Raw genomic sequence first — 72,089 nt, 5'->3', positions numbered from 1 at the left:
CTATATCTTGTAGGTTACATGGGAGAAATAACACTGAAATATTTGAAGATAAATGGATATATGTGCTCAACATGGTAGTTACCCATGACAAAGTTTTCAATTGAGTAGCTATATTGTCTTCCGAGTTTGCATCATCATGTTGGGTAGGCCAAAGAATCTCTAAGGTCAAACCAAGCAACAAATTTCTACATGTCTACATTTCTATCATATGGGATCTTTGCCCAATATGAATTCCTAGGAATGTATTGGAATAGGACCCCATAGGATAAGTTTGCATTTTACTTCCACTCGAGGGTGTTGTGATATTTGAGTTTTAGAGGGGCATAAGGAATATTAGCAAAGAATGTATTCATACTCATATTTCAAATCATATATGAGATTGATCCTCCTTACATTACCAACTAAGTGTGATCTAATAATGGAGGAGGCGATTAGTTTCCTCTTCGCTAAATACCAGGACAATTCTTCGACTCTTTATAAGCAAAAATGGATGTTAACACAAAACATGTTTTCCAAATGGTCTCTTCATGTTATCAGTCTGTTTTCACATGTAAACTTAAGCATAAGAAACACAAAATCACATTTCTCATACATGAATACATGAAGAGAACAAAAAGGGATTTGTTGACGGATTTCACCTCTCCTGGGTTACATCTTCAAGCCATCCAACATAGCTAGACTGCTACATATATTCAATTCAAAAGGACTACATAAAAGTTTGTTGATAAACATGTGGTTATGTCCCCTTCGAGGAAAATATCCTATTGGATTCTCTCAAGCCTTCCTCTCTGCCCTCAAAGCTCCTATTTCCTTGCGTTTTTCCTCTAGGATGATTCTCCTTCAACCATGTGGAAAACCTCTTCTGCCTAGTGGATGATCACTCTCACACACTGTTAGAACTACGCAATCCTCAAGGAATGATTCCTTACTGCATGCATGAGTTTTATTGATAGGAAAACACATGCAACTGATAGTACACTGTCTGTGACATTTAACTTAACTAGGTCTTTCTCAGAATAGATATGCATGAGTTTCTCATGAGGGAATCTTCAGTTAACTGGAGTACACTAGTTGAGTGCGTGCATGCATCAACTAACTATTAACTAACCATTAGTTCCTCAAACAGTTTGGAACTAATTTAACTCGACTTAACTCAGTAAACTGAGTTAACTAGTTACAACTAAAATATAACTCAAACTTATCTCCTTAATTTAAGCGATAACTCTTGCATGAATTCAGAAAGACTTCTATCTTGAATTTCTCCAACTAATTAATTCAAAATAACTTAATTAATTTTTTACAAGTAGTTGTTAAGACTAAATTAGATTTTAATTCAAAATTTAATTCAAGGACAAATTAAATTGGAATATTCTTGTTGCCATATTTCAACAATCCCTGTCAACAATAAAGGGATTATCTAACACCCCAATCTTGTCTCTGTGGAACTCGAATCTACACTTTGACAATGCATTTGTCAAAATGTCAGCATCTTGCTCCTCTGTTGAAATAGACCGCAGCAACATGATCCTCCCATCATCAATAGCTTGATTTACCTTGTAAAGCCAATAGGAACTCACAATTAACTTGTTCTCAAGTCTCGTAACCTCATCCCAAACACTGTTACGAACTATGGAGTCATAGTCCTCCACCATAGCATCAAGCCAAATCGGCTGCTGCATTGCTTCCTCAAAGGAAGATGGCTCAGTCTCAACACATTCCCTAACAAGGGCCATGTATCTAGTGTACCTCTCAGGTGACCTCCTCTGTCTGCGCTGAGAAAAAGGTGCTCCCACATTCTCTCTCACATCCTCCAACAATCTGCCAGCTTCTCTTGTCCGCTTCCTTCCATCTCTGCAAGACGTTGCTTGAGTGGATGCCTCCACTCCTGGAACCTCTGCATGTGGCTGCTCTGCATCAGTCTGAGGCTCCTCGTTCTTCGGAACCAACAGTTCCTCCATAGCCTATAGTTGGAGCTCCCTCTCAAGGTAAACTCGCATGGCCTTCTCCTCATCAAACTTGAGATCTCTGCGACCCACTGTCCTCCGACTGGTAGGCAAGTACACCGGATAGTTGTGAGGTGTATCAGTGTACCCCACAAGTATCACCAACTCTGTTGTCAGCTCAAGATTCTTCCGCGCATCCTTTGTCACATGGAAATATACCTATGAGCCAAAGATGTTGAAGTGATTGACATCTGGTCTCTTACCGAGGAAAGCTTCCTTTGGTGTCTTCATCCCAAGTATGCAATGTGGGCTTCTATTCTGCAAATATATTCATGTGTTGCATGCCTTATCCAACAAGTGAAGTGGTAGGCCTTGGTTATGCAACATTTCTTGTGATGCCCCTACAATAGTTTCGTTATTCCTCTTGGCCACCCCATTCTATTGTGGGTTATGAGGTGTCATCAACTCTCGTTTAATTCCTTCTGCTGCATAGAAGTCCTTAAAATATTGAGAGACATATTATCCAATATTGTCGCTTCTCAAGGCCTTGATATTCTTCCCTGACTCATTCTCGACAAAAGCTTTGAAATCACAAAACTTTGTGAAAGTTTGGTCCTTCTTCTGCATGAAATATATCTAGCATTTACGAGAATAGTCATCAATGAAAATCACATAATACCTTGCTTCGCTATGGGTGTTGTAGAGAAGGGTCCACACACATTAGTATGAACTCGCTCTAAGATAGCCTTCGCTCTATTGTCTCGATCATGAAAGGAAAACATGGTGTACTTTCTGAAGGTACAACCTTTGCACGTGTCAACTTGCTCGAGTTTTCCTTTGGGAATTCTTGTAGATATCTGTTGGATTATCTCCAAATCCCCATGATGCAAATGGCCCAATCGTCTATGCCACAACTCACCAATGTCTTGGCTTTGCAACAATTCTACTTTCGTTCTCAATGTTGCACAATCATCTACCTTTAGTTTATAAATATTCTTCACTCGAATCCCTATCCTCTTGTTATGACCCGTTGCTATGTGTCTTAGGAACCCCTGTCCTTTACTGAAGAAAACAACATAGCCTTTGTCCTCCAACGTCGTGACCAATACCAAGTTATTCTTCAGTCCAGGCACATACTTCACATCTGTCAAGGTGATAGAAGCTCCATGCTCCCTCTGAAGAGCAACCGTACCCACTCCCGAAACACTATACTTTGCATCATCATCCATCTCTATGTGCATCTTGAGGTCTTTCTCCTCCAAGGTATTAAATAAAATTTTATCACTGGTCATGTGGAATGGGGTTCCACTATCAAGATACCAAACACAACCCATCATTAATGACACCATGCATGTGATGAGGGTAAAGTCCATTCCGAACTGAAAGGCTAATGGCTCACCTTCCGATCCTTCCGGGGATCCCTTCTTGGACTTCTTTGATGGGAAATTTGTCGCATAATGTCCCATCTTGTGACAATTAAAGAATCTCACTTTAGACTTGTCACCCTTCTTCCCTCCATGAGAAGAATTCAATTTAGAATGGGATGACTTCCCCTTCCCTTTCCTTGCCTTACTTGCTAAGGCCATATTTTCTTCATCATCATTCTTGAATGAAGAACCATCTCATGTGCTCCTCCCGATCTCCTCCTGCGTCAGATCCAACCATAGTAATTCCCAATCTAGTAATTTCTCGCTTCCATTCACAGAATCCTGGTAGCTATTCCAACTCTTTGGAAGGCCAAGGAGAGTGAGGCTCACCATATCATAATCAGTAGTAGTTATTCCTACACTGCCAAGCTCATCTCTACAGGTGGTGAGCTTGTTTAGATATGTGGAAATAGTATCTCCCTTCTCCATATTCATTCTTCGAAGCTTAGTGCACCAATTTCCTCTAGTCATTATTGTTTTGGTAGAGGTCTTTCAATGTCTTCCACATTGAAAATGGAGTATCCTTCCCATGGAGACTCGAGACAATATGGTCTCGAAATCCCTCAAGGATGATTTGTGTCACCTTTGCTAGACACTTCTTGCACTCAGCCAACTCTTGTGCATTAGCTGAAGTTGGCTTTTGGATTTCTTGATCAATGAATTCCTTCAAGCCACTATCTTCTAATACAAACTCCATTCTATCCTTCCATGCTATGTAATTTGAGCTACCTTCCAAGGCATACTCGATCCTCAAGCCATAGAATGCCATTGGCCAACATTGAAGTATGATATGAATTTGATTTGCACCTGCAACCCCAAACTCCAAACTTCAAATTCTCTCCTTAGTATATTTTTCACAGCTCTGATAAACCTTTCTCTGATACCATGTAGAAAAATTGTATGTAGGTTAACCCGATAATGCAATATAAATCAAAGTAGAATGCTATAACCTACTTCTACTATCAATTTTTAAAAGCTTAAATATTGAGCTGAACAATATAACGAGAAGAAGAAGAATAAATGCACAATACACATGAAAATAATTTGGGGAAAGCCTCAGCTAAAAACCCCACTATCTGTATTATCATACAAGGTGGAAATACATAGGAATTATACAAAGCCTTAGCTCTCAATCTAGCTAGCTCTCAGTACAATCCTCACAGATTCTCACAGACAATCTTGGCTTCTCTCAAGCCTTCCTTTCTACCCTCCAAGCTCCTATTTCCTTGCGCTCTTCATTTGGGATGATTCTACTTCAACCAAGTGGAAAACCTCTTCTACCCAGTGGATGATCACTCTCAGACACTGGCAGAACTGCACAATCCTCAAGGAATGATTCCTTACTGCATGCATGAGTTTTATTTATAGGAAAACACATGCAACTGATAGTACATTGTCCTTTACTTTTAAATTAACTGGGCCTTTCTCATAATAGACATGCTTGAGTTTCTTGTGAGGGAATCTTCAGTTAACTAGAGTACACTAGTTGAGTGCATGCATGCATCAACTGACTTTTAACTCACCATTAGTTCCTCAAACAGTTTGGAACTAATTAACTAGACTTAACTCAGTAAATTGAGTTAACTAATTACAGCTCAAATATAACTCAATCTTATCTCGTTAATTTAAGGTTTATCTCCTTAATTTAAGGGATAACTCTTGCATGACTTTAGAAAGACTTCTAACTTGAATTTCTCCAACTAATTAAGTCAAAATAACTTAATTAAATATTTCCAAGTAGCTGTTAAGACTAAATTCAATTTTAACTCACAATTTAATTCAAGGACAAATTAAATTGGAAAATTCTTGTTTCCACATTTCAACAATTCCAATATCCCCCTCCCCCTTATGTTTTTTAATTGAAAAAAAAAAAGAGGATTTGATTAGAAGAAAAACCACCATGTCTAAAGTTCAACTTGCCTTGCATCTCATTGCATCAACACGGAAAAAATAAGTTCTCAATTGAGGAAAGGGTTGCAAAAGCGCGCTTTCTTTGGCTGTGGATGATTTGAAAAATGATTCTTAAAAATTAAGGTCTGCAGAAAGATGGTGAAGGTAGAAGATGCGCCATCATTTCAGATTTTGATTCCGTCGTAGCGATGGATTTCTTGGGGATCGAGAATGGGATCTGTGAAAAATGAGTCTCAAATGGATGAAAATCCCATTACTACATAGGAAAAACAAGAACCTATAGCTACTTAGCAAATTATGAGTCCCATTGCATCTACCCCTATGTCATCTTATCACATGAAAAACTCGATGCCCTTTGACTGCAGTAGAGCCGTGCAGGAGAGAAAAATAAAAACCGCGTAAGGTAGGACTGGATTGGTGTGACTATGGTGCTGGATTCCACACTGATCGACACCCAATTTCCCTTAAAAACTGCACCGCAAGATCTGCCTCCCAGGGACATATATCTTCCTCCCAGCCTTCACTATAACTCCTCCACTTAGGGTTACAGGCAATCCTCATCCCTATAGCTTTGATACCATGTCAAAAACCGAAGAATCAAATTAATTGAATTAAACCTGGGCAGCTCACGGGTGTTGAACATCACCTGGAGACTGCCTCTAGAGAACAAGCTCTTCCCTTACAATCATTGCATGATAAATATATAATTCACACATAATTAGGGAAGTTGAAACAACACCCTATAAATTAGGAACGGACTCCTAATCTAAGGTTCGAGTGAACCATCACTCCATTAATACATTTTATCATTAATGTCAACAATTGAACCAATTTTTTTGGAGTAATTTAACTCTAAGACAGTCTCTTCTAAGGAGTAGGCTTTATTAGCTTGGAAATATCCTTCCTCATTGTTATTTTTGAGAATATGATAAAATTTCATAGAGTGAAGAATACACCAAATTTTTTTATCATTTAGAGCACCAATCCAAGAAAATTATCTTGCAGACTATACTTAGTATTATCATACTTAATAGTAAGCAACGAATATCCAAAAACAATGATATATTTCATACCTTTATCTTTAGTTCTGCTCAATCCTTGTAGAATTCCATACATCTCTGCTTGATTGTTGGATTTCCTCCCAAAACCCCAAGAGAATTTTACTATCATTGTTACCATAGGATTTAGTAAAATCCCTCCTGCTGCCACCCTGATAACTTAAAGATTTTTTATTTTTTGTAGAAAAAAGTTATATATGGAAAAATTACTAATTTAGATATATTTTGAAAAAAAATTAATTACATTTTGTTTAATTAATCTTTTATCCACAATGTATTTATGCAGATGTTAAATAAGAATAATAAAAATTAATATTTGAGAATATGGAATTAGATGTCTACTACATATTAATCAATTACAACAACCTAAACATGTTTAGTAATATTAATATATTTTATAAATCAAAAGATAAAAAAAATATCATTTTCTTAAATTTAGCTTTAGAATGTTTTAAATGAAAACTATAATTTATATGGAAGAAAATATAATTCATTTTGAGCTTGAAAATTTTAACTTAAAAAGCATTGGAATATAAGTTTATACTAAAAAGGATGAATCAATATACAACACTTTTAGAAAAGAAAAGAATTATAAAACACAACCATAGAAAAATCGAGGTGCACACATTATGAACATAGGATATATATGGAAAGTCATTCGAGCAAAAATCACAAAACTTCTTTTCATTAGACAAAGTTTCTAGTGCTAACTTTCAAATACATCATTCCTTGTAGGAAAAAATCTACAAGAGACATCAATCTACTAATATTTACAGGAGTTGACCTAAAGGAAACACCAATCACCTTTTCTTCAAGTACTAACCCATTTGAGACGTCAAACTCCATGATATTACAAGCACCATTCTAAAGGAGACTACAATCCCCTATTCTTATTCACACCAACCTGAAGGAAACAATAATCTCCATGATATTTATAGGAACCGACCAAAGAAGACACCAATCCCTTAATCTTTCTATGAAGCACCCTGCACTAGCACTAAAATATTTTTTTATACATTTTTAGACTTAGGTACAATGTCTCTTCATTTAAATTTCATTCACACATTGATATTTAGTTCCACATATTCTTTGACATTCTTATCCATATAAAAAATAGACTCTAATCCTCGTGTTATTTGATGCAATTGATATCTTAATAGATCTTTTATTTACCTTCTCAAATTTGCTCTGGACACTAGTTCCTTTTCTAAAATAACTTCTCCATTATTAGCTGGATCTCCCAATATACAATTTCCTTTCACACATTAACTTCACATGATCTTATTTTAGTTCATATTACTAAAATCAACCTTCTCAAATTTTTCAAATATATGACATTCTGCACCTTCATCTTATTCTGAAAACTCATGAGCATAACTTGTCCCAATTATAGCAAATTGGACTCCCAACTCATCTATATTTCCTGAAGCACAATTATCTCGCACGAATTTCACAAATTACCTCTGATCAAATTTTCCACAATAGCCTCATGCCTACACTCCATGAGAACCCTACTTTTCAACATCATTTAAATTCAATTTTATACTCATGGACTTCAATATTTGGTCCTTTTTCAAAAATATTTTATTTCAATGACCTAAGATTTTGTGCACCCTAAACCTCAAATTTTAGCCATAACATTCAAGTTCTAAAGAAAATTGAGTCATATGACCGAAGCATCGAAATGGAGGGCTTATGCTCAAATTGTTTGTACACAACCTATTTCTCAGTGCAATCATACCCAAATATTTGTCAATTGTCGAATATCTATGTGATGTCAACATCTCTATTACCTTTCCCAAGCTCATACTGAAGAATTTTAGAATTGTTTCAACCTCCTAGTTCTTGATAGCTTAGTTTGGGCCCCACATGTTCCACCCTTTAGCTATGCTTACAAACCGTAGTTTCTAGCCATTTTTGGCCAAAATGACATACAAAAAATAGCCTTTCCAACCACAGTTCTGGCTCTAATATGAAGACCTCTAGGTCAAACAAGAAAATCCATGGTGGATGAATCATAAGCTTTCATGAGCTCCTTCTACCATATCATCTTTGTCACATTGTGCTCTACCAATTCGTACATCTGGATCATTCATTTTTACACTAAAAGAAACTACAGTGCCCACTATCACTACTACATCACCGATCAATTAACATTCCATGTTCATTGATCGGTGATGTAGTAGTGATAGTGGGCACTGTAGTTTCTTTTAGTGTAAAAATGAATGATCCAGATGTACGAACTGGTAGAGCACAATGTGACAAAGATGATATGGTAGAAGGAGCTCATGAAAGCTTATGATTCATCCACCATGGATTTTCTTGTTTGACCTAGAGGTCTTCATATTAGAGCCAGAACTGTGGTTGGAAAGGCTATTTTTTGTATGTCATTTTGGCCAAAAATGGCTAGAAACTACGGTTTGTAAGCATAGCTAAAGGGTGGAACATGTGGGGCCCAAACTAAGCTATCAAGAACTAGGAGGTTGAAACAATTCTAAAATTCTTTAGTATGAGCTTGGGAAAGGTAATAGAGATGTAAACATCCAAACACATGGCAAGCTATCATGATATGTAGCAATGAACATGGAATGTTAATTGATCGGTGATGTAGTAGTGACATTGTGCTCTACCAATTCGTACATCTGGATCATTCATTTTTACACTAAAAGAAACTACAGTGCCCACTATCACTACTACATCACCGATCAATTAACATTCCATGTTCATTGCTACATATCATGATAGCTTGCCATGTGTTTGGATGTTTACATCACCCTACCAAGTGCCATGTTCCAAATGTCCATTTGGGTGGAAAAACTACCAAATCTGCATGCCACATTTTACACAATGGAGCTAGCACATCAACAAGCTTGCCACCTATCATCCATGTGTACATGCCACATTATCACTAACATGTCATATCAACCTAGTGTTATACCCTAGGATAACTCTACTATGTTAATGACATCCTTATATGCACTTGATCATCATTAATTCATCATTAAGTGTGGATTAGGGCCATGATTACGATGGGTGTCGATCACAGTAAATTATGATTTTCCAGCTTTCTATTTTTCCATATTTTTTCATAGCATACCAAGTTGTGGGCCCTTCTATTAATCCCCAACAAACATGGCTTATTTATTCTAGCCTAAACTAATATCAGTCCCCACTTCCTAGTGAATTTTATAAAAGACCTTAGCCTATTGACCTTATATATACCAACCTAAGTTCTTGTTGTTACTGATCTAGGTGGATCTTCAAATCCAATGGCATGGAAAAGCTAAAAAATTAAAGTGGCAAAAAGGCAAGTATCTTGTCATTAGATTGAAGTGCCCGTTCCGCTGATTCCAACGGTGTGAATGGCACTCCAATCCAAGTCTAGATGATGAGGTTATCGCGAAAGGAGTTTGCCTTAGTTCCTTTGAAAATGAGGCATTTTCTCTAAAAAAAAATGGTTTTTAGCCTTAAAAGGGAAAATCGCATCGGAAGGAGTCCAAAGGGTAGATTAAGGCAAGGGTAGAGGAACCCGTGATCAGTGATCTCTGATATATTAGGTCGGAGGAAGGCAGTCATTCGATATCTTGAATTAAGGCAAGAAAATAGTGATTCCAATCGGTATCGACAATTGAGAATTAAGACATGCGATCAATGATTGGTATTGGCGATCGGCATTGGTGATCGAATTGGCATATCGGTGATCTGCATATCAGCATATCAGAGATCAGAGATTGGCGGATCCCTGCGACAGGGCCATTGAACAGTGCGATAGTGACATGTGATGCAATTTGGACTGTCAAAGGAATAGGTCAATGGTCCAGATCTAATCGGTGTATCGAAGATTGGCAATCGGTGATTCCCCAATATACAGGACCATTAACAGTGCGGTATGCGATTGCGATATATCACAGACCCGATGGGTCTATAAGTCCAATTTAAGGAAATTTGAAGTCCGAGATTTGGGTTTTTCAGTGTTTTTTATGTATTATCGCTTTTGAGCGAAAGAGAACTATTTCAGGGTTTTTGTTGAACGAATTCTATTATAAACAAAGCTGACCCCTGATTTAAGTGTGCTTGTAACAAATCCATGATTATAAAACCAGATCAACATGGAAAAGGGCACGGGGAGAGGATTTTGGCACGTAGTTTGAGGCAGGAGCAATGCAGGAGGGCCGATAGTGAATTTTGTCTGAATGGGAAAAATCTTATATGTTTTTAGCCCCTCTCAATGCCACAGACGCAGTGGTGCTATCCGTTTCTACATCTGAGTTCTCCATTTCTTAGCCATTGTCCAGAATGGAGGTATAAGACTTCTTTTATGTAATTGATGATTGTATTCTCTTCTTTTCATGCCATTTAATGAATGAAGGCCTCCCCATTGATTGAGCAGGGCCCGGAGACATAGTTGGTGTTGGATGAACTCCATTATCAAGTCTTGTTGTCTTATTTTCATGCCTTTGTGTGTTTCTTCTTCTTGCTTTTTTGTGCATTAAATTTCTATGTTAAGCTACAATTTCTACATGTGATTCTTTTGATACATCTATAAGCAAAAGATCCCGAGATCAAGTGCTCTCAGAGCAAGGCTTTTTAGATGTGAATTGCATTTTTATATGCTAACAAGAAACAGGATCCAAAGAGGCGAAGGTGAACTAGAGTCTTTCGATCCCGAAGCAGGGCGTGCACATTGAAGGAGAAACATCGTAGAAGAAGAGGCTCATCTTGAAGAGGAGTGTAATTTCAGAAAGACATTCTATTCAATGGCAAAGAATGTCAGTCAGTTGGTTTTAAGGCTAGAGACAGTAGAAGGGAGAAAACCAGAAGAACAAGGTTGGGCGCATGGTAATGGTGGAGAAGACACCCCTCCTTCTCCTTCCACAAGTGAAAGTTATTCTTCCTCTCACCACCATAATTGTAGAAATTCAAGGGCTGCATCTAAGAAACCTATCTTTAAATTAGATGTTAAATTTGATGTTCCCATGTTTAATGGTGAAGGTAACATAGAGAAGCTTAATAATTGGATTATTCAGATTGAGGTCTATTGTAGGATTCAATAGATCGTGGAGGATGAGGCAAAGATTCAACTGGCCTCTTTATGGCTGAGCAGCACCGCTCTCATTTGGTGGCACAACAAATTGCATAGCAGTAAGAATGTGCGTAACCTCTTTTCCTCGTCGCCTGATTTTATTTCTATGTTAAAGGAACAATTTTATCCCTTGGGATACAAGCAAGAAGCTTTGGTAAATTGGCAGTATTTAAGGCAAGGCAAAAGTCAGGATGTTTTTATTTTTATAGAGGAGTTTAGAAAGAAAGTACTTAATCTGGGTATTATCGCTTCTGAGCGAAAAAGAACTATTTCAGGGTTTTTGTTGAACGAATTCTATTATAAACAAAGCTGACCCCTGATTTAAGTGTGCTTGTAATAAATCCATGATTATAAAACCAGATCAACATGGAAAAGGGCATGGGGAGAGGATTTTGCCACGTAGTTTGAGGCAGGAGCAACGCAGGAGGGCCGATAGTGAATTTTGTCTGAATTGGAAAAATCGTATATGTTTTTAGCCCCTCTCAATGCCACGGACGCAGTGGTGCTATCCGTTTCTGCATCTGAGTTCTCCATTTCTTAGCCATTGTCCAGAATGGATGTATAAGACTTCTTTTATGTAATTGATGATTGTATTCTCTTCTTTTCATGCCATTTAATGAATGAAGGCCTCCCCATTTATTGAGCAGGGCCCGGAGACATAGTTGGTGTTGGATGAACTCCATTATCAAGTCTTGTTGTCTTATTTTCATGCCTTTGTGTGTTTCTTCTTCTTTCTTTTGTGCGCATTAAATTTTTATGTTAAGCTACAATTTCTACATGTGATTCTTTTGATACATCTATAAGCAAAATATCCCGGGATCAAGTGCTCTCAGAGCAAGGCATTTTAGATGTGAATTGCATTTTTATATGCTAACAAGAAATAGGATCCAAAGAGGCGAAGGTGAACTAGAGTCTTTTGATCCCGAAGCGGGGCGTGCACATTGAAGGAGAAACATCGCAGAAGAAGAGGTTCATCTTGAAGAGGAGCGTAATTTCAGAAAGACATTCTATTCAATGGCAAAGAATGTCAGTCAGTTGGTTTTAAGGCTAGAGAGATTAGAAGGGAGAAAACCAGAAGAACAAGGTTGAGCGCATGGAAATGGTGGAGAAGACAGTCCTCTTTCTCCTTCCACAAGTGAAAGTTATTCTTCCTCTCACCACCATAATTGTAGAAATTCAAGGGTTGCATCTAAGAAACCTATCTTTAAATTAGATGTTAAATTTGATCTTCCCATGTTTAATGTTGAAGGTAACATAGAGAAGCTTAATAATTGCATTAGTCAGATTGAGGTCTATTGTAGGATTCAATCGATCGTGGAGGATGAGGCAAAGATTCAACAGGCCTCTTTATGGCTGAGCAGCACCGCTCTCATTTGGTGGCACAACAATTTTCATAGCAGTAAGAATGTGTGTAACCTCTTTTCCTCGTCGCCTGATTTTATTTCTATTTTAAAGGAACAATTTTATCCCTTGGGATACAAGCAAGAAGCTTTGATCAATTGGCAGTATTTAAGGCAAGGCAAAAGTCAGGATGTTTTGATTTTTATAGAGGAGTTTAGAAAGAAAGCACTCAATCTGGGTATTGCACTTGATACACCTGAAGTAGTAGCTAAGTATATTGGCTCATTGCATAGCTACATTAGGCATTCATTGTTGTTGTTTGAACCAAACAGTATTTACTCAGCCAGTGTGAAGGCAATTCATATTGAGAATAGGGGAAAAAGTGAAAGAGATGATCATTCCAAAAAACCACTGTTCAAACCTCCCAATGGCAAATCCAAAGTGAAATGTAAAGGAAAGGAGAAGAAGACGGCAAGAGAAAAAGAAGGAGAAAGGTCGTATTGCAATCACTACAAAAAGCAAGGCCACAATGACAATCACTGTTGGAAACAACACCCAGAAAATCATCCAAAGGGTTATGGAGGAAAAGGGAAGTAGAAGACAGTGGCAACTACGCAGCAAGACCTTGCATCAGATTCCGAAGATGAAGCATTAATCGCAGCCGTGGGAACAAAAGGTACTCTTACACCTCATGTTAATTCTGAATCGCATGAAGGCACTAGTTTTGTGAATGAGTCCCTTCCTAATGATCGAAAGAGAATTGAACTGTTTCATATCAGAGTTGTTGTAAATCATACTAAAGTTTAAACTCTATTTGATACTGGATCCCAAGAAAACTTAATTGTAGAATCCTTGGTAAAGAAACTGGGCTAGAAACAAAACCACATCCGAAACCTTACCCACTTGGATGGATATAAGATAAATTTGTAATCACTTCTAAGTTAGTGGATGAAGTAGAACTGGATGTGATCCCACTAGATATCTATGGCATGGTGGTAGGGAGCTCGTATCTATATGATAGAAAGGAAGTCTTTTTCCGTCATGAAAACAAACACCAAATCAAAAAAGATGCAGTAGAATATATAGTAAGGGTTCATCAAAATAAATTCAATTCTAGCCTTGTAAGTACTGGACAAATGAAAAGGCTGGTGAATTCCAGTAAGGGTTGCATGCTTATGGTTTTCAGGGTTCTGATCAGGAACATAAATACAAATTATCTGAATTAATTTCTAATTATGATGAGCTATTTCAGGAACCAAAGGGATTACCTCATTTGCAACATGATGCTCCTTTACCGAATATTGGCATGTATAGGATGTCGACCATTGAGATGGAGGAAATCAAGAGACAGGTGCCAGAATTGCTGGACCAAGGGGTCATTAGGCCGAACACTTCTCCATTAGTTCACCAATTGTCTTAGTGCCAAAGAAAGATAGCACGTGGAGGATGTGCGCGGATTACCACGCACTAAACAAAATCACGATGAAAAATCACTACCCTCTTCCATGCATTGATGACTTATTAGATCAGTTAAAGAATGTTGTTTATTTTAGCGAATTGGATTTACACAGTGTTTATCACCAAGTCCGAATTGCAGAGCAGGATGTATGGAAAACCACCTTCAAGACCAAATAGGGGTTGTTCAAATGGATGGTGATGCCATTCTGACTTTGCAATGCTCCAACCACTTTCATGAGGGTCATGAATGATCTCTTTAGGCCTTTAATTGATGAATTTGTTCTTGTATATCTAGATGATATCCTTGTCTTTAGTAAAAGTTGGAATGAACATGTGTGTCAGGTAAGGGAAGTGCTTGATATATTGAAAAATGAAGAACTATATGTAAAGTTGTCAAAGTGTGAGTTCGGGGAAACCTCTTTCAGTTACCTAGGTCATATTATTGGTCATGATCAGTTAAAGATTGATCCTTATAAAGTTAAAGCAATTGTAAATTGGCCTAAGCCTACTAGTGTAACCGAGGTCCATAGCTTTTTAGGTGCAGTCCAGTATTGGACGAGATTTATTGCTAATTTCTTTGTTATTGCAGCACCTTTGCACATATTGACAAGTGTGAAAAAGGTCTTCCAATGGGGAGGAAGACAACAGAAGTCCTTCAAAACAATGAAGGAAAAGATCAGCACCGCTCCAGTCTTAGCCTTACCCGATCTCCAATAACCATTCAAGATCGAAACAGATGCCAGCGGTTATGCCATGGGAGCTGTACTGATGCAGCAAAAGAAGTCGATTTGTTACCATTCTGAGAAGTTCTCTCAGGTTGTGATATATGAGAAGGAGATTTATGCCTTGGTGCAGAGTGTGAAAAGGTGGAAGCACTACCTGATTGGCAAGGAGACCATTATGCATACGGATAATCAGCCCTTGCAGTACCTTCAGTCACAAACCAAGTTGCAGCAATCTGGTCATTTTAGGTGGATGGGTTTTCTTCAATAGTTTCATCTGGTAATAAAGTATAAGAAGGGCACTAGCAATAAAGTGGCCAATATGCTATCTTGCCCTCCTATTTCTGTTTCTGTTATTTTTCATAATGCTTCGATGTCTTTTGAGAGTTACACTGAATAATATGCTAACGATGATGACTTTAAGGAGATTTATGCAAAACTACTCCATGGTTTACAGGTGGACAACTATCACTTGTAGGCGAAACTATTGTATCGCCTTGGTAAATTGTGTATTCCCATAGGGGAATGAGTACACATAATTTGAGAGGCCCACACCTCTCTTTTGTCTCGACACTTTGGTGTCGAAAAGACTTTATGTCATTTACAAAGATTTTGTTTTTCACCTCATATGAAGAACATTGTGTCTTGCTATGTAAAGGGTTGTGTGATGTGTTCTATTTCCAAGCCCTCTAATAGAAAACTTGAGCTCTACACACCACTCCCTATTCCGATTCTTCCATGGAAAGTGTGTCAATGGAATTTGTAGGAGGTTTGCATTTTTCTAGAAAGGGTCACAACTATTTGTATGTTATCGTAGACTATTTTAGTAAGATGTGTGTTTTAATGCCTTGTAAAAAGCAGATTACTGTAGAGTAGACTACTTATCTTTTCTTTTAGCATGTTTGGGTCAATTTTGGGCTACCCACATCGATTGTGTCAGATCGAGACTCTCACATTCTCAGAGAGTTTTGGACGGATAGACAGAGGTTTTCAACCGCACCGTGGTACACTTTTTACGAGGTTATTATCAGAAACATCCTAAGTTGTGGGATGAGCATCTCCCATATGTGCAGAATTCCTAAAATTGAGCAGTGCACTCATCTACGCAGAGTTCACCATTTGAGACATGTTTTGGTTACCTACCAATGGACCCCTTTGATATGGTATTTGGAAGGGGAGATGACTCTATTGGACATAATGATATGGACAAAGCTCAAAAGTTCATTCAGCAAATCTAGTTGATTCACCAAGCAATACAAGAGAAGTTGAAGAAAAGTCAAGCCCATTACAAGGCTCAACATGACAAACACCAAGTCAACCATCAATTCCAAGTGGGTGACAAAGTGTGGTTCCACATTAGCAAGGACAGGATGAAGGGATAAGGGAAGAAGTTGGGACCAATCCGGTATGGTCCATTCACCATTCTGGAGAATATTGGAAACAATGCCTTTCATCTTGATTCGCCGATATATATATGAAGATGTACTCTGTAGTGAATGTGGAGAACTTAAAGCTGTATGAACCACCATTGATTATGGACACCAATGATGTGGGCACAGTTCTTGTAGTTGATGATTTTGCACCAGAATATCTCGATGAGTTACGTGAAGACATCATCTTTGATAGAAGAACTTGGACTTCATGGTGAGGACATGTGGACCACCTTCAATTTGGTTTCAAGGGGATGCACCCCAGCAAGAAAAAATGGCTGGAGAAGGAAAGGGTGAGGGAATAATTCCCTCCCTTTCCAATTGACTAATGAAAGCTTTTGGCAGTCCAAAAGCTCCTCAATGGGGAGGATTGATCTAGGTGGATCTTTAGATACAATGGCATGGAAAATCTAAAAACTTAAAGTGGTAGAAAGGTAAGTATCTTGACATCAGATCAAAGTGCTCATCGCCCTGATTCCAATGGTGTAAACGACACTCCAATCCGAGTCTGGATGATGAAGCTATCATGAAAATAGTTTGCCTTAGTTCCTTTGAAAATGAGGCATTTTCTCTAAAAAAGTGGGTTTTTAGCCTTAAAAGGGAAAATCGCATCGAAAGGAGTCGAAAGGGTGGATTAAGGCAAGGGCATCGAAAACCCCGATTAGCAATCTCTGATATATCGGGTCGGAGGAAGGCAGGCATGCGATATTGGGAATTAAGGCAAGTGATTAACGATAGCAATTGGTATCGGCGATCGGGAGTTAAGACATGGCATCAGTGATCAGATTGGCATATTGGCGATCGAAAGATTAACATATCACCGATTGGCAATCAGAAATTGGTGGATCCCCACGACAAGGCAATTGAACAGTGTGATAACGACATGTGATGTAATCTGGACCGTCCAGTCAAGGAACAGATCAACGATCTAGATCTAATTGGCGTATGGACGATCAACGGATCGGTGCATCAGCGATCAACGATCGATGATTCCCCGATATACAGGGCCATTGACAAGGCGATATTCGATTGCGATATAGCGTGCACCTGATCAGTCTATAAGCCCGATTTAAGGAAATTTCAAGTCTCGAATTTCAGTTTTTCCTTGTTTTCTATGTATTATCGCTTTTGAGCGGAAAATAACTATTTCGAGGCTTTTGTTGAATGGATTCTATTATAAACAAAGTCGACCCCCAATTTAAGCGCACTTGTAACAAATCCATGATTATAAAACCTGATCAACATGGAGAAGGGCAGGGGGAGAGGATTTTGCAACGTAGTTCGAGACAGGAGTAGTGCAGGAGGGTCGATAGTGCATTTTGTCTAAATTGGACAAATCTTATATGTTTTTAGCCCTTCTCAATGCCACGGACGCAGTGGTGCTATCCATTTCTCCATCTGAGTTCTCCATTTCTCAACCATTTTCCAAAATGGAGGTATTAGACTCCTTTTATGTAACTGATTATTGTATTCTCTTCTTTCCATGCCAATTAATGAATGAAGGCATCCCCATTGATCGAGCAGGGCCCGAAGACGAAGTCCAAGTTGGATGAACTCCGTTATTAAGTCTTGTTGTCTTATTTTCATGCCTTTATGTGTTTCTTCTTCTTTCCTCATGTGCACATTAAATTTCTATGTTAAGCTACAATTTCTACATGTGATTTTGTGAATACATCTATAAACAAAAGGTCCGTGGATCAGTTACCCACTTCTGAGAAATCTTAAATTGGCTCATACTCATACATATGTGTGAAACTATTACTGGGATGGAACCTAACTCTCTCTTTTCCTCACATCAAATGTTCTTTTATCCTCATCCGTTTAGATTTAGTAAAAGTTGCATATATTGTTGGAAAGGTCTCAGAAAAATTTATTTGACCATACACTTTTCATCTCCTTTTGAATAGGGAACTAATGAAAAATGGTCTTGAATGATAGGTTGCCCAAATTGGAGCTTCATCCTTGACATCAAGCTAGATAATTTTAATGAAAATATTGGTGACACTCTTATCATCAATCACATCATGTTTTGTGTAATGCTTATTGAATTTTACATTATTGACAACACACACTCAACAATTTTCTAACACACTCAAAAATCCCCCCCTTTGATATTAATGGAAAGAAGACCAAAAAGTGTTAGGCATTGATGGCCTTGGATTTGACTTCCTCTATAAGGTTGTTGATTCCCCCTTTAGTTGTGAAGTCTATTCGTGAATTCTAATGGCTGCTCATTCCTCCCCTGCTTTGAAATGAATATAAAATGGTTGTGACTCACACTTCATTATCTTCTCATTCTCCCCCATGATGTAGAGTTGAGATCAAGTGATTAAGCTACACTAGTGTCCAATATCTAACAATTGGACTACCTACATATTTCTACATGGTCTCTAAACATTAATGAAAAGTATATTGTGCCATACAAATCCATCACAAACACCAAGATGCCAATGTGAACTAAGAAAGTATTTTCCTTGAATATTCAAAGGGATCTATAGTAGGAGGCTTAGTGAAATTTTCAATAATTTGTTCTATTGTAGCTATATATTTCAAACTAACATTATGATCATCTAGCTTCTCTCTCAAAAAAATGATACTTTATAGAGATATGCTTTATTTCTTAATGAAGAAAAAGGTTCTTGGACATACATATAGCATTTTTGTTATCACAAAAAATGGGGGATTGGTGATCATATGTTACCCACTTATCTTCCAAGGTCTTCTTCATCCATATTATTTGCATACAACAATAACTAGCTACTATGTAATATGATGCAGTTGTAGATAGGAAGATTGAAGTTTTGTTTTTATCCATCAACTCAACAAAATAGTTTCCCAGAAGGAATGCACCACCAGTTGTTCTCCTTCAATCATCAACATTCGCAATCCAATCAACATGTATGTATACAATTAATAAAAAGGTTATTCCTTCCAATACCAGAAATTAAAATCCGTAATTCTCTTTAGATATCTTAACATTATTTTTGCATATAACAAATGTCTTGCTTTTAGGGAATATTGAAATTCCACCCAAGCTAACATCTGGCATTATCTGTGATCTTAATGTTCTGTGGTGCAAGAGGTTCCTAATCATTAACATGAACTCGGTCTAATTGACTTTTTTCCACTCATCATATTTACTCAACCTACATCTAGTAAGCATAGGGGTACCAATACGGGAGAAATTATCCATTCCAAAGTTCTTCAACATCTACTTGATATATTTTGTTTGTGACATGAACATGTCTTTTTCTGATTGTGAAATTTGTAAACCAAGGAAAAGAGATAATTCCTCTAACATTGGAATCTCAATCCCATCTTGAATTAATACTGGATACTTTTGGCTTCGAAAATATTTCTTCTATAGATAATTGTCTAATATAGAATACCATGCGATTAAAACTTTCTTTGATCCATTGAAATATTTTTTCAGTACTTTTGGCTTCTAAAATATTTCTTCTATAGATAATTGTCTAATATAGAATACCATGCGATTAGAAATTTCTTTGATCCATTCAAATATTTTTTCAGTCTACATATATCCTCTTATTTTTATGACAACTAGAACCCTTTAGGATGCTCTATATATAGTTATTCCTTGAGTTCTCCATTTTGAAATGTTGAATTCACATTCATCTAATAAACTTTAAATTTCTTATGCTAGAAAAATGCCATAAATATTTTGATTTGTTCTACTCTCACAACAGGGGAAAATAGACGGAGAGCGCTCTGGACTGAAGCGATTAGGGTTTCGCTGCACGCTGTGACGGCGCAGACTGTGCAACGCAGGCTCTGCCCCCACACCAGATAGTTTCCCTGGACGGACAGTGCAACAGCACGACATCAAGCCACCAAAATGGAGAAAGTGCAGGGGGGGCGTCAGGGCCCTCCCCAATGCAGCACGAAAAGGAGCAAGATCTTCTATTTGGGTCGATAGACAAGGAGATTCTGAATAGTGGGAATAAACCACGACACGAAAACAAGAAACCAGGAGAGCGAAAAAGCTCTTCCAGTGGGGATCAGGACAAAGGGAAAACCCCGGAGGAAACGCCAAAGGTAACATCGACTACCTGTAAACCTGTAGCCTCAGAAAGGCCAAGAATAGAGCTTCCAGGGCACCAGATTGCTGCTCGAATCGAGTTCATGAGAGATCACGCCATAATAGGGAAGTTCATAGGGTTTTGGCCCACAGAACAAGCCCTGTATGGGTGGTTCGTGGCCAAATGGAAGACAAAAGGAGACGTCACACTGCAACTAGGACCGAAAGGCTTCTTCACAGTGATTTTTTACTGCATTGAGGACAAACTCAGGGTGCTGGCAACAGGGCCTCACTTCTTCAACGCAGCGGGACTGTACATGAGAGATTGGATACCGAGATTCAACCCAGACAAGGAAGACCTCACCTGGGCCCCCGTTTGGATCCGAATGTATGGGCTTCCAGATGAATACTGGGACGAGGACACCCTCAGAAAGATTGGGAATGGAATAGGGGAATACATCAGGACAGCAGAAGAGACCAAAATGCGTAGATTCATTTCATACGCCCGCATATGTGTCTTCATAAGGTTGAATGAAGCATTACCAGAATCAGTGAATCTCTCCTACTGGGATGAAGAAGAATGGATCCAACCCTTAGACTATGAGCATGTGCCCTTCCGATGCAGAAGATGCCATGCTCTTGGACACCTATTTCGTGATTGTCCCCTGAATGCTAAAACAGCGCCTCAGGACCCCATGGAATCATCTGCTCAAGACGGCTTCACAAAAGCTCCTAGCCGAAAGCGTGCGCACAAGAAACCATCTAATGGGCACAAGCCTCAGCAAAATGGCACCGGCGGCCAAGCCTCTAAGAATAGCTTCGAAGTCCTGGCTCAATCCTCTGAAGATCCCCCCCTAATCTCTAATTCCCACCCCTCCCAGCCGTCCTCCTCTGCTCCCCCTCCTCCCCCAATCTCCTCCCCCAAGCATCATTCCCCGGAGATTACCCATGACTTCATGGCCGGAAATACCAAGGAACAGGCAGAGACAGACAAAGAAATGGAACTGGATGGGAAGCAAAATCCTCCCTCGAGCTCAGCGCTAAATGAGGAAGAAGGCAATCAAGTGAAACCTATGGAAGAAGAACCTGAGAGTGTAAATCTGCATGGCTTGGACATTCTAGAGCTGGAACTAGCCTGCAAAACCAAGGCATATGACCGCATATCTGAATCCCAACTTGACAGGCTGGAGGAAGTTATTTCAAGAGCTTATCAACAACGAGAGTTAGGGATTCAGCCCGGAAGCCAGTGGGATGGAAGTCAACCCCCAAAGGAAACAAAAAAGCGAGGACGGAAAACGGATCTTCAGAGAACCATCGAGATTGGAAAGCTCCTGTTGGACTCAGGCAGGTACGCGAAATTGACAAAGTACTATAAACCCACTGCAAATAGTGAACCATGAAGCTGGTCTCATGGAATTTAAGAGGGCTGAATAGCCCAGGGAAACTTAGAATGTTGAAGAACATGATAAAAAAGGAGAAGCCTCAAATATGTTTCCTACAGGAAACCAAATGCAACAGCACCACTTTAGGCAGCATACTCACGAAGGCCTGGCCAGGCTGCCGCTCAGTTGCAATCAATGCATCTGGAGCGTCTGGAGGGTTAGCTATTGCATGGAATACTCAAGCAATAGACCTTTCAGACTTCCATGCCTCCCACCACCTGATACAAGCAGCCTTCCATATTCTAGGCACGAATGTACATGGCAATCTGTCAAATGTATACTTCCCACAGGACGCAGGAAGTAAAATAGCACTTCTCAACACCATTGAGGCACTGAACAAGGACAGAAGACACCCACTTTGGATAATCGGGGGGGACTTCAACATGATCACCAAGCTTGAAGAGAAGAAAGGTGGAAGAATCAGGCTGGAGCAAGAGACAACCCACTTCAAAAATTTCATCCAAAGCGCCTCCCTCATAGACATACCTTTCTGCAATGGGACGTTTACATGGAACAACCGCAGGGCAGGAAAACACCAAATCGCATCTAAGCTAGATCGCATCCTTATCCCAGATAATGCGATCCACCTGGGAGGAGACTTTACAGCTGCTATACTACAGCATACCGGCTCGGACCATTGGGCGATTGCTCTTCACTGGCAGCGACCTGGTGATCAAACGCGAAGACCCTTCCGCTTTGAAGGATTCTGGCTTACGCACCCTGAGTTCAAAGACTTCGTAAAAGCCACATGGACCTCCTTCAGTCCTCCAGAAGGATCCAAGATGTACCAATTCCAACAGAAGCTCAGACACCTCAAAGACCGCCTTAAGCGTTGGAACAGAGAAACCTTTGGGGACATCTTCAAAGCTCAGCAAGATCTTAATCAAGAATTATCGGATCTCCATCAGAAAGTCATCACAGAGGGGCACACCGAAGGAACCCTGGAGCAGGAGAGGCATATACACAGTCAGCTTCAGGATAGGCAGAAGCAGGAGGAAGTGTATTGGAAACAAAAGTCCAGAATAAGATGGTTGAAGGAAGGAGAGCGTAACACTAAGTTCTTCCACAGAACAACCATTCAGAGGAGAATGCACAATAACATCCCATTTATCCAGAAGCAAGGGGGAGAAAAAATAGAAAAGCACGAGGAAATAGAGGAGGCGCTGCGCAATCACTTCAATCAGCTCCTTCAAGAGCCGATGGGAGACAGAACGCTGGCAATCGAAAAAATTACTAACAACGTGCCCAGAATCATCAAGGAAGAGCACAACGAGCTTCTTCTCCGCCAAATTCTGCCTCAGGAGGTGGATGAAGCGATGTTCCAGCTCAAAGAAGGAAAAGCTCTGGGGCCAGACGGATTTACCTCCACATTCTTTCACACCTTTTGGGAGCTGGTTAAACAAGAAGTATGGGAACTGGTGGAAGATTCGAGGGCCCTGCACTGGATGCTGCCTTCCCTCAACACAACCTTTATAGCCTTAATCCCTAAGGAGGAGGAGGTTATCACACCTGAAAAATTTAGGCCAATTGCACTCTGCAATGTGATATACAAGGTTGTCTCTAAAGTAGTGGCTAACCGGTTGAAGCCCTTGCTACCGCTGCTCATATCAGAGGAACAATTAGGCTATGTGGAGGGCAGACAGATCTTGGACGGCATTCTCCTCACCCACGAAATCTTACACTCTCTAAAACTTTCAAAGCAGGCAGGTATGCTTCTTAAGCTCGATCTCTCAAAAGCTTTTGATAAACTCAGCTGGAATTTCATACAGCAAATGTTAAAAGCTTTTGGTTTTAGTATCATGTGGATCCGATAGGTCATGAGCCTAATAAACTCCACCCAGTTCTCAGTCTTGGTGAATGGCATCCCCTCAAAGCCCTTCAAACCTTCAAGAGGAATCAGGCAGGGGGATCCCCTGTCTCCCTTCCTATTTGTTCTCATGGCGAAAGGGCTAGGGCGTCACATCAAGCAAGCTCTTCACTCTCATCGGCTCAAGGGTCTTTCAGTTCACAACACCCCTGCCTCGTCCCATCAGCAATTTGTTGATGATACCATGCTTTTTGGTTACCCTTCAGCCCAGGAAGCCTCTTGCCTCAAATCCTTACTCAATGACTTTGCCAATGCCTCAGGCATGGATATCAATTATGCCAAATCACAGATATTCTTTTTTCATACTCCTCCTCCCGTCAAATCTACAGTCACCCGCATCCTCGGAATCCCTGCTGCCTCCCTTCCCTCTAAATACCTCGGCGCCCCGCTCACTGCCTCAGCAATTAAGCATTCCGCCTGGCGTACTCTCCTAGAGAAAATGGAATCCCGTCTCAATCTTTGGACTCTTAGATCTCTCAACCTAGCCAGCAGAGTTGTGCTCATTAAATCAGTCCTACAGGCTATGCCGCTTTACCTATTCTCCATCCTCGCTGCACCCAAGTGGGTCCTAAAGAGAATCAGGCAGCTTCAACGCAGCTTTCTATGGGGAGGTTCGGCAACTAATCGGAAATGGTCATTGGTCAAATGGCCAATTGTTTGTCAACCAAAGGAGCATGGAGGAATTGGGCTGCGGGACCCCGAGCATAGCAATGCCATCATGAGTGCCAAGATTTGGTGGCAGTGGATCTCTAATCCGGAGAAGCCTTGGGCAAAAATCTGGACAGCGAAATATGCCAACAATAGACCCCAGGAGGAGCTCATTCGATTTATCCCCATGGAAAATGGCTCGCTCATCTGGAACGCAGCCAAACAGCACTACCACTTAATACAGCAACATAGCTTTTGGGAGGTTCGGAATGGTCAAACAGCAAGACTTTGGACAGATGCGTGGAATCAAATGCCAAAGCTCCTCCGAGCCCTACAAATACCACTGGATCACATCAGGCCAGAAAAGCAGCAAGAAAAGATCAATTACTACTGGGAGCAAGGGGGGGAACATGGATTCAGGAATTGGAAACATGGAAACCAATGGGCTATCAACGCAAACATGCAAGACACAAAGGCTTTGGAGAAGGAGTTGGACAAAAGAAGAATCCTCTATGACGAAGGAACTGATATCTTGAGATGGGGATATCGAACAAAAGGCGAGTTCTCCACTTCAGAAACCTACAAAATTCTTTGTCACAATAACACCCACTCAGATCCTATATGGAGTAAAATTTGGGGGCTTGGCTCTTGGCCCAAGATCTCTTTCTTCCTGTGGCTTGTTGGTCACAAAAAAATCCTCACCTGCGATAAGTTACGAAAAAGGAATTTCCATGGACCATCGCTATGCCCCAATTGTCGCCAAAACGAAGAAACGCTGCTCCACCTTCTGGATTCATGTCCTCTAGCAAATCAGCTCTGGGAAAAAACGGGATTCATATGTCAAAAAAGGTGTAGAACAAAAGTCGACATCACTGACTCCCTAAGGCACTGGCCTCCGAACCCATATAAAAGTCCAATACTCAACTGTTTGTGGAGCCTTCTCCCTGGCTTCATCACCTGGAGTATTTGGAAAGAGAGGAATAGGCGGATATTTAAAAATCAAAGCTCAAGGATCGAGGAGATATGGAATAATTTATATGGAAACCTGAATGAGACGTTACTTCTACACTCATGGTCAGAGGAGGATTTTCCTTCTCTTGACAATGAAATAAATATTATGAGCAACTGGCAATTGAACATTCCTCAGTCTCAGCACAGGAATAGCTCCTCCACAAGCAGCGAAGCTATCAAAAATACCTGGAGCCCTCCTCCCAGGCACTCTTACAAGCTCAACTTTGACGGAGCTTCCAAAGGTAACCCCGGAAAAGCAGGCTTTGGAGGCATCCTAAGGAATCATGAAGGTAAGCCAGTGCAAATCTTCTTGGGGTCCTTGGGGTGGGACACCAATAATTCGGCGGAAATTGAAGGTTTATGGCAAGGAATCCTCTTAGCCAGAAACCTCAACTTGCAACCCTTAATTGTGGAAGGGGACTCCGAAATTCTTATAAACATGGCAAAGAGATTGCAGAATGGCTCCCAAGCGAGAAAGATCTCAAATAGTTGGAGACTAGCGGCTCGTTTAGAAGCCATAGAACATGCCCTTCGCAGCAACAGGGAAATCTCCTTTACTCATATAAAAAGGGACAGAAACAAGGTGGCCGACCTTCTTGCCAATTTAGGAGCAGCTTATGATCACACTCTCCTAACAGGAGACCTAAGCATGATCACAAACAATGCTCAGGCTCAGGAGCTGGACAAGCTGATCCAAACTGACTATGCCCACCCGGATGCGGGTGCCACGACGCATATGAATGACCCGCCAGATGTTCAACATGGGCGGTCTTAAGTACAAAAGAGGCCTTAAATGCTCCACGCCGCCCTGGATGGCAAGCATGAGAGCTGAAGGGAGAGGGGACGGAAATTCATTGCCGATACTGCGCGAATTAAACGGTTTCAGATGGAAGTTAAGGCACTCCAACCCCGAGGCAATCCAGAGCAGATTAAGTATGGATGGAGAAGGGAATGTTTTGCAATGTTTCAGGATCGATTTGGGGATTCAGGCCTCAGTTTGTCAGGCATTCAAGCGCTGGTTCACAAGCTCTCTGGGGCATTTGCAGGTAGATATAGGGCTGTAAGGGAGGATAAGATCGGATTCACATCCCTCATATCCCTCTCCACAGCACTGTCACGTTCATTGGTCTTCAAGAAGGGAATGGCGCCAAGACAGAGGCTCATTAGCCGTCGAGGCACTGGAAGGGAAGGCACTTCTCGTCCCCTGGATGCTAATCCACCTCTATGTTGCTGTCGTTGTTCATGCCACCAGTCAGCAGGTGCACACCCCATTCGGCCGTCCCAATTCATGGATACAAGATCACCGGACTCAAGCTCTGCTCCGCTACCTGCGTTCGGAACGGCGGTCTTCACTGTCAGATGTGCGCAATGTCATTCCAACATCAATGCTCATGTTTCGGTCCTCTTCATGGAGGAACCGAAAGAGGAGGTGGGAGGATTACCCAGCACCCAAATTCATCATGCTGAATGTTCCAGAGTTACTGAGGAAAGAGCAGAGACACCACCTGGAATGAATGTTGTGCAACCTTCGTCTCAGCCAGCGCCAGCTTCAGGCAAAGCCAAAGTCGATTGGGGACCTCCACCGGAAGGCGAGTACTGGATTTATGAAGAGGACCCGGAGGACGAGGATTCGGTTGAATAGGCGCCGGCTCCACCATGCTTCGGCCCTCCGACAACTCTCAGGTTCTTGTTGTGAACTGCTACTCTTGTTACTTGTGCTTAATTACGCTGTAAATGTCATGGTTTGGCCTCCTAATTTTGTTACTCTATGTTCGAATGCGCCCGCACGAAGAATACTGTTGAAGTACTCCTCTCTCTCTCCTTGGCCCCTGCGCGGGATTTATAATTTTGTTTTTTCTGTGATGCAAAAGCTTATAGCCCCTGCGTGGGTTGTTAGTTTCAGTCATGGCGCCCTTGCATGGGTTAGTGGTCAAAAGGGTGTTTCCCTTGCGTGGGCGTTTAGTAGTTTTTGGAAGACCCCTGAAAATGAAGTTTCCTGTAAGCACTATCAAACCAAAGGACCAGCCTTGGCCCCTGGGGACATGTAATCCTGGATGTAACTGTTTCAGCTTGTAAATAATAGAAGTAGAATAGTTTTAGCGATAAAAAAAAAAAACAGGGGAAAATATCTTTTCAAAATTAAATCCTTCAAGCTATGCATATCCTTTGCACATTAATATTACATTGTTCCTTACAGCTTGACCATCCTCATTATTCTTCTCTTGCAGATCACCCTCAAAGGTTTCTTTTTTCTTGTTGTAAATTGAGGTGATGTAGTTTCTCACTTTCCTTTTACTAATAAGATTATAGAGGCAACACTCTCATATAATAATATTATATCTCATAGTCATTAAGGACATCTAAATTGTTTGAGGTACTATTTACATTTTTAACTAATCTTCCGGAGCCTTCCTTCCTTATTTTACAACCTTTAGAATAAAATTTCATTTCATTTCCATTACCAACCACTTGAATTACACTTATAATATTGTGCGTAAAGCCCTGAATAGACAAGACATATTTAGCTCTCTTTTTTTATTATCAAGGATAAATAATCCTTTGCAAATTATTTTGGATGGTGTATTGCCTCCAAGAATGACATTGCCCACATTGAATTCCTTTAGAGAGGGAAATTTGCTTTTGTCTCTAATCAAGTGACTTGAACATCCTCTACTTACATACCATTTTCCTTCTTTATCTTGAACACATAGAGCTAAACTACCTTCATCCTTCATATGTTCTCTCCTTTTCCATATCATTGTTCCTTCTTCTTGCTTCTTTTGCTTAGGAGGGTACATTGAGCTAATTCTCTAGTCACTTGCTTGGTGTCCATATATATCATATTTAATGATTTTAGAGTGATTCATTAAGTGAGAAAAATATCTGTATCCATTAACACCAGCTTGATGGGGATTAATTGATTTGTTCTTTACATAGCTGGATGAGAAGAGCATTCATGGGGGAATAGTTCTTATAAATTTGTTGTAATGGTCGTTATGAGAAAACTTAGATATATGTTGATTCTTTACTCTATTTTGGATGGTACCATTGTCTTTTATATGAACATGTTTTTCTTAGTCCTTATTTTGATTTGTACATTTGTTTGCATTGTTATTAAATCCTTTGTGCATGTTATCATAGTTCTTGTCTTCTGTCATGTGTTGTGAACTCCCACTCTAAATATTCCATGGGTTTCATTGATATTGAGAAAGAGTGGAAATTCATACTATTCCATCTCTTTAGACCATTTTTATTTTGAAGTGTAAGTTTTTTCTTTTGTTTTATTATTCTGAGAGGGAGGTTTGTTTTCCACTTCTAAACTTAACTTTTTTGTGCCCATAATTATTATAATTCGACAAAGGATTATTACATATGGGGTTATGACATTGTGAAATTGTAAATATGGCATCTATATTTGTTTTGATATAATAATAAACTTTACTATTATTTCTAATGTGATCAATTTTAACATAATATCTAAGATTAAAAACCTTATGACCAAATTTACTACGAGAATAATATAAACTTAGAACCAGTTCTGGTACCTACGAGAAAATGGCCTTTGACGAAAAGTTATTTTGATTCATTGTTGGTTGTCTTCGATTAATTTTTTCTAATTCTCTAGTTTATCCTTATTTTTGTTTCAATTGTTGTTATGAATCCTCTTTTTCTACATTCAAGTTTTCCTATAGGATTCCTTGAGATTTTTAGCATAATAGTTGATATATTTGTCTTCATATTTCTAGGTACTTATTTATCCTTCATAACATAGACTAGTTTTTATGAGGACAAATCTCTAAGCACTTAGAATTTCATCTAACTTCTTAGATTCTTTAAAATTATTTAAATTTTCATTCAATTGAGCCTTGGTATTTTGTAGTTCCTTTCTTGTGGACATTATTTCTTACCCTATCTTTTCACATTCCTTTCCATTCTCTTTCAACTTTTCTAGGAGATTGTTTTCAGTCTTCTTGCCTTCCTCTAGACCAGTTCTTAGAAGAATGAGTGATGAATCTATAGATCTGCACTGTTATTTTTCATACTTCATGAATGTATCTTTTTCCTTATTTTTTGTTTTTTATTTAGTTTGCTTATCTATTCTAGGTAAATAATCAGTCCAACTTTAAGATCTACTTCTAATCTTCATCTATTTTAGTCTTTATATGCCTTTTGATCTTGATTTTGGATTTCTCTATTTGAACTAACAAGTTAAGATCCAATATCTATATCTCTTTCAACTCCTTTTTCTTCAGAACTTGATGTCTCTTTCTAATTGGCTTTAATACTTGAACAATATGATGATCCTATATAGTCATAAGTATAGATATTTGTTGATCATTAATAGATGTATATATATAACTTCATTGTGATTAGTTGTCATCCTTTAAGGAATAAAGACTTATGGAGATCATAGAAATATCTCTTATTTCTATGTTTATGTTTATGATTATTGTCTTTTAGAAATAGATATGAACAACTAGCAAGAAAATGACCTGTATGACTACCACAAAATGATGACTTACCCTTTTGTTCGCTACGTCTTTTGCTTTTAGGATGTACTTCTTCTTTCTCCTTTGGAACTATAGATATTGCTTCCTATGGATCTAGCATTTATGTCATCATTTCATGAGCATTGTAAGGTTCATGTCGTTCATCTATATTTAGAGCTCCATCTTCCTTTATGTGACATCTTCCATAAATGTTTTGCAACATAACCCATATTTATTTTTTTGTTTCATAATGTATAATCTCTATTTCATTGAAATTGATAGGCCAAATAACATAGAATGCTTGGCTTTACTATTGCTTTCAGATGTTAGCTTACCATATTTACCAATTGAAGTAGTTCGAGGAGCTAAGTAACCATGGGTCACATCCCAAGTTTCCACACCAAGATATTCAATAAACTTTCATCATTATCTTCTAGCAAGTCTTACATTGTTCCATTCAATAATGGTGCTCCGTATTGGTACAATCCTTCCTAATTCACCATGGTCCATTTTAGATCTAGCTTCCAGTGGTTAAATTATTTTTGAAAGCCCTTGTTCTAATACCAATTGTTGAAAATTAATTTTTTGCTCAAAGGGGGATGAATCAGTATAAAGAACATATAACAATATAAAAAATTATAAAACATAGCTATACAACAATCAAGACATACATATTATGAACACACGATATACGCAAAAATCCATATGGGGGGAAAACAAATAATTTTCTTTTATTATATGAATTTTCAAGCACCAAATTCAAATTACATTAGCATTTGTAGGCACCGATATACAAGAGACACCAATCCCCTTTTCTTTATAGGCCAACCTATTGGAGAAATAAATATTCTTGATCTTTACATGAAACCAATAGAAGAAGAAAAACATCCTTATTATTTATAGTCTCCCTAATATTTATAGGAACCAATTCAAAAGAGACATCAATATGATATTCTTTATAGATACAAACTCGAAGAACAATCAGTAACCTAATCTTTACAGGAACCAATATGACAAAGACACTAGTCTCGTTTTATTTGTAGGTATCAACTAGCTAGAAACACAAAACTCACTGATCATTATAGATGCCAACCCAAACAAGACACCAATCCCCTAATCTTTACAGGAACCAACCTGCACTACCACTCAAATCCCGTTTGCATACATTTTCCAACTCAAATACAATGACTCTTCATTTAAATTTCACTCGGAGAACAATCTTTAATTCCATATCTTCTTTCACTCTATTATCCTTCTGAGCAACATGATTTGTTTTTATTGTTATTATATCCAATTGACCTTATACCACATATCTACTACACCTTCTCAGATCTTCTCTAGATGACAATTATTTTTCTAAATAACTCCTCCATTATTTCCTCAAATGTTTTGATCTACAAATTATTTTCACACAATACTTCTTTAAGTTAGATGAATCAAATCAACCTTCTCATTTTCTTCAAATCTCTATTTTGCACCCTCAACTTCTGCCAAAGGCTCTTGAGCATACTTTATCTCAACCATAACAAATTCAACACTAAAGTCATATTTATTACATATAGCATGGTTCTCTCTCACAAATATTCACAAAGTCTTCTCATTTACTTGTCACCCAATAATACTATGCTTACCCTGCCTGAAAAATCTATTTTTTCACATCGTTTAGTTTTAGGTTTATACTAACATAATTAAATATTTGGCCACAATTCAGACATATCACGTTCCAACATCTTAACTGATTCTATGCCTGAAACCGTAAATTTTTTATTACACCACTCAAGTTCTAAACCACATAAAGTCATATGACCGAGGTGTTAGAGCCACGAGCTTATGTTCAAATGCTTTTTGCATCATCGTGCTTAGTGCCCTAATACCCCACGATCTATCTATTATCGGTTATGCTTCTTTACGCTGGTGTTTGTTACATGGGCCAAGCTCATACTGTGCTGCTTTATCATTGTTTTGACCTCCTAGTGCCCTGAAGCCCATTGTTGAACCCACACAAGCCCATGTTTGTTTGTGTTGCTAAACCTTAGTTTTGGGACATTTTTGACAAAAACAATATACACATAAAATGTCACCAACCAGAGTTATGGAACTAATCCAAAGACCTCTAGTTTTACCAAGTAAATTCATGGTGGACCAGTCATATCCAACCATGTGTTCCTTCTTCCATCTCATGATTGTTGTGTTGTGGTCCACCCAGTCATATTAGTGAAGCCTTGGCTTTTTACACTAGATGAAACTCTAGTGCCTAGTGTACTAATATACAAGGGAGGAACCACCACCGCTACCTCACATGCCAAGTCACATTCCACATTAGCTGGTGCAAACAATTAAAGCTTGTCATGTGTTTAGACACTGACATATACCTCCCGGGTTTGACCAACCATATGTCCATTTGGGTGGCCAAAACTGCCAAATATATGTGATACGTTTTGTAGTTTTCACTTGTTCAGGATTTCCACCTGAGATTATGTGTAATTGCCACATCATATTGTTTCAATTCATATCAGCTTGGTGTTCCGTTACCATAGTATAATTAGAATATCTTAAACTCACGGAGCTATGCACTTACTCCTGGTTAATTAATTATCAAGTGTGGATTAAGCGTCATGATTCATATGGGCCAAGATGGTGGTAAAACATGACTTTTCAATTATAAAGTGTGGGCCCTGTTTTTGTTTTTCCATACCACACTGAGCTGAGGGCCCTTGTACTGATCCTCGGTCAAGGAGGCTTATCTATAGCAACCCAGGGTCATTAAAATCTAAAATTATTTATCATTTTACTAGGAGTATTTATTCTCTTGATGGTTTGTCGCTGTAGTTAGTTCACCAATGTCTTGTATAACAAAGCATTCTAGAAAACTTCCTATACAAAAGCCTTCGTCTGTGAGATGAACGTATTCTTTCATAAGATTCCATTAATGTCTTTGCAAAAATATGCACGGTGATCCATTAAAAGATGAGATAAGCTGAAAGATTTTTTTAGATACATTATTTTCCGGAGCTTGTCTTTGGATGCTAAAGTTCTTAGAAATTTGGAATTTTCTTAAAGATTTGTTAAAATAAAATATAATTCTTGACATGTTTTTCCTTCCATATTTTCCTTTTATCGAATTGAATAGTACTCCAGGTGTCTTTGAGCTTGCTGATTTCAAAATTAACCTCAAAAAAGCCATTTAACACTGTTGCAGACTTTATTCTCATTTCCTTTTTCAGTTTACTATTAAAACGAACAACGATTCATCTTTTTTTTCAGTTGGAATATTTTCTTGTTAGTTTCTCTGAAACTAATTGTTTAAACGTCAATATTTTGTTATAAATGCGTCAATAAATTCAGCGACTCTCTTTATCATAGAAGGTTAATGAGGGGCTGTTCATAGCAGCAGAAGCTAATGAGAAAAATATTACAAATTTCGTTCCTGTGCACAATAGTTCATTCAAATTCAAGCATATCATAACTAATCCATTTAAATATTACTAAAGTATCGAATAAACATTTTGGGATGCTGTACACAATCCAATCACTAATCTCAGTGGGGTATATACATATATATATATATGTATAATTGTGAATACAAAACAAATATGTTATACTCAGCGGGAGACGTAATCTAAAACAAATATCTTACGCGAGGATGTCATTTTGGGGATTCTTGTGGAATTTGTAATCGGGTGAAATGGAAATATCAGGTCATTGATAGTAGAAATATATTTAAAAATATTTGTGATTTTTAGATTGAATAAGTTAAGATAAAAAATTTCCCAAAAAAGTTGAAATAAAAACCAATTAAAAGACTGCCCAAACAATTCGTGCGTATTGTTATATAGAAGAACATATGATCCATTTTGCCAGGGATTGCACGTTTAATATTTCATAGTGGAAAAAAAAGTTTTTGGTTTATACTAATAAAAATCAGATAGTACATATGTACGTAGTATTCCCGTCATTCTTTAAAAATCCTATAATTCTTGGATAAACATCCTTACAGCATTTGTCCAGTTTGATTTTACCATTCATCGTATGATTCTTACATTTATAGTCAAGGAAAAAATCTATATTTTCAACCAAAAACAAAACAGGAGGGATCACCATTACCAGATCTAATGTCAATTCTCCGATTTTTCTTTCATTTTCTCCAAAAATATGTAGCAGTCGAGGAAAACTCTGAGAAATTAATGCTGCCAGCATTTGTCATGACTCGATATTCATGTTCAGAAAAGAAAAACTTACTTAGATCCTTGTCAATTCCTTTCTTGGATAACAAATATGTTGTCTTCTGCAACCTATAAATATGTTCGAAATTGATCTGCTATGAAAGGTACTTACCATTTTGCCGCAATCAAACCTCCCTACAGAGATATGATCTCTGCTTTGCTATTAATACCGTGTCCCCCCTTCCCACCTGAAGTGAAAAAAATTACCTGGTTCAATCCATCAAAAATGTTTTTTTGCCGGGTTTGTATGTTCAATGTATCAAAAAAGTAATGTATACAAAAATATATTCCATTTCTAAAATATTGGAGAGCCCATGCCAATACGGACAGCCCGCGCCGATAAAGATAGCCTATCCACATAAGATATACAATTAAAAATATTGGAGGCCCCACACCAATACAAACAGCCTATCCTCATAAGATATAAAATTTTAAACAAGCACGGTTGCTTTTAAGCAGCCAACCAGACAAAATACCATGATGCCCAGAACTGTGACTTATGGGCACTGCCATAGATTCGGAAGACACGACGAAAATGTTTTTCTAGTGGAGATTAAATCTCTTTATCTTTATAATGTTAGATAGGAAAGAAACATTATATAATGGATTTAATTGAGAGATAAAATCAGCATTATGTAGTGGATGTCACAGGCTATGAAGTAATTTAATCAGCTGCACACTGTAACAACAAATTAGATTGGTCTACGGGTTTGTGTCAGCCAAAAGTTGCAAATCTCAAGAATATATTGCGTGCCCATTCGATAATTAGTTTTTTAGAAAGTAGTAACCCATGGAAATTGTATACCCGTCTAATATAATTTTATATTCGTATGACATCAATGTTTTCCTCATTGTTGCCATGTACAACCAATAATGGGTACTGGCCAATATGGTTATAAATGTAGATCCCTCCGGCACTTTGCAATGGCTATCCAGAGTACCCACTATCAAAATCCTCTGACAAGGAATTAAGCTGTGGGGGATATAACACTATGAGAAATATTACAGCGCCTTCTACCACTGGTGCGCCTTCGGTAAGGAGTTCGCCCATTCCATTTCTACTGGGTGGAGTTGGTTCCATGATCGCATTGATAGTTTTTGCTCTGATCGTTCTGGCTTGCTCCTACCTGAAAGTTTCTCCTGATTCTAACTCAGAAGAAAATAACAGTTCAAGGCAGATTAGCGATTTAAGTGCTCGGTCTGCTGAAAAGGATGAGATTTTGGCGAATAACATGTGGCCTTGTTCAGATGATAAGCAGGTGAAAGTAGTTGTGATAATGGCCGGTGATGACACTCCAACGTTTATCGCTAACCCAACCTCTACATCTGCAAAATAAATGTCAGAGCTTGGAGCGCATTCAAAGCGGTTTCACAGGATTTAGATTTACCGAAGAGGAGAAATTTTTTGCAGCGTGTATTTGAAAGTTTCTAATATTACAATGGAAATTTGTTTGACTTCATCTAACTCATCATTTAGTATGTTCCCCATTGAAGGTTTTATTTGTTATCCGCGGGACATCTTCTAAGATCCCTAATTGTGTGACCCCTTTCTCCCAATTTTTGGAGCATACAAACTAAAACGGACACAACTAAGATTTAGCCGTACATAGGAGATAATCGAAGTTAGGATTTAGTTTCCATCTCATTCATTCATTACTGGTGAAAGTCCTGTGGATGTTTCAATTTTCTCATTCTAGATTGATTTTTTTAACGAGTACATTCTCAGAGCTTTTTTATATTCTACAGATTTTAATTTTTTTCCCTTTCTTTCCATTTTTGTTCTTCTGTTATACCATTATATTTGTTTGAGGGAGATACAGAAAAGTTCACTAATAATAATTGTGTAACATTCCAGCAGTAAAATATTACAATCACTATAGATCAATTTTAGATACGGCTTTAAGAGCTTATAAATATTCAATTTGTTTACTTGCAATTTTTTTAATGAATAAACATTATTTAAATGTTTTGTATAATTATTTAATTTTTATTTAATTTTTAGAATTTTAAAATATTTTATTTTCCTTTACATGAACAAAATATAAATGGTTACACATCATACGAGGTAGTAGGCATAATATCTACTAGAAATTACATAATTTCTACGCGAAGTAAGACCATTGAAACTTTCCAAAAATGTTGTGCGCACAGAGCATGTGCACTGTAAAGAAGAGAACGACCATAGTTTAAGAGCTAGCAATGTGAGTAAGCTGAAAAAGAAAACTTACCTTGTCTACCACTTGATTCTGCTTTCTGTAGATGTGAGTGTATGTTATGTTCTGAAAGTTGTTAGGCTGTCTGGGCCCCATCGAATTGGAAAAGACAGGCTAGTTGAAAGAGGAGAGATCCCTGACCCAATTTATCATGCTTTTGGCATCTCATGAATGTAAATTTGTTTCTATCTTAATCATTTTGCAATTTGTTCCTGTTTTAATCATTTTGCAAACTGAAAAGTGTCCCATAGTACTATAATCTCTGCTCTTCTGTTAGTGCCTTGTCCTCCATTCCACCAGAAATAATAGTCTCCCAACTTCCAGAATGATGACTACTTCACAGCCACAGTTCCTTCGTTGACTTTCCCATCGAATAGACCAATTGGATATTTTCCATTGAGTTGATTTATAGTTATATTTCTAGATTTTGGCAACTGCATTTATGACTAATAAGTGTTTTTAATTGTCTCAATTGTGTTGATCACTGCCTGTGTTGAACCAATAAGCCCTCCACAATAAATACGTTAACAATAATCTACACCTCAAAAAATATGTTTTGTATTCCCATAATTAACAAGATAATGCTAATGCTCTTCTGTAACTGCGCAGGGCATTTTTTTCATAATTCAATCGCCTGGGTTTCGCAATTTCCAAGGTAATACTGAGGCATCGTTAGAGTGTTGCATACATTTTAGAAATTTTCATTGGCCTTGGTTTCTATGTAAAACCATCTAAAGCAATGCTTCAGATACATTGATACAGTTTAGGTCCATTTATAACGAATAGTGGGAAACTAGTATAAGCTGTAGTTCTCAAGGGTTCTTTGTGCCTCTCGAACGGAACGGGGGGAGAACGGGGGAGACCCACATGATTAATATATTAAAATCTCTGATAATAATGGCTCCACAGTGGCTCAAAGAATTCCTCCAAAACAAATGATGAATTGCCTCCAAAACAAATGATTTTTCACTCAGATGACATCCATTTATCAATGTGATTTTATAAAATGACAAGTTATAAATAGTCTTTCTGATTAATTCTGCATTTGTATTTTATGGTCCTAGTTGTATGCCATTATTTAAGGAGAAAAAAAATAAAATAGCATTATAGATCATTTTAAGAAATGAACATATGTGTGAGGCTATTCATCTCACCTCAAGTCTTTTTTTGGATTACTATATTCGCAAATATCTAACAACGCTCGAAGATCCTTTCTTCTGTCTTCCAAATTAAAGTGTGTTTTTTTTTTCCCTTCCCATCCAGCCATTTTAACGTAAATTGTGGAATGTTAAAATTACGATGTGGCTTAAGCGTCCTTGCATTCAAAATATATTAATGGTGAAAACATATCGAAAGGGGTTATGAATTATTAATTCTAAAATGTTCTTTGTGGAAACCCATCGAAAGAGGTCTCCCGGATGCGGGTGTTTATGACGCGTGAGGGGCATGTGGCTCGTCACATGGGCAGCTGTCAGCCCGGACGAGCCACGCCATACCAGTACACAGGCTCCTTAAATCCGCCGGAAGGTGAAGCAATGGGGTGGAAAGGTAAGGTTCAGACGCCATTTTTCGCGGAGGGTGATGTCGTTGGAATGTCAAGTCTTATGCAGGCGCCATTCAATGTGCAGCAGCAATCGAGGAATATGGATTTCATTAAGTTTGAACCCCAAACCACTCTTCCGCATTCTTTCAAGCGAATCGAGCAGGTGCTGGCAGAGGCAGAACATTCTCTGGCCCGGTGCAAGGTTTCTCAGGGGAATTCTGCTTTGGGAGGCAATTGTTGGATGCCAAGAGAGAGGCTCAGGATGAGCAGTCGCAGAGGAGGTTCAAGGGGCCGTTCGGCCACTCAGAGGCCTGACATTTCGCCTTCCTCTTCAGTGGAGATTACCTCAGAGCAGAATAGACCCCCGAGCAGGCTTGCCGGACGCAGCAATGTAAGAGGCAGAGGTGAAATTCAGGAGTGCGGTCATACGGAACACCCAGCCATTCGATACCGGATCCCCTGCACGCTGGCGAACAATACCCTCATCGTTTCGGTCACCGTGGAGCATTGCAGCAATTTACGGGGGCGTCTGGAAGATCTGACGGTGCCGAGGGTCGATATGCAAGTTCCCAACGTCGATTTCAGGCGACCAATTCAGGAGGATGATGCTGGCCCTAGTGAACCTGTTCAGCGGATATTGCGCTCGGATGCGGAAGACTCAAAGAAGCTTAAAGGTCCAGCAATGGACGAGCCTCATACCACGGATGAAGACTAACTCTGCAGACGCTCTGTCTTCGCGGCCAGGAACGCACCTCTTTGTCTATTTCTTTTGCTCACTATGTATGTTTGTTACTGGGTTTATGTCCACCGTGACGGTCTATATCTCCACAGTGTCAGTCTACGTGTCAGTCTACATGTCCATGTTAGCTCATGCGTCCACAGTGTTGAATTATGTATCCACCGTGTCGACCCATATGTCCACCATGTCGTTTTTAAATGTCGGTTATGTCAGAAGGAAGGTAAACTGGTCTCTCTCAGCGCCAGTTTTGCTATGATTGGTAATTCATGGAGAAAATCTTTCTGAAGGAACAGGGCCTCAGCCCAGATGTAAATTTTTGCTGTAATTTTGGCATTTTTGTAATATAATTAGCTCAGTTTTATCGAGAAAAAAAAAAAAAAACCATCGAAAGAGGGCATATGTGTGAAAGAAATCTGTTATGACCTAAGTTGAAATTCAGGTCACCCATATGACAATAACATGGGTTAAAAAACGAAACTAAGAACACTTTGCTGTTGTTTTAATTTCAGCCCTATTTATATATTGGTTTTTATACATTAAAATAATGTATATTATAATGTGTATTGGTTATAATGTGTATTGAAATATGACAAATGTTGTTTCATATATATAAAATGTTATAGTAAGACTAAGAGAGTTCAATAGAATTTTGTTGCACTATAAAAGTTATGAAAGGTGCTTTTTTATGTTCAATTTTAGTAGGTGTTTAGATAAGAGTGACAAAAAGTTTTGGATTCCGTAGTGTGCATAAACTAGTTATTATTATCAAGAGTGCATTGAGAATTTTAGGGTTATTTATCAGAGTGAAATTAGATTGAATTCGAATTGGTTTTAAACCATTATATGCTAGAAACACAAAGTTAACAAAATATTGATAACAAGAAACCATGTAATGTCACACAGGGTTGATCGAGATCGATGGGGTCACCATTGAAGAATAGAGTAGCTTCAAATATGAGGGATATGATGATGTTTTTTTTCCAACCAAGTGAAAAGAGTAACTAGTCGGCAAATTCAGTTTTCCAATTTGTCGAGACCTTTTTTAAGATCTAATTTGTCTACATCTTTAGTGAGAAGAGCATAAGCTACAAAATTTTGAGTGTATTGGGAGAGTTCAAGGGTATAATGGAACATGGAGTCCTAGGTTCTACTCATTTGTTTGCTTGGAATGAGGTGCTTAATCATGAAGTTCAATTTCTCATCAGAGTGACATACTCTTTCCCTCATAAGCTACTCACTTAATGTTTGAAGGAGGTGTTTGATTGTAGGTAGAAAGGAGTGATGAAAGGGCTTCCCAACATTATGTGTCGTGAGCTCCAACTTGGTCTAATGAATTGGAGTGTTTCCATGGTGGCAAGAGTGTGGGGCCATAGTGACTTGTAAGACCCAAAAGCACAATTGGATAGAAAGATAAAGGATACATTGCATTGGTTCAAAATAAAAACATAGTTACTGATCAAACGGGAACTATTACCTCAAAACGGTCACTTTAGCCCAAAAATCTCAAAAAAACATGAAAAACACCTTGAAATCAAAAAGTGTTGATGTCGGAATAACCTTTTCTTTTCAAAGTAAATTTTCAATACTTTTTAAAAACCACTGTAAAAAACAATAAATGTAGTTTTATTTGGTGCAAAAAATACTTTGACATCGAAAAGTGTTGATGCAGGAATAACATTTTTTTTTTTCAGGGTACATTTTCAACATTTTTTAGTAATGACGTTAAAAATAAAATATCGTGACTCTGAAAAACTTTAAATTTCCAATGATTTTCAAGCATGACATTAATGATAAAATACCAAGTCTTTGAAAACCCTTAAAAGTCCAATGGTTTTTAAGCATGACATTAAATTTAAAATATTACTTCTCGAACAACCTTAAAATTCCAACAATTTTCAAGCATGCTGCTAAGAAATTCTATTTATAATTGTTTTCAACCATAAAGATAAAGTTAAAATATTATGACTTAAAAAACATTAAAAATCTTGACAATTTTTCAACCATGGAATTAAAACGAAAGATTATGACTACAAAACAATCTTAAATTTTCAAACTATTTTAAGCATAACCTTATCGAAAAAAATTATGACTAAAAAAACTTTAAAAATGAACACCTCAATGAAAGAGTTATTATACCAAAATTATTTTTTTAAATGCGAAATGTATAGTGATTTTGAAATCTTAGTCTAAGACAACTTAATACATTGCAGAAAAGATTTAAAAATCAACTATTAAATTGACACGCAGTGTAGGTGAGTTCAACCCGTTGTTATGAAAACTTAAAGACCAACCATGGAATTAACACATTGTGAAGCATGCTCAATTCATTATAACGAAAAATTTAAAATCAACTATCAAATTGCACATAATGGGATCAGGTTGCTAAACAAGCATTGACACATATCCTCTATATATATATATATATATATATATATATATAAGAAAGATACATAAGAAAACAAAAATTAAAATATTAAAAAAAATTATAAAAATTTAAAAGTAATAAAACATTAAAAAACATGACAAAAAACATGGCATAAAAATCAAATATATAAAATATATAGCAATGACATAAAAAAACTATAAAATGTAAAAAAAGAAGTAGCCATAACATGTAAAATTAAAAGAAAAAAGAAAAAAGAGTAAAATAAAATAAAAACAAAAAAAATAAATAAAAATAAAATACAACATTAAAAAAAATTAAAAACTTAAAAAAAAAAAAAATCCCCTACGACCCTGAGACCCAACTGGAAGAAGAAAAAAAAATAAAAATAATAATAATAATAAATAAATAAACAAATAAAAAATGTAAAAAAAGTTTAAAATTAACTTTGTAAAAATGAAAAATTTAAATAAGAAAGAAGTAACTAGTTAAAAAATATAAAAACTAAACCAAAAAAATTAAAAAATATATATAAGAAAAAATAAATGAAAATTAAGAAAATACCATTTTTAAGTTAAAAATAATAATAATAATAATGATTTAAAAAATGATAAGTAATTATCAAAAAACAAAATAATTTTAAAATTTAAAATAATTTAAAATTAAAATTTAAAATATTTTAAATTTACCAGAAAATTATAATTTAAAAAAAATGAAATTATTAAAAAAAAAAACAAGCAAAAAAAAAAAACTTAAATTTAAATTAAAAGATTTTAATTAAAAATAAAAAATAAATAAATAAATAAAGACAACAATTAAAAAAATTAAAAATAAAAAACAATTTAAAAATAAAAAAACAAGTTAGCTGTTGGAGGCTCTCCTCAGACTATTTAGCATGCAATGCTAGATCTGTTTTTTCAACTTGTCCTGATGATGAACCACACTGGTTGGTTTGAAACGCGTCAACAAATGTCTCTCTTTATGTGATTTACGCCAAAATTCTACTTATAAAAATCAAACAATTTGAAAAAAATTAAAAGTAAAGAAAAAAACAATATTAAAAATAAACAAATAAAACAATATAAAAAACAATTAAAAAATAAATAAAAATAAAAACAATTAAAAAAAAAATAAATAAATAAAACAATTAAAATGCACACAACCCCTTCCCCCTTCTCGCTTGCCTCCTCCACCTGAACCCCACCTCGCCTCCCCCATACCCGCTCCCCTTCCACACTCTAACCCCATACCTCCTCGCTCTTCTCTGTACCCTCGGCGGGAAGGCAAAGGGGGTTGTGTGCGTTTTAATTGTTCTTTTATTTTTTATTTTTTTGATTGTGTTTTATTTTATTTTATTTTTTATTATTTTATTTATATGGTTTATTTCCATTTTTTTTATATTGTTGTTTTTTTCGTTTATTTTTTAATTGAATTGTTTTTTTATTTTTATTTTTTTATATTGTTTTTTTTAATTGATTATTTTTTTTTAACTGTTTTTATTTTTTAATTATTATTTAATAGTTTTGAATTTTTTTAATGTTTTATATATATATATATATATATATATATATATATATAATTTTAATTTAAGAAAAGAATTATTAATTCTTTATTTTGATTAAATTTTTTTATTTTGTTTTTGTTTTGCTAATTATTTTAAGTTTTTTTTGTAATGAGGTTTTTTTATTAATTTTTCTTTTTAACTTAAAAAAAATATTCTTACATTGTTTTGGTGGATCAATCTGTTTCTGTTTAAATTTTTTTTTTTTAATTATTTATTAATTTTTAATATATTTTTTTCATTAATTTTTTATTATTTTTATAAATTTTTATGAATTAATTTTGATTTTTTTTTTTTTTTTTTACACGTTAATTTTTTTTTGTTTCTTTTCCTTTTTTATATATTCTTTTGTATTTGATTTTTTGTTATCATGTGTTTTTTTTAAATTATGTTTTATTACTAACATGTTTTTTGTTTTATATTTTATATTTTTTTTATCATGTTTTTATATTTTTCATTTTTGTTATGTGTTTTTTTATATATATTTTTATGTTTTATTAATAACATGTTTTTTATTATTTTTATTTTTATCATGCTTTATATTTTTTTATGTCTTATGTGTTTTTTTTTTTTTTACATTTTTGTAAATTTTTTCTTTTTTATATTTTTTTGCATTTGATTTATTTTTAGTTATACTTTTATTATTATCATTATTTTTTTTTTTATGTTTTATTACTAACCTCAAATAAACCATAAAAATGTTTTTCCCGAGGGTTGTATGCTCAATGTATAAAAAAGTAATGTATACACCAATATATTCCAGTCCTAAAATATTGGACAGCCCATGCCAATAAGGACAGCCCGCGCCAATAAAGATAGCCTATCCACATAAGAAATATAATTAAAAATATTAGAGGGCCCACACCAATACAAACAGCCTATCTTCATAAGATATAAATTTTTCAACCAGCACGGTTGCTTTTAAGCAACCAAAGCAACCAACCAGACAAAATACAATGATGCCTAGAAGAACTGTGACTTATGGGCACTGCCATAGATTCGGAAGACACGACGAAAATGTTTCTTCAAGTGGAGATTAAAGCTCTTTATCTTTATAATGTTAGATATGAAGGAAACATTATATAATGGATTTAATTAAGAAATAAAATCAGCGTTATATAGTGGATGTCACAGGCCATGAAGTAATTTAATCTTACTTTAATGTCAGAAGAGCATTAATCTTACTTGCATCTTCCCCATTCAAGGTTTTATTTCTTATCGGCGGGACATCTTCTAAGATGCCTAATAGTGTGACACTTTTCTCCCAATTCTTGGAGCATACAAACTAAAACGGACACAACTAAGATTTAGCCGTACATAGTAGATAATCAAAGTTAGGATTTAGTTTCCATCTCATCCATTCATTACTGGTGAAAATCATGTGGATGTAAAATGTTTCAAATTTTCTCATTCTAGATTGATTTTTCTAACGATTACATTTTCAGAGTTTTTTTACATTCTACAGTTTTTAATTTTTTTTCCGTCTTCCATTTTTGTTCTTCTGTTATATAATTATATTCGTTTTATATAAAAGTCCACTAATAATTATTTTGTAACATTCTAGCACAGTAAAAAAATTACATGCAGCATAGATTCATTTTAAATAATACTCTAATATCAGTCCAGAAATATTCAATTTTTTTTTTAGTAAACATTATTTAAATGAACCAAACTGGTTGGTTCGAAACGCGTCGACAAACTTGTCCTGACGATGAACCACACTGGTTAGTTCGAAACGCGTCGACAATAGATTGGTTATGTGATTTTGCCGAAGATTATCTAAACAATTATTTAAATGTTTTGTATACGTATTTAACTTTTACATTTAAAAAAAAAAATATTGTTATGTTTTGAAAATTGTTACGCTGTCTCCTAATATGCACCATCCAATTGGAGAAGATAGGAGGGTTGAAAGAGGAGGGATCCTTGACCCAGTCTATCATGCTTTTGGCATCTTCATGAATGTAAATTTGTTTATTTCTTAATCATTTTGGAAACGGAAAAGAGCCGCATAGTGCTATAATCTCTGCCTGTTGTTAGTGCCTTGTTCTCCCTTCCACCAAAAATGATATATTCTCCCCGCTTCCAAAATGATGACTACTCCACAGCTATAGCTCCTTAGTTGACTTGCCCATCGAATAGACCAATTGGATATTTTCCATTGAGTTCCTTTATAGTTATATTTCTAGATTCTGGCAACTGCATTTATGACTCATAGGTGTTTTTAATTGTCTCGATTCTGTTGATCACTCTCTGTTTTGAACCAATAAGCGCTGCACAATAAATACGCTAACAATAATCTAGACCAGAAAAAATATATTTTGTATTCCCATTATTAACAAGATAATGTTAATGCTCTTCTGGAACGGAGTAGTCTACCTAGGCGGTAGAATGGCCCGTTTTCCGGCACCGGCCGGAAAATCGTCCGGCTCAGGCCACCGGGAATGTCTTCACCCTCCACCACCCTCTCGGAGCTCCGCCACCCTCCTTCTCCGCTTCTCCGCCACCCTCCCTGGCCATCCTGACATTCCCTGCCAAGGCCTGACAAGATATCGGATTCGAATGCAGAGAATGGAGCCTGACATCCCCTGACAGACTACCCGCGGTGTATTGTTCGGGAGCTCCTTATTCCGGTTCCATTCAAATTGTCACCCGCGCGCTAGTTTCTGAAACTAGTTTAACGAACAACAGGCGTGAACGAACAGCAGGCGTGACTTCAGTTAGGAATACCATCTTCTCTGGTTTCTTTTCATTTATACATTGTTATTATTATTATCGTGCCTGAATAACAGTAAAATATCAGTATGTTCAGTATGTCTCATTGCAATTCGATTGACTGTACTTGCAGAATTTCAGAACCTTTTGATGATTCTCTCTGCTTCTCCTTCTCAAGCCGAGAGAGATGCGTAACCAAGACCTTATCTAAACTCTGAAATAACTTATAAATTGACTTCTGGCACAGCTGATAATTATGTGAGATGTGATAAGCCTGTCCATCACTTAGCACTAAGGAAAATACTTGCCTGCACTTGTAATTGAAGCTTCTTAAGGTACTCGATTGCTTCGTCAAGCATGGAGGCTTTGTCAGTCTGCCAGAACAGAAAATCCCATTAGAGGCAGTTAGCCTAATTCCATTATCAAGTCAGATTTATCTTAATCCACAAAATCTTGAGGATCTATATTAAAAAGTGCAATCCTAAATCTCTCATCTTATTTGTGATAGTTGGGTTGTGAACAAGTATCCTACGACACTGGACCAAAAAACCACCTGAAGGACCTTCATGAATTAAAGTTGTTTCTTACGCTTATTTTTTAAATGCTATAGGCAAACTGCAACTAACCTTATTAGAGTTCGGAATGAGATTCTGAAGGGCTTTCATTTTTTCGTTGATTCTATTCCTCCGCCTCTGTGTTACGCACAATAAAGCAAATATCAGATCCAGAATAATTACATTGAAATAAAAATGAAGTATAACAGTCAAAGGCAGTCCCTGATACAGGATAACCGAGAGCATCCGCTGCAATGACATAGAGACAAGAAGCCAGAAGGCAGCCTGGCCTGATCAGAGAGTGAACCGTTGTTAGAGATGCAAAGGATATCTCACTCGGGTTTACCCTAACCTTATTATAACCTTAATCTGACAAAAAAGCAGAGATGCTTTGTTGTGCTAGATTATCCCCTGTAAATTTTGAACATATTCTTTTGAATGTAAGAAGTATTCTCTCAACGAAAATAGAAATGGGGTCGGGTACGACAGTCGAACCTTTTCTGATAAATTGTGAACTTCAGCTGCCCGGCTTCTTTTTGAAGAAGATGTCCCAGTAGAACACTATTTAAAATTTTCAGCAGAATCTTCTCGCGCCTTCTGTAATTACATAAATTAAGTAATTGGCAAAAAGAATAACCTCCATTTTGTAGGAGGGCCGGGAAAGAAGGAAATCATTCATTTACAAGACGAGAGGGTTTGGGCATTCCTCAAACATTTCAGAAAGAAGAATTGTAGTAAATATGAAAATCATGAATTAGCTTCCATGTAATTTAAGAACCTTAAGTCTGTAATGACGCATCACTTTCCCCATTTAGCAAAGAAAAAGAAAAATGGAAAAGTATTCTCATTGGTAATAACATTTACGTTGTAGAACCTGGGACGAAGCATAGTTACATGTATCAGTGATTTTAGATTCAAAAAGACTGATGCTTGTAAATCTTTTACAGGAGAGCACAATCAAGTGTGAGTTTCGATAGAAACAAAATGAAGTTGTTTCTTTCGCTGCGGACTACCAAATGCTTCATTTGACATTGCTGCTGCTGCCAACTTCTCTTTCTCAAGTTTTGAGACACGTTTGACCAAAATCTTACCTAGACCTTCCTCACTATTTTCATTATGGTGGTTTTGCTTTCTCTGCACTGGCTCAACAACATCGGAGGCATTCTTCACTGCAAGAATCTCTTATTCAAGCTCAGTTACATGCTCCAGGGGAATAGTACTGAGGTCACTATCCAGGCTTTTGATGTTCAGAATATCAAATTTGCTCTTCATTTCGAGTGTCTTATTCTCAGTTGAAAATACATTTGTATCTCTGTTCTCTTTATCATATTCAGTGTCAATACCATCTACTGGATTCAAATCAATTTCCATGCTTTGTTTCTTGGACAATCCTGATTTTGGCTGATGCATCTTTGTATATTTTTCTCCTGTGGGAGTTAACTGTTCTCTTTCTGGCACATGGATCTTTTCAACCAAGATTGCATCCAAACCTTCAGCATTGTGCTGTTCTGATTCTGCTAGTTTTGCTGGTTTTTCTGATACATGGATCATTAGTTCAGCATGTTTTATAATTTTTCTGCCAAGCTCAGAATTCGTAATGGAATTAGAGTTTGTACACATCTTACACTGCCCATCTTTCTTCGATGTCCTCAGACCTGATAACGTGCTCAGGCTCACAATCTCTCCATTAAAGCCCTTTGACAACAACTCACCAAAATGCTCGAGATTTAATTTGAGTTACTCTTCCTCAAGGGAGAATACTCCTCCTGGTAAAAGAAAAAGGTGTTGTGTGACAACAGATAGGTGGCAAAATTTGCGTTGTTTAAAGGATATCTGACAGATTTTCAGGGAACAGCTTCATGTCTCAGATTTTATGGAGAAGAATCAGCAACTGTAGAGTATATATCAGATTTCAAGGCATTGGGTCAGCAATCAACTGTGGATCTAATTCAGATTTGAAGCATTCCATTTCATCATTTCCAGATTTCCTGTAACATGCCAGAGATTGTTTTATTTTAGTTTATTGTTAGGATTTCATTCCTTAAAGCTGGTAGCTTTATTTCTCTGTAAAGTTGATAATTTTCAATGTAATAGGGGTTGGCTTTCGGACCAAAGGGAGTAGTCTACCAAAAATCAAAGAAAAGGGTGTTGATTGCTTTGCTAAACAAAATCTAACCCATGTAGCATGCTTACAATAAATCCTCACTTAATTATAGTATATGACTTGTCAAGATCAAATTCAAGGAAGTGAGCCTTCTTACTCATCTCCCTGGCCAATTTGATGCTCTGCAAGGTGATAATATTCTTTCTTATGATTTTGGAAGCTTGTGACTTGAATCATTTTCTTAAAATGTTTATAACCTTGTGGGAGATATTGAGGAGGGTTATAGGCCTCCAGCCTCAAATTTCTTGGCATAGTAACATACTACAATGTTGACATCATCATAGTTTTATATCATCTCATGACACAAATGATTGGGAAATATAGAAAATATATTTTTGTTAAATATTGATTGAATCTCATATCAAGGTTATAGTGTCTAAGTCACCTTTATGAAATTGTTGAAGTGATTTGCCTCTCCATCAACAAACTCTGGTTGATCAAAGACATGTTCACATATTTTAGAAACCTAAATGTGAGAACTAGATTGAGATTAAATGAAGATGTTCAATTCTGTGTACAGTTTCACCCATTGCTTATATACTTGTTTTAGTCCCTTTTAGCATTCGGTGAGTGAATTAGTGATCTAAGGTACCTTTTTTTTTCTTTTCTACTCTGCCTTATGGACCAGCATTGATCTCTTTTATATTTGCCTATGAATGGCTTGACATTGGTAATTCAACTATATGAATGAGTTATAGCTCATATTTAGCATGGTTCTTATTGATTCTGTCTGTATATCATTTAGTTGTGGCACGGTAATAGAATACGGTTATTTTCTTTTCTAAATCGTTAAACAAAGAGAGTGATTTGGTCACAAAATGAGAAATTTTGAATAATAATTCTAACGGTGCATCCATTTTCTATGGCTTCATTTCAAGCTTAAAAAGTGTATGTTGTGAATTTGTAACTTCCTTTTGTATCTATACACTACATCTCTGGAAGGGCAGGAATGGAAGTGAACAGATTCTTGAAATCTGCAAATGAATCTTCAGAGGAACAAACAGTGTTGTAGTGGGTAATAGACTGTCAAAGGATTTGATCAAGTGAACAAACAGTGTTGGAATGGAAGTGAACAGATCTCTTTTATATTTGCCTATGAATGGCTTGATATTGGTAATTCAACTATATGAATGAGTTATAGCTCATATTTAGCATGGCTCTTATTGATTCTGTCTGTATATCATTTAGTTGTGGCACGGTAATAGAATACGGTTATTTGCTTTTCTAAAGCATTAAACAAAGAGAGTGATTTGGTCACTATGACATTTTTCTTAAAATGTTTGTAATAACCTTGTGGGAGACATTGAGGAGGGTTATAGGCCTCCAGCCTCAAATTTCTTGGCATAGTAACATACTACAATGTTGACATCATCATAGTTTTATATCATCTCATGACACAAATGATTGGGAAATATAGAAAATATATTTTGTTAAATATTGATTGAATCTCTCAAATCATGGGTATAAGATGACCAGATGTAGATTTGTGGTTTTTCGAAGTCAATAATTGAAGCCCAGTTATAGTTGAATTGGAAACATCCATTGAAACTTCAGTACACATTTTCAGGTTAAGTTTGTGTTATGTACTATCGATAATTGTCATATTTGTGCCTCTGGAAACATATTAATCTCGTTAACTGAGTTTCTTTGAATAAACAACTGTTAGTTTATTTTATCAGTTTACATGGAATGTTAAATTAAACAAAGCCATGATAGCTTTAAACAGGTGCATTTTTCATTATTCATATACATTCTTGGAAAACACCACTTTGAAATCAATCTTTGTTTGTGTTAGATATGGATAATGACCTAGATGAAGCAATTCCCTTAATGACCCAGATGAAGCATATCTGTGCCCTCTTAATTCTAACGTCATGGAATCTAGCTATATCTGAGCTCAGATAAATTTATTAGTCGTACAAGAAGACTTCATTAATAAATCTAGGGACTTCAAGTTCTGATGTGTAGTGATTTCACATCTGCTTAATAGGGAACTATTTCAACAGCTCTGTGAAGTTTACAGAGATTTGGTGTCTTTATCAATCAATAATACTTGATAGCCCAATTGGGTTTGATACATGTATGCTTTATGATTATTGTTGCCAGGTCTGAAGGCTTAAGTTATGAAATCATTCATTTTAACTGTCATTCGAGTTGGAATCTAAACATGAGTGGAGAGGTTCACTGCCCTACTCAGATTTTGTGGCAATTCCTGTTACTTTATGCTCATCTTTCAATAGTTCCTATTCTGCAGATGAGCTACTTTCACACATATATTATAGTTGTTATCAATCAAATCGTGCACCCTGTTTAAGTTAAGACAAGACAATCAGTTAATCACTTTGAAGTTTGGAGATATCAGAAAATGTGATTTCTATAAAACACTCACAACAATAAATAGGATACCCTTCATGGGGTTCATATTAAAAATTACATCCTGAAAATTTCACTTAGCATCTCCAGTCAAGTTAATAAATCATGTCAACCACATAAAAACAGGCTGGCCAGTAATCCCTTGATAATTCGTGAAGGTCTAAAGGTTCTAAGTCCATCAGATTGTAATTACATTAAAGCATTTAGCCATTATCTATGAAAAGGCTAATGGGGTTGTGGTTCAGCGGTGAAGAATGTGGCATGCTAGACCACACACCAAGGTTCAACGGCAAAGACATCGACATGTCACAATGACTTTTTGGATGTGCTAACATGAATCTTGATACTTTGAAGATTCAAGAACTATTGAGTCAAGAACTAATTGTTATTCTTGCGCAAAGCAATTAAGTACCATGTGGATCAACTAAAATAGGAGTAAATGACGAGTTAATGGCAAATAAGGGCATTGGTTGCATCTCATTTTTTAGAATCACTAGAGGTAAGTACGTAATTGACTAGATGAGGGCTAGTTGCTAGCATCAATGCCATAGGTAGCGTTCATCCACAGCCTTCTAGTAGCCAGCAAGCAGAATTCCAGTTATCGACAACATTGGTTGCCTTAGCCTCATTAGCTGCTAGAAGCATAGTACTAATAGCCATCAAGGTGTGGGGGGATCTGTAAGAATTCTATTGACATTAAATAGAATCTCTTTATGATTTGAGTTCAATTTTGAGCTCATAAGCCAAGGGCTCAAATGTAGCTCCATTCTTATCAAGCACTGACATTCTCACCTTGGCTTTGGAGGTCAGTACTAGCCATTTATGAATTTGTCATCGCAGTTCACTCGCTCAAGCTTTTGCTCATAGTAGTCATAAATGACCTGGGGTCATTCTCTAAATCAATTGACTTGGCAAAGACCATAATAGGAAACATTATTGGTGGATATGATTCCACTAGAGACATGTTGATTCATAATGAAAAGGAGTAGTGATGAATAAAACCCACGATAGCCTGACCTGATCCCTCTTATATCCCTTACTCCATACCGAAACCAGAGACCAATTACAAGCTCTCTGATCACTACATTAACGCCAGGTGATAACCTCCCACATGTAACAATGGCAGCATGGACTTCATCAGGGCTAAAACGTATCTCAGACCGAGGCCCTGCTCTGTGATATAGTACTTGTGTTTCCCTTGACATTGTCTGGATATCCACAACAATGTCCTCCATTACCATATCGTTCTCAGTCACAAAAAACCCTTCAATGGGGCGAAAATACTGGTTATGCATAAGAGGATTTCCAAAAGTGGGTACATCCTGTAAATATTCTCTCAAGTGGGGAGTACCCTGAATCCTCTTCTGCGCATGACATTTTATGACAGCCCCTGCTGTTGATGGCTCGCTTATTTTTTCTTTTGCATTGCAGATATCAGGAAAGAATGCAATGAAGACAGAAACAGAAGATTTTATAAAATTCAAAGATGATGATAACGATGAAAGCTATTAAATCACTCACAGATGGTAAGGAATGAACACACTATATCATTCAGGCACGATAATAACAATAACAATGTATGTTATATAAATGAAAAGAAACCTGTTGTTCATTAAACTCGTTTCAGAAACCAAAATTAGCTGTTCCAGAAACTAGACTTTTTTTTCAACCACACTGGCTATAACTTCCATTAAAAAAGAAGATAAAGCAGACCCACTGAGTGCAACAACCAAAGTGTCCATTATTTTACAGTGAGAGGAATAATACACTCCACTGAAGCCCACGAGAGCAAAATCTGCCAGTGGCTTCCGCTGGCCTAAATCACACTTAAAACATAATATATGGATATCATCCATCCTGTAAAACCATTTATCAGACGACAATACACATGCGTTAACAGACCTCTCAGCCTTAAAGTTTAAGCCCCCTCTCCAATATGCTGGGCTAGGCTGGGCTGTTTCTAGGAGCGAGTTTTGAAGGGAATGGCACGAATGATCATCTGGTGGTAAATAGCTGCCAAGCCAGCGCCCAAGAATGGACCGACCCAGAAAATCCAATGGTCATCCCAAACATGAGACTTGTTGTAGATGATGGCAGCTCCCAAGCTTCGGGCAGGGTTGATGCCAGTTCCAGTGATGGGAATTGTGGCAAGGTGAACCAGAAAAACTGCAAACCCTATTGGAAGTGGTGCTAGCAGAGGAACGTGAGAATCCCGGGCGCTTCGTTTGGCATCGGTAGCAGAGAAAACGGTGTAGACCAGAACGAAGGTTCCCACAATCTCAACACCCAAGCCATCTCCCTTGGTGTAGCCATGAGCCACAGAGTTAGCACCTCCACCGTCCGCTTGGTACTCGCCTTCCATGAAGCCCTTCACAACACCAGCGCCACAGATGGCTCCCAAGCACTGACATATCATGTAGAACACAGCCCGGGGCAGAGACAACTTTCTGGCCAAGAACAGCCCAAAGGTCACTGCTGGGTTAATGTGACCACCTGAAATACCGGTTGTGCAATAGACGAGACAGAAGATCATTCCCCCAAAGGCCCATGCAATCCCCTGAATTCCAACAGATCCAGTGCAAACATTGTCGGCCCTCTTGACACCCATGACCGTGAGGATCGTGATGTAAAGAAACAAGAAAGTCGCCATGAACTCTGCAATTCCCGCCCTCCAGAAGGACCATGACGCCAACTCCCCGAGTTCGAACAGTGGCGCGGGATCCGGCTCCTTGTAATCCTTTTCCCTCGTCTGTGCCGCAGTCCCCTGACAGACTACTCCGATCGGGGACGAGCTATTGCAGCGGCGGTGTATCCAGAGAATCAGCGATATACCTTAATTGAATTGAACAACCAGACTGTTTTCCACAAGTTCATCGTTGAGTTTAAGCGACGATGATGAGATGAGCGGCCCAACTGGATAAATGTCGGCGAATCTCCTCTGTGGGATTAGATATCTTTCCTTCCACAAGAGCTTTGATCGCTTCATGCTCTAGTTCCTCGAACGTGTTTACCAAAATGCCCGTTACTTCCCACAGACATGAGCAATGGTTGAGGAACTAGTAAAAGGCTTCATCTGACCTGTCCTGAAGGGGAGTCGACATATCACTGCCAGGGATCGGCGGAATGCCCGGTAACGCTATTGGAAAATCTACATCCTTAAACGAAATTGGGATCTTCGAGACAAGCCTCTAGTTCCTCGAACGTGTTTACCAAAATGCTGAGCAATGGTTGAGGAATCAGTAAAAGGCTTCATCCGACCTGTCCTGAAGGGGAGTCGGCATATCACTGCCAGGGATCGGCGGAATGCCCAGTAACACTATTGGAAAATCTACATCCTTAAACGAAATTGGGATCTCCGAGACAAGCTTGGGAAGAGATAACGTGACTGAAAGCATAGAAGCAGTGGAAGTGAAGAATACGTATGTGGGTATACAGAGCTCGGCGGCCACACCGAACATAGTGGAGCAGAAAACATCAGTGATGAAAGCAGAGACGGGAGAGGCAGAGTGGACGAGGGATGTTAGGGCCTTTTTCACTGATCCTTTCGATTTCTCCAGAAGTTCAGATATGTAAGTTTCTATTTTCAGATGTTCTGCGCCCTCTATCTCCTCCTCCGGCAGCTGGATGGTGTTGATGTCGAGACCTGAGGACGCCATTCTCCGGGTCAGAAATTATGCATTGCAATTTTGGCGATTATGCAACAGGGTAATACCAGCGCGGGTGACAATTTGAATGGAACCGGAATAAGGAGCTCCCGAACAATACACCGCGGGTAGTCTGTGGATGTCAGGCTCCATTCTCTGCATTCGAATCCGATATCTTGTCAGGCCTTGGCAGGGAATGTCAGGATGGCCAGGGAGGGTGGCGGAGAAGCGGAGAAGGAGGGTGGCGGAGTTGCGAGAGGGTGGTGGAGGGTGAAGACATTCCCGGTGGCCTGAGCCGAACGATTTTCCGGCCGGTGCCGGAAAACGGGCCATTCTACCGCCTAGGTAGACTACTCCTTCTGGAACTGCGTAGGGCTTTTTTTGTCTTTATTCAATCGCCTCAGTCTCGCAATTTCCAAGGTAGTATGAGGCATCTTTAGAGAGCGTTGCGTACTTCTTAGAATTTTTCATTTTCCTTGGTTTCTATGTAAAACCATCCAAAGCAATGATTCAGATACATTGATATAGTTTAGGTCCATTTATAACGATTACCGAGAAACTAGTATAAGCTGTAGCTCTCAAGGGTTATTTGTGCCTCTCTAAAGGAACGGGGAGAGACCCACATGATTAATGTATCAAAATCGGGGGAGACCCACATGATTAATATATTAAAATCTCCGAGAATAAAGCCTCCATAGTGGCTCAAAGAATTGCCTCCAAGACAAATGATTTTTAACTTATATGACATCTATTTATAAATGTGGTTTTATAAAATGACAAGTTATAAATAGTTTTTTATTTATTAATTCTCCATTTGTTTTTTATGGTCATACTTGTATGTCATTGAGAATAAAAAAAGAAATAGCAATATGTTGGGAATTTCTGATAGTTCCAAAACAACAATGAACAGAGAATAATGCTCTGTTTTTAACACAGGAAGTAGAATTTTACACACAAAAAGGAAACTTGTATTCATTAATAAGATTGTTGTTACAAAATTCTTCCTCTCACAGAGGGATTTCACCAAGAACTCTTCAGATGCAGCTCCAAAAAAATTTACTATCCCTGCTCAAAAATTAACACTGCTAAAACACTACTGTGTAAAAAAAAATTCCTTACATACGCGTTGCTGCATCTCTCATTTGCATTAAATATTCTCAACAAAAAAAATTACATTCACGCTGCTGTGTTTTTTTTCGTTTCATTACATATTCAACAACACCAAAAAAAAACATGATATTTACCTTTTACTTGTCCCATACTCCCGTGAATAATAAAAAAATAAAATTAAAAACTTTACCTACATTTACCAACCGTAATTACTTCACATTAATTAATTTCTGGAATGAGGGTACTTCACATTAATTAATTTAGCATGGCAATATGTTTTTTTTATTATTAACCATGGATTTTACTCCACGTTAATCCTACGGCTGTCAGCAATATCACACGGCCCTTTCTAACTGAATTTTACCCGCCGGGGAACGCTGTATTTGCAAACCACTCAGGGCACATGGCAGCTGTTGATTATGATCGCTGCCCTCGGAGAAAAAACCACCTTTCCATAAAAGCGGTGTGGGGAACTGTCGTGACAGTTTTTCGGGAAAAGAGAACTGTCTGCAGTCGTTGTTTGATAGCGGATTTCTTCAAGCACTGCAGTTGAAATTATCATTTCAACACTCCCCTTTAATTTCAACAGCTGGGTTATCTGTCATACCCAGACATTTCCTCAAAAACTCAAAATTTTTCTGCCCCAATGGTTTGGTCAGAATGTCTGCAACCTGCTCCTCAGTTCTGCAATGTACTAAAATATTTTCTCCATTGTTTACCAATTCCCTAATGTAATGAAACTTTGTGTCAATGTGTTTCGTTCTCTTATGAAACACAACATTCTTGGATAATGCAATAGCTAAGCTATTGTCACAAAAAATCACAGTTTCTTTTGCTTGCTCTTGGCATTAACTCCTTAACATCCTTCTCATCCAAATTTCTTAACACGCTGCTGCAGTAGCCGCCACATATTCTGCCTCTACTGTGGACAACGCTACAATAGGTTGCTTTTTAGAAGCCCGTGAAATGACTCCTAAACCCATGTGAAAGACATAACTAGTTGTGCCTTTCTCATCGTCTATACTTCCAGCCCAATCACTATCAGTGTATCAAATTAAATTTGAACATTCTGAAGTAGTATATAAAATGCCAAACCTTTTAGTACCTTTAACATACCTCAGAATTCTTTTTACTGCCTGCCAATGTGCTTATTTTGGCCTCTCCATGAATCTGGAAATTAAACTAACAACATGCATTATATCCGGCCTAGTTTTAGTCAAATACATGAGGCTGCCAACTATGCTCTTGTACAAATTAGGATCAAAATCCTTGATGTTGTCCTTTTTGCTGAGTTTTAATCCGATCACTATGGGAGTGATTTCTTCTTTGCTCTCCTGCATATTAAATCTTTCCAACACTTCATTAACGTATTTTTCTTGTGAAATAAAATCTCATTTCCATTTTGTTCTACTTCTATTCCTAAGAAGTATATCATCAAACCCATTTCAGTCATTTCAAATTCCTCTTTCATGACTGTTTTGAAATTTTCAATAAGATAATCATCATTACCTGTGAAAATAACATCATCAACATATAACACAACAATTAATAATTTACCATCTTTTTCTTTGATGTAGAGAGTGGGTTCTCCCTCACACTTTTCAAATCCATTTTCCAGTAGATAGGAATCTATCCTACTGTACCACGCTCTTGGTGCTTGCTTCAGCCGATAAAGAGTTTTCTTCAATCTGCACACTTTATGCTCTTGGCCTTTATTTTCATAGCCTAGAGGTTGTTCAATGTAAACCTCTTCCATTAACACTCCATTTAGGAATGGTGACTTCACGTCCATTTGGTAAACTTTCCACTTGTTTTGTGCTACTATGGACAGCACTGCTCTCACGGTTTCCATTCTAGAAACCGGTGTGAAAGTTTCCTCATAGTCTCTCCTATGCTGTTGCTTATATCCATTTACAACAAGTCTTGCCTTGTGTCTTTCTATTTTTCCTTTACCATTACTCTTGGTCTTGTAGACCCATTTAACTCCAATGACTTCTTTTCCTTTTGGTAGTTCAACTAAATCTCATGTATTGTTTCTTTCTATGGCATTGATCTCCTCATCCATAGCTTCTATCCATTTCCTATCCTTAATTGCTTCTTTGAAATGAATAGGGTCATCAACATGACAATATAAAGCAAACAAAGAATTCATACTTTCATTTGCTGCCTCTTGTTCATAAATGTCATTTAAATTTCCAAACTTCTTACCTCTTTCATTTGGTGTACAAGTGCTTAAGGAAGCACTTGAATTTCTTCCATGTGGTGTGCTTGGAGAAGCACTTTCATTTCTCCTCAAAGGTGTCTCTTGCTTCTCTTGTTTCGGTGCTACTGTTTGGGGATGTATTTCAGCGATATCCTCATCATCTTCATCATGAAACACAGAGTTTTTAACATTCACTGTCTTCTCTATGCTTCCATCCCAAGATTCCTCCTCAATGAACTGAACATCTCTACTCACAATAAGCTTCTTGGTGGATGGGTTATAAAACCTATAAGCTTTGGATTCCTCACTGTATCCAATGAAAATACATTTCTCTCTTTTGATGTCCAACTTCTTCCTTAGTTGATCTGGAATGTGTGCATAAGCCACACATCCAAAAACTTTCATGTGGGTGACTCCCTGCTTTATCCCACTCCATGCTTCTTCCGACACTGTTCATCACTGTTTTTGTAGGGCATCTATTCAAAATGTAAGCTGCACAGTGTACAGCTTCAGCCCAATAATCATTTGGCAAATGCTTTGCCTTTAACATACTCCTTGCCATATCCATGATTGTCCTATTCTTCCTTTCGACAACTCAATTTTGCTATGGAGTGTACGTAGTGGTAAACTGCTTATGAATCCCATTTTCTCTACAAAAACGTAGAAATTCTTTGGAGATATACTCACCTCCTCTATCAGTTCTTAGAACTTCGATATGAAGCCCACTTTGGTTTTCTACAAGTGCTTTGAAATTGCAAAATCTTTAGAACACTTCACTTTTGTTCTTAAGGAAATAAACCCAAGTTTTTCTAGTAAAATCATCAATAAATGTTAGTATATAGTGGCTGCCTGCAAGTGATGGAGTTTGCATCGATCCACATAAATCTGAGTGGACAATATCTAACGGTGCTTTTGCCCTTATGCTTTTCCCAGATGGAAAACTTTCTCTGTGTTGTTTTCTCAAGATACAACCTTCACAAAGGCTGTCTGGTTTCTCTATCAATGGTAATACTCTTACTCTTACCATTCATTTTCTATTCAACAAGTTAAGACCTCCAAAGTTGAGATGTCCAAGTCTCAAGTGCTACAACCAATTTTCATCTTTTGGTTTGCTTTGGAAAGCTTCTTGTGTCACTATTGTTATTTCTTCTCCATTTTTTAAATCTGCTTTCATTCTGAGAGAGAACATCCTATTCCTTGTCATCTTCACTTCAACAATACATTGTTTGCTGGGTGTTTTATCCATGATGGTACATACATCATCAACAAAGAAAACATTGTACCCCTTTTGAATAAGTTGTCCAATACTTAAGAGATTACATTTCATTCCAGGAACATAATAAACATCTGATATGGTTTTATTTTCACCTTTCTTTGTTAAGACATTTACTTCTCCTTTTCCCATAACAGAAACTTTATTATAAATCCCTAGTGTGACTTGTGACTTCACACTCTGATCTAACATAGAAAATAGGGCTATGTCTCCTGTCATATGGTTACTGCAACTGGAGTCTAGAAACCATACATCTTTACTCTTTTCTTGAGTCATATTATAGGTTAAAAACAAATTATCTTGGCTGATATTTTCTCTAGTGAAATTTGCACTAATTCTATTACTCATATCATGTTGCTTCTTCCTACATTCATTTTCATAATGCCCATATTTTCTACAATAATGACATTGGACATTGGATTTATCATACCTTTGTCCTTAAGCATGATGTTGTCCACTTTGTTGGCTGCTACCTTGGTCATGGTTCTAATTTGGATTGTTGCCTCTTTCTTGAGCATTTGCTACACTGTTTCTTCCACCTCTGTTTTGGCTTCTGCCTCTTCCCCTCTTATTTCCTCTGCGTTGACCTGTTTCTCTTCCAAAGAACATCTGGGTCTTAAAGGCATGCTCTAGAGATTAGTTTTCATTTCTACTCAATCTCTACTCATGTGTTATTAGTGATGCATGTAGTTCATCAACTGAGAAGTTTGTGAGATCCTTTGTCTCTTCTATAGTGGTGACAATCACATCAAACCTTGAGGGTAAGATCTCCAATAGTTTCTCCACAATCCTCCTTTTTTCAAGAATCTCTCCATGAGACCTTATCTGTGCGACTAGACCAATCGCATGTGTGAATAATGAGTCAATATTATCTAACTCCTTCATGCAGAGAGTCTCAAAATCTCTCCTTGGCAACTGTAGTTTTGTTGTCTTCACTTTCTCCATGCCTTGATATGCTATCTTGAGAGCTTCCCATGCTTCTTTGGATCTCTTGGCTGTTGCTATCCTTGGAAACACACTCTCATGCACTGCTTGATACAAAATGTAGAGGGCTTTAGAATCCTTCTTCTTATTGCTCTTCAATAGATCTTTCTCTGCTTGAGTTAAATTATTAAAATCATTTTCATCTACTGGTTCTTCAAAACCATCCTCAACAAATTCCTATAAGTCTTAGGAAGCAAGCAAAGCTCTTACAATTATTGCCCAATAGTCATAGTTTTTCCCATTAAATTGTGGGAGCTGAGTATTAGAGATACCCATGCTAGTGATAGCACCAACCATTCTTGCACTCTTAACTATGTTTCAAAATACTTGTCTGTGTATTTAAAATAACTGACTGTCCTCAACAGTAACACAAAAAACTAACTTGAGAAATACCTTGGATTCTTTCTTGACTGAGTCTTCACTCTGTTGGAGAAATTGCTGCGGTAAGAAATCCTTCCTTCAGCTTCTTTGACACCTTCAAAGAGCCTGGACAAGCTTTGATATCATGTTGGGAATTTCTGATAATTCCAAAACAAAAATGAACAAAGAATAATGCTCTGTTTTTAACACAGGAAACAGAGTTTTACACACACAAATGAAACTTGTATTCATTAATAAGATTGATGTTACAAAATTCTTCCTCTCATATACGGATTTCACCAAGAATTCTTCAGATGAAATTCCACAAAAAATTACTCTATCCCTGCTAAAAAATTAACACTGCTCAAACACTGTTGTGTCTGCACTGCTGTGCATTACAAAAATAATACTCTGTCTCCTCTTGAAAATTAACATACTGTTGTGTAAAAAAAAAATTCCTTACATACGCGTTGCTACGTCCCTCATTTGCATTACATATTCTCAACAAAAAAAATTACGTTCGCACTGCTGCGTTTTTTTTGTGTTTCATTACATATTCAACAACAACAAAAAAAACATGATATTTACCTTTTACTTGTCCCATACTCCCGTGAATAATAAAAAATAAAATTAAAAACTTTACCTACGTTTACCAACTATAATTACTTCACATTAATTAATTTCTGGAATGAGGGTACTTCACATTAATTAATTTAGCATGGCGATATGTTTTTTTTATTATTAACCATGGATTTTACTCCACGTTAATCCTACGGCTGTCAGCAATATCACACGGCCCTTTCTGACTGAATTTTACCCGCCAGGGAAAGTTGTATTTGTAAACCACTCAAGGCACATGACTGCCGTCCATTGTGATCATTGCGCTCGGAGAAAAAATCACCTTTCCGTAAAATCGGTGCGAGGAACTGGCGTGACGATTTTCCTGGAAAAAAAACTGTTTGCAGTCACTGTTTGATGCCAGATTTTGGCAAGCGCTGCAATTGAAATTACCATTTCAACACAATATAGATCTTTTTTAAAATTGAAAATATGTGTGAGGCTATTCATCTCACCTCAAGTCTTTTTGGGATTACTATATTCACAACTCGAAGATCCTTTCTTCTATCTTCCAAATTAAAGTTTTTTCTTTTTTCCTTCTCATCCAGCCATTTTAACATAAATTGTGGAATGTTAAAATTACGTTGTCGCTTAAGCATCCTTGCATTCAAAATATATTAATGGTGAAAACATATCGAAAGAGGTTATGAATTATTAATTCTAACATGTTCTTTGTGGAAACCCAGAGGGTATATGTGTGAAAGAAATTTGTTATGACGTAAGTTGAAATTCAGGTCACCCATATGTCAATAACATGGTTAAAAAACTAAAGTAAGAACACTTGCGAGTTATTTTAATTGTAGTACTTTTTATATATTGGTTTTTATACATTAAAATAATGTATATTATAATATGTATTAAAACATTACTATCAAATTGCATATAATGGGATCGGATTGCTAGACAAGCATTGACACATTACAATATATATATACAAAAATTTAAATATTAAAAAAATATAAAAAAGTAATAAAACATAAAGAGCATGACAAAAAAATAAAATATAAAAAATATATAGATATAGCCGGTCAATCCTCCTCTATTTAAAACTATCCTCTCTTGTATGGATTCATTATCTAACAATATATAGATATGCGAAAATTCAAATATTAAAAAAAAAAAAACCATGAAAAAAGCCTCAAATATACAAAATATATGGTAGCGACTTAAAAAATATATATATATAAAGTGAAAAAAAATTAACCATACCATGTAAAATTTAAAAAATGAGAAGAAAAAATGAAATAAAATAGTGAAATAAAATAAAAACAAAACAAAATAAAATAAAAAATAAAAAAAAAAAAAAATTACAAAAATTCAATGCAATATTAAAATAACTAAAAACATAAAAATAAAAATTCCCCTACGATCCCGAGGCCCAACTAGCCAAGGATGACAAGGGGACAATTCATGGCAAAAAATAAATTAAATTTCATAAAATATATAAAGAATAAAAATTAAAATTAAAAAACAAAAAAACAAAAAACAAAAAAGACTATAAAAATGTAAAAGAAAAATCAAAATTAACTTGTAAAAATTGAAAATTTTAGATAAAAAATAAATAAATAAAACAAAAAATTAATTAAAGAAAGACGATTTTTAAGTTAAAAAGAAATAAAAGATCATTTAAAAAAAACTAAAAAATTATTAAAAAATTAAATTAAATTAAAATTAAAAATATAAAAAAAAAAATTCAAAACAAATAAAAAAATAAATTTAAAATTAAAATTAAAAATATTTAATTTCAAAAGATTCAAAATTTAAACTATAAAATAAACAAAATATTTTTTTTTTTTTTAATTTAAAAATTAAAATACAAAAATATTTAAGTTTAAAAATTAAAATGAAAAGTATTTAAATTTAAAAATTATAAAAATAAAATAAAATCAAAACAAACAAACGAAAAAATCTTAAATTAAAATTAAAAATATTTAAATTTAGAAAGAAAAATATACCATGTTGAAATAAACACTTAAAAATAATAATAAAAACCACAATTAAAAATAAAAATAAAAATAAAAAACAAATGAAAAATAAACATAAAAAAAAAAACCATTTAAAAAAAAACAGGAAACAAAAAAATAAGTAAATAAAAAAGCAATACAAAAAAAACAACTAAAAAATAAAACAATTAAAACACACACAACGCCCTGCCCCTCCACCTGCCTACTCGCCTCCTGCACCTGACCCCTGTCCACGCACCCCCTCCCCACTCCCCTCACCTACTTGACCTCCAGCCCCCGTACCTCCCATTTACACCCTCTACCCTCCCCGAGCACCCATGCCCTTGCCACCCTCAGACCTCCACTTCCCTCCCCCTCCTTTGTCCTCCGCCCTCACCCTCTTCCACCTCTCCCCCTCCACTCTCCCCACCTCCACACGACCCACACCCTACCCACCTCCTCCTCCCCTCTCTCCCCTACACCAACCCCCTCCCTTCTCCACCCTCGGTCATACCCCTGCCTCCCCCACCCGACCTCCATGTCAACCTAGCACCCTACACACCCCTTCACCCTCTCCCTCTGCCCCTTAACCCCCTCCCCTCCCCACTTGCGCCCCTAGCCAGTGGCGAAGAGGCCACTGGCCAATTCCGCTTAGCTGTTGGCTGGGGGCCCAGTTGGGGAGGGGAGGAGGGTAAGGGGGAGAGGGGGACGACAGAGGGGGGTGATGGAGGGGGGTGGTCTAGAGTAGAGGTTGGGTGGGCGAGGAGAGGGAAGGGTAGGGAGACGGAGGACCGACGGTGGGGAGGGGATGAGGGTTGGCTGGGGAAGCAAGTTGTGTGCGTTTTCAATGTTTTTTTATTTTAATTTTTTTAATTGTGTTTTATTTTATTTTATTTTTAATAGTTTTTTTATATTGTTCTTTTTTTTAATAGTTTTTCTTTGTAATTATTTTTTCTTTAATTTTTTTTTTTAATTACTTTTACTTTTTAAATTTATTTTTTTTATATATTTTTTCAATTGTTTTCTTTTTAAATTGTTTAATTTTTTTTTTCAAAATAAGTTTAAGATTTATTACTGTAACAAAATGATACAAGGAGGCTATGGCCTCTGCAGTTTTGAGCCAAGGTTCATGGCATGATACATCAAAAAACAAGATTAGGACTGCTACAGGTGGAAAACCAGTCCAATCCAAAATAAGGTTGCTTCTCGCACAAGGGAAACCATCATATAAACATTGATAAATATTCTATTGACTTCAATTTCAAGACTAACTATTTTGCCCAAAAATTCAAAGGTAAACCCATAGACTTGGTTGTTGGGAACCTAAAATCTGAAGACACGTGGGGAATTATGTGTCCTTCGGTGCTGACAAATGTTCCTGAATAATGTAACATGTGTATGCTTCGAGGTCGTCCTCGTCTTTCAACGGTGCACCCATGTCATCCTTCGTCAGAGGTTCTTCTTGATTTTTCTCTGCTGTAGGAGGCTTGCCCTAAGCGTTATCCCTCTTCTCCATTGCGCTGGTGGGTTTTCCTTCATCACTGGATGGCTCCTCTTGGAAGGTGATTGTGATGGTAGCTTTGATGAGTGGTCGATTCAAAGAGCAATGGTAAATGAATTGAGCCTAATGGCTAGATTGGTGAGAACTAGAGGGGATATCCGTAGTTGGAATGGATGTGTGCAAAGGCTGGGAGTGGACATCGGGTATGCTGCCTCTAACACTGCAAGTTTCAGGATCATGGGGTGAGACGTAATTTTCTGAGGGGGAAGAGGAGTCTAAGATTGTTGAGAGTGGAGAACGGGGTAGTCTGCCTCTACTACTACCCCTCCTGCTCCTCATTCGATGGTGTAGTCTAGGCATGATGGTGCGGGGATGAAGACACTACCTATGAGAGGTCGACACTGAGTAGATATCTAAAGTGGAAGGCTCAGAAGGCTCAGAATCAAAAGTCAAGTTGTAGATCAAGCTCTGAGAATAATGGCTACCCTGTCCAAACTCTATGGAGCAGAGAATGTTGCATTGTCTGCTTGTTGCAGTGCATGTACTTGGCTCCACTACAGCTAGGGGGCACTTGAAACTCAGAGGCAGAGGAGTTGAAATAGAGGAGGTGGGCCCAATATTACCTGAGGGCTCCATGATGCAGTGCCGATGCATGATAGCGTTGGTGAGTTGATTCGAGTGCCGAATTGAATGGCATTTACTACTGCTACGAAACGATTTTATTGCTTTGTGTGCGGGCTTACGGGTGGCCATGTGGCTATGCCACTTGCCGTCCCATTCCTCTGCTTTCATATCGGACTTGGCATACACCCGCATCCGGGATTAAATTGTTTTTTTAATTGTTTTTTTTATTATTTTATTTTTTGATTTTTTTAATTGTTTTATTTTTTGTTCGTTATTTTTATAATTTTAATTGAAGAAAAAAAGTATTTTTTTTTTCTTTTTTAATTTAAATATTTTATTTTTTATTTTAATCAATTTTTTTAACTTAAAAAAATGTTTTTGGATTTTTTTAAGTGGATCAATATGTTTTTTTTTTTTTTTGTTTAATTCACCTTTTTTTGTCATTAGTTTTTTATTCATATTTTTTATTCTTATGAGCTAATTTTTGTTTTTTTACATTTTTATAGGTTTTTTTGTTTTTTTTTCCATTTTTATATAATTTTTTGTATTTGATTCTTTTTTGTCATGTTTTTTTTTATTTTCATTTCATGTTTTATTTTTTTTTATCGTTAAAACTATGCTACTTCTATTATTTACAAGCTGAAACAGTTACATCCAGGATTACATGTCCCCAGGGGCCAGGGCTTGTCCTCTGGTTTGATAGTGCTTACCGAAAACTTCATTTTCAGGGGTCTTCCAAAAACTACTAAACGCCCACGTAGGGGCAACACCCTTTTGACCACTAACCCATGCAAGGGCGCTATGACTGAAACTAGCAACCCACGCAGGGGCTGTAAGCTTTTGCATCACAGAAAAAACAAAATTATAAATCCCGCGCAGGGGCCAAGGAGAGAGAGAGGAGTACTTCAGCAGTATTGTTCGCGCGAGCGCATTCGAACATAGAGTAACAAAATTAGGAGGCCAAACCATGACATTTACAGCGTAATTAAGCATAGCTAACAAGAGTAGCAGTTCACAACAAGAACCTGAGAGTTGTCGGAGGGCCGAAGCATGGTGGAGCCGGCGCCTATTCAACCGAATCCTCGTCCTCCGGGTCCTCTTCATAAATCCAGTACTCGCCTTCCGGTGGAGGTCCCCAATCGACTTTGGCTTTGCCTAAAGCTGGCGCTGGCTGAGACGAAGGTTGCACAACATTCGTTCCAGGTGGTGTCTCTGCTCTTTCCTCAGCAACTCTGGAACATTCAGCATGATGAATTTGGGTGCTGGGTAATCCTCCCACCTCCTCTTTCGGTTCCTCCATGAAGAGGACCGAAACATGAGCATTGATGTTGGAATGACATTGCGCACATCTGACAGTGAAGACCGTCGTTCCGAACGCAGGTAGCGGAGCAGAGCTTGAGTCCAGTGATCTTGTATCCATGAATTGGGACGGCCGAATGGGGTGTGCACCTGCTGACTGGTGGCATGAACAACGACAGCAACATAGAGGCGGATTAGCATCCAAGGGACGAGAAGTACCTTCCCTTCCAGTGCCTCGACGGCTAATGAGCCTCTGTCTTGGCGCCATTCCCTTCTTGAAGACCAATGAACGTGACAGTGCTGTGGAGAGGGATATGAGGGATGTGAATCCGCTCTTATCCTCCCTTGCAACCCTGTATCTACCTGCAAATGCCCCAGAGAGCTCGTGAACCAGCGCTTGAATGCCTGACAAACTGAGGCCTGAATCCCCAAATCGATCCTGAAACATTGCAAAACATTCCCTTCTCCATCCATAATTAATCTGCTCTGGATTGCCTCGGGGTTGGAGTGCCTTAACTTCCGTCTGAAACCGTTTAAGTCGCGCAGTATCGGCAATGAATTGTCATCCCCTCTCCCTTCAGCTCTCACGCTTGCCATCCAGGGCGGCGTGGAGCATTTAAGGCCTCTTCTGTACCTAAGACCGCCCATGTTGAACATCTGGCGGGTCATTCATATGCATCGTGGCACCCGCATCCGGGTTTCATTTCATGTTTTATTACTAACATGTTTCTATTGTTTTTATTTTTGTTATGCTTTATCTTTTTTTTACATTTTCAAAGTTTTTTTGTTTTTATATATTTCTTTGTATTTGATTTTCTTTTTTTCATGTTCTTATTAATTTTATTTTATGCTTTATTACTAACATGAAAATCACCAACATTTAAAAAAATGTATCCACACTTAATTCATTAGAAAATTTGAAGTGCAAAAACTAAGCCCTCTAAACAAAAAAAAGTTGATGTTCATCATCGCTTTTCAAAATCAAGATGAAAATCACTAACAAAAAAAAATGTTCACACTTGATACATAAAAAAATTTAAAGTGTCAAAAATAGGCCCTCTAAGAAAATGTGTTGATGTTCCATCAACACTTTTCAAAATCACCATGAAAAACACTAACTTTTAAAAAAATGTGTTGATGTTGCATCAACGCTTTTCAAAACCAGCATGAAAATCACTAACATCGAAAAAAAGGTTCATACTTGATATATGAGAAAATTTAAAGTGCTAAAAATATGCTAGAAAAAAGTGTATTCTGCATCACCACTTTTCAAAATTTGGTGATTTTTTGCTACCGCAAAAAACCAGGTGCCAGTTCACTTTCTTGTTTGATCGATAACTATGTTACTAGAGTACTATAGATTAATGACTCAAATAATCCATTAGATAGCCATGGAGAGAGTGCATCACATATTCAATTTACAATGAATAGATAGTGATATCTTCAACCATCATACTCACCACCTCTTGACCCACCATTCCACAAATGGTCTTTTATTCTAACCTAAACCACAACCTACACATAACAATCATGTATAAGATAGTACCTAGAACAGAGTATAATTGGGAGAAATCATAGAAGCACATCTTGGTTAAAGGTGTTAGCTCATCTTAGCCACATGCAAACTCTCTTGTAGAGCATTCAAGCAACATATATGGGGATGAAATAAATCATGTTAGTAATATAGCCATGATGACATCACTATGTCACTTACAATAATAAAAACTGGGCCAGAAGGATAACACTCCATCCCACAAGCAAATAGCCAGGCTCTATTGACATATTTACAAGAGTGTTCTTTTTAATTTTATAGATGAAAATATTGATGCCTTTTAAATCAATAACTTTAACATCAAACATTTCTTTAACAAACATTTCTTTAACAATACACTGAATCATCATATATTCAAAGCTCAATAAATATATTTACATAAATATTAAAAATATTATACCTATACTTTTAATTTAATATTTTTCATTTAGAGTTGAAAACAATTATTATATAAACTAAGTTTACTTTTTTAATATTTTATTATTAATTATCAATTTTGAACTAGGTTTACTTTTCTAATATTATATTATTAATTTTGTATCTTCTATATTGGGTAAAGATATATATGATGTATAAGTGCGACGAATGCTACCATCTTGTTAAAAATAATGTATTTCACTTTTCAAATTAATTCGCGTGTTTTTTTTTAATATCTTAAAAAATAAATCTTAAATAGACTTATCTGTATGTAATTTATCAATTTATATTGATTTTCATGGTTGATATTATGGTTTAATAAAAAAAATTAAATATATATCTTTATCAACGTAAATTTTTTTTGTTTAATGTATATTAAATTTATTATGATTTATTTTAATATTGTATTAAGTTTATCTATTATAAAGTTATAAATAAAATAAATATAATCCATTGTTACATTTTAAAAATAAAATAAATATTTTAATATTTTTTATATGGATTTGTAAAATGTATTATTACATTTTTTTAAATATATATATATATTTTGGTTATATTTTATTTAATTTGTATTTTGTCCTAATAAAATTAAACATTATATTATTATATATTACATTTTAAAATGAGGAAATAGTGTAAATTTTAATGTGTTTAATTTCAAATTTACACATCTCAGTTTTAAAGCTATATATATATATATATTATCAATTAAAATTTAGTGTTGGATATAATATAAAACAAATGTGAATATATATGTTTAGTTATTTTTAATGAAAATCATTATAAAACACATTCTTGCTTTAAGAGCTAGCATAGTTCATTGTTGATCTTACAATATTGTAAGAAGAAAAAGTGAATAAAATAATTTACTCTTATTCTCATTCATAAATAAGATATTTTCATGTCCATGATAAGTATTATAGTATTATATGAATTTTAGGGAGAGGTCTCTCTCTATATATATAAAAAGAGAGAGTGTATAATTCTTATATTTTTAAAAAATATTTGAATATGGCACTTAATTTAAATATTTGAATATTCATATGAACTAGTTTATTTCAATCTCATATGTGCTTCACAATGAGGTACATTCTACATCGAGTATGAGGGAGATGTGTAATTCATTTTTTACTTAACCTTAAATCTGCACATAGTTAAAAAATAAAAAATAAAAAGTATGTTGGCTACCATATAAAAAACTGAATATAGTTTTTTTGTTATTTTTTATGGAAACCATTGTAAAACATTAATAATCCTAATCTCGTTGCACTCACTTAAAAAATACCCTATGTCAAGACAACCTTCAAATATAATTAATATTTTTTTAGTGGTTTGTCATCCCCTTTGGATTGAATAATTCTCTAACAACCTTGAAAATGATAACGGATCATATCATGGGGCTCTTCACAAACTCTTTTCTGATTATATAATTAGATGACATTTGCATATTTAGTACAACCAAAGAAGAACACTTTCAATACTTTTAACTCATCCAAAATGGCATTGAACAACACAAGTCGTATGTCAATATGGATAAATTATCATCTTTTATGTATCAAATTAAATATTTTGGATACATCATGGATGAAATCAAGGTGCATGTGAACCCAACCAAGATCTTAATCATCCAGGATTAGTGAGCCCCAAGGAATGTAACATAGCTCGAGAACTTCGCGAACATTGCTAATATTTATGAAAGGATCTTTTTGTGTTTCTTTCATATCGCTTGGAAAGTAGAGTGATGAAGGGTGGAGACAATGATAGGTTTTCTGATTCTAAAGAACAATAGAAAGAATTCAACAATTTAAAGTAATGCCTCTTCTCTTCACTAATCCTTACCCTGCTAGGCCTACGACAAACATTTGAGATTTAGATAAATGTCTATATCTATGCTATTGGTGTACTTCCCACTCATAAAGGATATCTAGTAGTATATCTCAATGAAATTCTCTCTAACAATCATCCATAAATACCCCACCTATTCCTAGGAGACGTACTCCAATATGCAGGCATGTTGAGAGTGAAAATGTTGTATTTTTTGGTAGGAGACAATCATCTAGTTTGATAATATGCCTATGAAATTCATGCAGGCTCAAGGAATGTTACCGAATGACCACCGTATAAATTGGTTCACATACCTACAAAAATCCCACTTAAACATAAAGTACAAGAAGCTCTACAACAACCATGGTCTAGACTTCCTCAGTCGACCGTTAGTTGTTGTGCTAAAAGAAATATTAACTCTTGTGGGAATGGGAACTTTGGTATTTCATACTTCGGCAATAGCGACATAAATTTTTTGGTGCATAGCAGAAGCTCATACGAGGTAAAAACATTCTAAACTTCCACCTCCAAGGCATTCTCTTGTGCTACATGAGACATATTTGTGTTCTTTAAGCTGAGCATGCAAAGATGGTTTGGGATGCGCATTATAGTCTTGCATTAAAGAACTTATGCGAGGAGAAGAAAATAGTACGACTTCAAAAATAATTGCACTAACTAAACCTTCAATACAATGTCCACTGATTTATTAGACCATACACTTCTTATGCCCTTTCTAAAATACCCATAAAAAGGAAGGAATTTTACACCCGTCTGTCTATCCCATAAAAGTCTTGGGATTTACTCTCCATTGATTATTTTTCATGTTTAACCTCCACTAGGCATGCTAATAATTATGTGTTTGTGGTTATCGCTAAGTTCTATAGGATTGTAAGGCATCATGCAAGAACAATATCATAGTCCATTTCTTTGAGCATGTCTTGTTTAATGTTGGGCTACCAAAGATGGTTATCTTAGATAGGGATAGTAGGTTCCTCGAAACCTTTTGTTATAGCCTATAGTCTCTAATGAATACCAAGTTTACCAAATCAACAAAGTTTCATTCCCAAATGGATGCAAAAACAAAATTCTTGAACAAGATGATTGTAGATATCTTACACATGTACGACTCCATGAATCCATGTTCATGGAATGAAATCCTTCTATATGTTCAAAATAGATATAATTGATACCTCCACAGCTTTATTGGCAACAATCCTTTTTATGTGTGGTTAGGGTTCGAACCATTGGCCCTAATTTATGCAGCACTTACATTTCATCTTTACTGGTAGAGTCTTAGAAAATTAAATATAATGTGGATACAGTAGAGAAATTAGTAGAAAATATCCATCACCTCGGACAAAAATTTCATGGTATCCTACAAAAATCTAGTACCAAGTAAAAATACCAACATGACCAACATTGGGTTCCACACTAGTTTTAGGTTGGTGATATGATATGGTTAGATTTATAGAAAATGCACCTCATATACCCCAATAAGAAGTTGATACCACTCTGATATGGACTTCAAACAGTCACAAAATATGTCAGATTTTTTTTTTTGAATTGGCCATTCCTTCCTTCCTTTCCCTACACCGAATATCCATTGTAGAGTTGTTGGGACCATATTTTCCACCTCTATTGGACACTTTGAAGGTACCTGATAAATCAACCTCTATAATTCAATCCTAAATGCATTTAATAGGCTATGGTGGATCATATCATGGTCAAGATGATGAAGGATATACATTCAGAGAACATACAAATCTATCAGGTTGTCAAGGTAGGGTAGCTTCTTCCCCAACAAAGTTATCTCACCAAATTCCAAATGTAGCAATTGTTCCCATTCTCATGAGGGAATTTGACAAAATTGAGACCATTGGTTCCTAAGGGGACAAGAAAAATCTACGTCAATATCCATGACCATGCACCTCTTCTGCTAGCCGAAGGATTCTCTATCTTCCTTGTAGCTTTTCAATGGTTTTTTGGGTCCCAAAATTTTGGGGTTTTCTTTTTTGACCTAAAGGATGCTTTTTGAAAATTAGGGGGACTAGGTATTTGTTATAGACATTTTTGTGCCCTGCAACCCCAAGCATGAAATGTCCATAAACCAAGGGCTCCTAAGTCCCTAAAAGTGTTGTTCTAACCCCTAAAGGAACAAGGTCAACAGATTACAACTTCTCCCAGAAGTTCTCCATTAGAAACTACTCAGAATTGGTCAAAACAGGATCATTGCAGCTGCCCCACTGGCTAGGTGAGTTGCATCTCACCTAAATACACTGTGAGGGTGCGTTGCATTTCAAAAGTCCCTTCTGTGGGGTGCGATGGGTGAGAAATGACAAATGGCAGTGTCATTCCACGAGGTGGAGAGGCAATGGAAGCTTCCAGAATCTTCTCCCGTG

At 36.9% G+C, this 72,089-nt stretch overlaps 1 protein-coding gene, 1 long non-coding RNA gene and 1 pseudogene across 2 annotated transcripts; all 3 read right to left on the bottom strand.

Moving 5' to 3' along the window:
- Positions 1–45,515: 45,515 nt before the first annotated feature.
- LOC149145447 (uncharacterized) lies at positions 45,516–46,414 on the bottom strand. The gene is made up of 3 exons (XR_016265027.1): positions 46,297–46,414; positions 45,874–45,939; positions 45,516–45,621 (listed from the first exon to the last, which is right to left on the bottom strand). It is a non-coding gene; the product is annotated as an uncharacterized LOC149145447 (long non-coding RNA).
- A 5,764-nt stretch (positions 46,415–52,178) lies between these two features.
- On the bottom strand, positions 52,179–53,027 carry LOC149145446 (aquaporin PIP1-3 pseudogene; annotated as a pseudogene).
- A 547-nt stretch (positions 53,028–53,574) lies between these two features.
- Positions 53,575–53,994, bottom strand: LOC149145445 (malvidin galactosylase UGT88C3-like). The gene has a single exon (XM_089452456.1). It carries the CDS (start codon positions 53,992–53,994, stop codon positions 53,575–53,577), a length of 420 nt encoding a protein of 139 aa, XP_089308582.1.
- Between the last annotated feature and the right edge of the window lie 18,095 nt (positions 53,995–72,089).

Source organism: Pinus tabuliformis, chromosome X, assembly GCF_031772625.1.
Source record: "Pinus tabuliformis cultivar Carrire ecotype Pingquan chromosome X, CPIR1, whole genome shotgun sequence".
Classification (NCBI taxonomy): Eukaryota; Viridiplantae; Streptophyta; class Pinopsida; order Pinales; family Pinaceae; genus Pinus; species Pinus tabuliformis.
This window is presented reverse-complemented; position numbering and strand designations above follow the sequence as displayed.

Excerpts from the sequence above, each read along its gene's own strand:
- LOC149145445 (XM_089452456.1), bottom strand. The coding sequence starts at position 53,994 with ATGGCGTCCTCAGGTCTCGACATCAACACCATCCAGCTGCCGGAGGAG.